Genomic DNA, 72,089 nt, shown 5'->3' with positions numbered 1-72,089 from the left:
TCCTTTTTCACTTGAAAACATTGTCGTGTAAACAGCGCTTCTGGATAGTTTTAGGAGAATTGAGACAGCCCTGGCAACGGAAGTCCTATTTTCTAAAGATTAAGTGTTTTGAGCACAAATGCACTCTGCTTGAGTTCCTGAGTACAATTTTTGGGAGGGAAAAAAAAACCTGCTTTTCTCTCTCAAGCTGGTTGTACTTAAACTGCTGCATCTTATGTGGGAGAGCAAATTTAAATCATCTTGTATTTTTTACAATCACAAATATATGTTAGAATGTTTGATAAGAAAACACTAGAAACCTAGAAGGGTAGGAATGTCTTCTTCAAGTGCTCGGCAACGCTAAAAGGTTTCCATCATTTACCATATTGTGACTAGATTCCCTTCAGCCCTCAGTTGTACAAAGTCATTTCAAAGGTTAATTATAGTTTGATGAGCTTCCACCCAAAAGTGCAGGACGGAATTTTGATATTTTAGTATCACCAGTGACATAATTCCTCTGTGGTGTGGGAGAAATTCCCTCCGCAGCACTATAAAACCTGCAGAGGAACTTGCCTCGCCCTGTTTTGCAATCATAACTTTCGGTCATTTTTGCCAGTATGACTTTCAGGGGAGTGTTTAAAGGTCCTTAATGGTCAAAGCCTTCTTCTGATAGCGTTTTGACCCAGACAAGAGAAGCCCACTCTTCCAGCCTTGTGTGTGTGTGTGTGTGTGTGTGTGTGTGTGTGCGTGTGTGTGTGTGTGTGTGTGTGTGTGTGTGTGTGTGTGTGTGTGTGTGTGTGTGTGTGTGTGTGTGTGTGTGTGTGTGTGTGTGTGTGTGTGTGTGTGTGTGTGTGTGTGTGTGGTCACTGTTGGCTTTTTTGCTGAAAGCCAAAGCTCTCCCAAAGCCACAGACAAAGCCACAGCAGGTGGATGGGTAGAAAGGAGGGGGCGGGAGCAAGGCGGGGGGGGGGGGGGGGGGGGGGGGGGGTGTTGCAGGGGGCTCAGTGCCTCTCCTCATCACGCTCCTCAATTCTGAAGAAAAGGCAGATTAATTAGAGGCTAATAGCATGGAGGGGGCCACACTTGCTCTTTAAGTGAGGCTGGAGGGCCTGCAGGACACCGACCGACTGACGGCACAGATGAGAAAGAAGCTCTGCGAGATGTGGGACAACGTTAAAGTCTTGACTGTAGTTTTCACCTTGTATGGGTGGATTATTGCAACAGAGTGGCAATTCTCCTCTTGTGGTCCTGACTCCGAACAAGGTTCAATTATATCCATGAGATGAGACAATTACAATAGGAGTATAGAAAGAGTATGGTAAACAAAAGGGGAAAAAAAAAATTCTCCATTACACCCGTACAAACCATGTATTTCCAGCATTTCAATTCCGTGGAACCTACCCAGTTTGTCGACGTCTGCGTGGCCACAGAAACTCCCAAATATTCCCGAGGCAAGATCCCGTTTGTACACTCAACTTCACAAGATCTCGATTCATGCTGGAAAAATGATTGAGGATCAATTTTGCAATGTTTAAGACTATTCTCGTGCCCTGAAGACTCTTTCTTTGAGAAAGTTTGGCTTTTTTTCTGGCTGAATCAGTCAAACGTTAATAACTTGGCTTTCGCTGCTGCAACGCCATCTTTAATCACCCAGAAACCCATACGGCAGGATTCTGAAGCAAAATGTAAACACACTTTGATGGCTGCAAATTCCGGTTTGTTTGTAAATCAATCAACTTTGATGTTATTGATTTAGGCAACTACAGGTTGGAAATTTGTGGGAATGAGTGGTAATGGTTTTGTTTTTGTGTATTGGTTTGTCCTATGAGCAGAAGTGACACCTTTTATGGAAATTGTATTTTAAGGATATTTTCTGGTAGAGTAACTTTAAAAAGCAGTGAGACTCGAGTTCCCAAAGAAACACAAAGTAAACTGATCACCCTGGGCTATAGAAGTTCCTCTTTTGCTTCCTTTTAAACAGAGGGCCAAAGCTCATAATATGTAGAGGTGACAGTCAAGATGTTTGCAATAATCCGCCTCATTAAAAGCCGATGTCTATTACTGCGTCTACAATATGCATTGGGAAGTGCACAGCGTCGACACGTCTGGAAGTTCTGCGTCGAGGTCACATGTGCCTCAAAGTAGTTCACCGCCATAACACAAAGGGGAACAGAAGGATTGGCCACGAAACCACGTGAAACTTGTTAGTTGTTATTTCTTTGCATCAAATGCAAAGATAGAAGCTGTTGGAGGACCACATAGTGTCAACCTAAGATCTCTGTGGAGGTGCTTTGCCACAACGCATAACCCTTATGTATTGTTTGCAAATGAAGCACAATACTACCTACCTACCTACCTACCTACCTACCTACCTACCAACTAACTTATTTATTGTACCAGAGTGTCATGACTCCAAGCCCATATTCTTCTGGGAGTTGGTAGTTTCATAGTTGACCATCACCGCATGACAATTCAGCTTGGTTGTGTGTCCATATGAATATCTGTGTACTCCCATTGTTAATGTCTATAGGGTATCCTTCTCTGAATATGTGTGTGTGGTTTCATTACAAAAGCAAACAGCACATACTAGTAGCCTGACATGATAACAACATTATTTCCAGAGTAAACCGACAGCGTTTGCAAAATATTGCATTGCAAATGTGAAACACACAATTGGTCAACAATTTGGGATGCAGGTCTTCTAGGGGCAGGGAATTGGCTGTCCTCCGACTGGACTCGGCCAGACCTTCCTGGTCAATTCAATTCAGTTTAGTATTTAACTGTCAAAATCACGTACTTCTGTATTTGTTGTTGCTACTTTGCTGATTTGTGTACCCGCTGGAAAATCATGTTAATATCTTGACAGTGCTGCTCAATTTTTTTTTTTTATCTAACAGCAGTTGGAAAGTGTTTGGATCAGTGTGTTAAAATAGTGTATATAGCATTAATAAGGGCATTGTCTGTTGTCCCCACCCACCTCCCAACCCCCCACCTCTTTCTCCTGAATCTTCTTTCCTCTCTCTCTCTTTGAGCGTTCCCACCCTGGTTGTGTACGGCAGCCATACCAGCGTCTAATAAAGGCAGGAGGAGACTCCAGGTCTCTTCCTGTTGCAAGAGCAAAAACTGTTCTGGAAGGCCCTCAATCACATCATATTGTTTGCCTAAGCTGCCGAACAGGACAAGGTGGAAGAACCCCCCCCCTCCCCCCCCAAAAAAAAAAACAGGCAATGGCCTGGTTGAGACATCTGCCATCATGTTATCCTTTGAACAATATTTCAGTTGTATTTGTCCATTTTGCATACATTCACAAATGTCGTGGTAGCGAATGTCTATGTGCTTTGTTCTTGCATGGTCAACAGCAGTCTTTGCTATCGCAATTGCTCCTTGATTATCCTCCAGTATCACTGTCGGTGTGGTCTCCATTCCAAGTCCAGTTAGTAGTCGTATCAGCCAAGCTCCTTCTTGTGCGGCCTGGCTCAAAGCGACATACAATACTCTGCGTCTGCAGTTGAAAGTGCAACTGTTGATTGTGTCTTGCTCGGCCAACTGATTGTCCCTCCAGCAAGAAGAAAGAAGTTTCCAGTAGTAGATTGTTGACCGCTCTGATCTCCTGCCCAATCAGCACCTGTGAATCCAACCAAAGTTCCAGTGTCTGACCTCTGGTATTTGAGTCCAAGGTTTAACGTGCCTTTGACGTAGCTTAGGATTCTTTTCACAGCTGTGAGATGTGCAGTGTTTGGGTTTACACATTGAACATTGAAACAATACTTGCTGCTTTTGCTATGTCTGGTCGTGTGGCCATGGCAGCATACTGTAAACCTTCTACCACTGACTGATAGGTACTTGAGTTTACAGGTTCACCTACATGATTATTCTTTCTCAAGTTCACATTTATCCTCGTGACTACCGGTAGTTCAAATTTATCCTCTGTGGTGGACATTTTTAAACCTGGCTATCTCTCACCCACTGCATCTTACTAAAATGACTCATATTGGTATCTACAGAGGACATTCAAGGCTTTTCAATGATACCAAAAATGTTTTCAGTATTCTAATTACCTTCGGGAATAAAAAAGAAATTGTGACTGGATAATTTCTTTCTCTCCTGGTAGTCAGGAGGCTATGTCAGCAGAGGCCTGTGCTACGAAGCTGGATTTTCCATTATCCAGATAACTTCAAGGTTCAACCCTGGGTTTTCCGTACTACGATGCTCACTTACTTCTCACCAGGATAAATCACCCCGGAAGCTTACCTTCTCCAGAGCAGGATATGTTCTGGATAAGCAGTCAGAGCTCCTTCTCCTGACCAATCAGATCTCTTGGAAAATGCCCCGCCCATTCTTAAATGATGTTGATTGATGTGTGGGTTCAGCACTGAGCTGCTGCTGAGCAGAGAGAAGAAATTAATTTAGAAGTGATCTTTTTGACATAATAAAATAAATCCTGGTCACTGAGGCTCTCAAGAATGTTTTTTTCTTACTTGTTCCAAGTTTTTTTTTTTATCTCCACGAGGTTTGATCTGTAGTAATGAGGTTAATGATCTCACCTGACAGAACTGCAGAAACATGAATTCATGGAACCAGAACTACTTGTCTCGTCGCGGTGATGAATTAATGTTCCAACACAAACAACTCACACAAGAGAAACTCAGCCTCAAAACAACTGTATGGAAAATGTAAACTAAAAGAAGAACAGTGAGGAAGTTCCTCCCGACACGTTACTGCTGTAATAAAGTGAAAGTGAGTGATCAGTGGGCCCTCAGTTTATATCCAGATTAATTAATATCATATAATCTGATAAGTTCAGCATTAACAAGTAGGAATGTTGTGGCTTTGGCTGCAGCAGCAGTGTTGCTTTTAGCTGCTGGACGTGTTTTAATTCTTCATTTTATCAGAGAATAATCACTTCTTCAGTCATCTGGAAGCTGCTCAGCAGGATTTCTCAGTGTGTGATTGGTCAGACGCTGCAAACTCCGCCCCTTTCATGTGAACGTACACGTTGGTCTGGGTTGAACTAGTGAGTTGAAAACCTGCTTCTTAGTCACGGTGATCAGGATCGTGTGTGTCTGGATAAGTTAACTCAGGAAACTCCTGGATATCTGGATATGTTGATCACGCTTCGTAGTTCAGGCCTATGGAGTTGCGACTGGATTAGTATTGTCCATGCTATGCTTTTGTAAAATGTTCTCAAGGTATTGTCTAATGATGTATAACATGGTTGCTTGTCTTGTCTTGGACCACTGAGATGCTCAGAATATAGGATAGCTCAGCTATGTCCTTATCTTATAGTGTTTCTTCAGAGTGTCTTTTAACTTGCTCATGCTCTCTGTCGACTCTGTAATTGAAATCAAATCATCAACATACACAGCCAATAATTCCAATTCCTGACTTGATCTAGCAAATACGCACTGGTCTGATGTACTCTGTGTTAAACCAATGTTTTTCATGAACTCTGTAAAGGCTTTGTTCCAGCAGCATGGAGACGATTTGAGTCCATATATTGACTTGTTTAGTTTGCACACCAGATGTTCTTGTCCTGGTTTGATGCAACTCTCTGGTTGCTCCGTGTAGATTTCCTCTTCCAATTGTTTGTTGAAGAATGCAGTTACAACGTCATTCTACGCATCGGTGGGTAACAGTTTACGAATTGAGCTGAATCGTACCACTGGTGAAAAAGTTTCATCATAGTCAGCACCGTGAATCTGTGAGTTGCCTTTAGCAGCAGGTCTGCACTTGTATCTTTCCACTCGTCCATCACTGTGCCACTTGACTTTGAACACCCAGTTTGATCCAATTGCTTTGCGATCCATCGGTTAATCTACCAAGTCCCATGTATCATTTTCCCGCAATGACTCATATTGAAGATCAGCTGCTTCCTGCCATTCATTTGCATTTTGCACTTGAAATGGCCTCTTTCAGCATATTTGGCTCTGTGACACAACACGTTAGCATGGTGCTCAACTGTTACTACATCAGAAAACTCGTCATATCCATACCTTTATGCAGTTTTTCTGATCCTGTGACTTTCTCTTGCAGCCTCGTTGACAGTAGAGTTCTCAGTAGTTGTTTGTCTTACATCTGTGTTTCGTGGCACCTCATTTTCTGAACAGGAGTTTTTTTCCTCATCTTTGTTGCATCCAAAGTCTATTTTATTGAATACAACATCTCTGTGAATGAGTACTTTCCTCTTTCCTTCAGCCCACAGACGGTAACCTTTGGAGTTGGTTGCATGTCCCATAAAGTGAAGCTTAACCGCCTTTTTGTCCAGCTTCTTTCCCTCAGTGTCTGGGATGTGAGCATAAGCAACACAACCAAACGTGAGAATGTTTTCCCAAACTCTTTCAATTGTTCAGAACCTTCATGAAATACACTTTACAGCACCTGGAGCACCTGGAGTAGTCATCAATGAAGGTTACAAAGTACTTCTTTCCAACAAGTGATTCAGTTTGCATAGGACCACAGACATCACTATGTACTCATTGTAACTTGCGGTCTGACTGGATTTCTCCCACTGGTTTGCAAGGCTCTCTTGACAGTTTGCCCTCAACTCAAGCTTCATAGAAGGTTTCCTCTTCTTCTGCAGCAAAGTTCACTCCTTTAACCAGGTTTTTCAGTCCTTTCAGCTTTGTAAAGCAGCTTCCTAAATGCTGATGCCACAGACTTACTGGAACCAATGCACTTGGTGCTCCATGAAAGGTTGTGCAGCTTCCCTCAGTGTCCAGCTGATACAACCCATCAGAGTTCTGTGTTCCCATTCCACGAAGAGTTCCATCCTTTCTTCGTATGTAGCAGCGAGACTTTTTAAACTGCACTGTATTTCCTTTCCTGGCAGCAGCTTCCACTGAGAAGGGATCCATAGAAACTTTGGGAACATACAGTACATCATACATCGTGGCATTTTTAACACCACTAACTCTGATTGACATTTGCAGCTTTATGTTGCCCAAGCCAAGAGTCTCAACCATTCTACCGTCACCAAGTTTCACAGATTGTGGTTCTGCCAGTGGCGGCTGTGCTGTTGACAGCATGCAATTGTTTTTGTTCCTCATTTATCAGTGCTTGTTGCACAAACTTTAGTGTCAAACTCTGCATCTTTGTCTCCGATGCAGTAACAACTGTTGCATAACTGGGAGGTAGACTTCAGAGAAGAGTCGCAATTTGGGCCTCCTCCTCAATAAAAGAAACTATTACACCTAGCTTATTAGTAAGCTCCTTCATTCTTTTCAAATGATCGTGGAGATTTTGTCCTTCCTTCATTTCACACCGGAAGTACTTTTTCTTTAGAAATAGCCTGTTAGCAACAGTGTGTCTTTCAAATTGTCCTTTTAACGTCCCCAATGCTCTTTGGGGGTTAGGGTTGTTGTAAGTGGGGTACTTACTTACAACACTGAAAAAGCCTTTTCGCTCTTTCTTTCAAACTCGGCTCGTATGTTAGCATTAGCACCTGTGACTAACTTCCCTCTCTTGTACCCTGCGCCATAGTCCCTTCTCTTTGAGAAGCGGCTTCAACTGAAATGTCCATGTTGCCCAGTTCTCAGGTCAGCTCAGCTTGTCAACAAACAGTTTATCTTCCACTGTGAATCCCACAACACTGTTTACGTTTAGCAGCCTTTTCCACCCACCTCTGGGCCCATAACCTGGAGATTGTTCACATGGTTTTATTGAGTGTAACACAGCCGTGCCACCAGAGGGCAGCAATACACCGACAACATACACTGCAAAATTACTATTACAACGTGTATTATGAGATCATTTAAGTGACCAGTTAACTACAATAAGCTCGATAAGTTTTGATCTGTATTCCAAATGTAACAATTTCCCTTTGAGCTCTTCCCATACTGTTGCTGTTTTATCACCTGACATTTATAACACATAGATAAATTGTTTCATGTGTCTCAACCTCTATTACTTTTTTTTTTTTTTTACCTTGATGACATTGTTTCACCTGCATCTGCAGTCTTATTCAGAGTATCACCTAAAGTAAGAAACAACAAAATAAACATAATTCATCTATTGACTGAATGGCCCCACATAGAACTCGTCTGTAAATTTCAGCTGACAGAAAGAACGTTTCCCCTTTTACAGTGTCTGTATGCTTGATTTTGGTTGGAGGTTACCACATCCGAAAGTCATTGGGAAATCTGTCTTAGAAATTGTAATACTTTTATTAAGACAAACTACTATTTAAATCAGATTTAAGGATATTAAAATGGCCCAACATGTTGCAGTGAAGATGTAAAGTAACGGTCCATGAACTCTCCCAACGCTAAAGGTTTTAGCTGGATTGTACTGCAGGTGAGACCCATGTTAAGCCTTTGGTAAATCCAGAAGAGCTGTGTTGACTCTGATGAACTCCATCCATCCATCCATCCATCCATCCATCCATCCATCCATCCATCCATCCATCCATCCATCCATCCATCCATCCATCTTCTATACCGCTTCATCGTGTTGAGGGTCAAGGGGCTCTAGAGCCATTCCCAGCTAACTATGGACAAGAGCAGGCCCCTGTCCATCTGGACAGGAGAGGTCAGGGTCCTCTTGGAAGACTCTTGCTGATAAAGCATCACCCTGAAGGCTGGATGAGGGTGCCAGTCACGGGGCGTGTGGGTGACCTGCTGACTGTTGGGGTCTCGTGACGCCTGCCAGGCTTTGTGCATGGACACCTATCAGGTCCTTTCAAAGCCGGCTCAGTCTGGCCAAACGCACCTCTGAGAGCCCGATGCTGACTGCTCATTGTCTGCAGTGTGTATGAGTGTGCGGTTGTACGTACTGGTGTGTGTGTGTGTGTGTGTGTGTGTCCAGAGGGGTCTTTGGAGGCCTCCTGGGGGCCGGTGACTCCTCTTTGTCTCTGCTTGGCCTGCTGTCAGAGAGTCTTTGTTATGACAGTTGGGCTGCTTTTATAGAGACTAAATCACCACTCTCAGCTGTTCATTTACCAGCCTAACCCCTGACAGCCCTCGTGACACACACACACACACACACACACACACACACACACACACACACACACACACACACACACACACACACACACACACACACACACACACCACACACCATCCTCCTCGACTTCATTGCACATCTTTTACTAGAAAAACTCATCAGCCCGTCGAATGAGCTAAGAGGATGAAGGGAAGAGGAGGATGAGGAGGATGGGTAACAAAGCCAGGGGAGGGAAAGGAAAAGGAGGCCAAAGGGCATCTGACCTCTGACCTCTGTGTTATGGCTGAGGCACCGGGGAGGGGTCAGAGGACACAGCAAGCTGGGCTAATCAGTAACTACTGGGCAGATACGACGCACGGACAGAAAGAGGAGCGCAAGAAAATCACCAGCCAGTGAATTGAAATTTGATTTATTTGCCGGACAGGAAATGAGCCAGTGTTTTTAAAGCACTAAAACAGCAATTATATATATCTAACAAAGCAATTAAACACAAACCTCACAGATCCACTGGAGGACCGTCCAATGACGACAGTGAGTGCGGGAATGTTGAGTTCATGAGGACACACTGTGACTTTTAATGTCAGTCTAACGCAATAAAATGTCATGGATATCTATTGGAACATGTAAACCTTTACAAAATAACATTGTATTTCAAAACGCATAGGTTTTTGAAAGACAAACAGGTGGGATAAAATGCACTAAGGCTCTAAGTCTGGTTCTGCAGGTCTGTTCCTGTTAATAAGGAGTTTTTTCTTTTCCACCATCTCCTCGACTTGCTCATGTGGATTGATGGGGTTTTCTCTATAAAAGTGTCCTGAAATGGCGGTGTTGTATTTGGTGTTATAAAAATAAAACTGAATTGATTGAACTGGAAATGTACTTTCCCCATGAAGGATCAAACAAATTGCAAACTATGTAATCATGCTTCCTTCCTGTTAGTTTTGAGGGAACCTCGATGAGTAGAGAGGAGCGTGATTGATTGCTTTTTGTCAACATTGAACTTTATTGATCTGATGTAACAGTGAAGACAGGAACTCTTTTTTTTTTGTGGGACTTTTTTTGCCAAGTTTCTATATATATATATATATATATATATAAGGTACATTTGACAATTTTTACAAATTACGATCATGTGAAATATATAATTAATTTGCATTTCTTTTAAATTATATTAATGATGAATGAAATAAAAGCTTTTTCAATTTATGTGTAATAAATGTAAGTAAAATATGTGTAAGCTTCAATGTTGAGGTGAATGATATGAACCTGTGTTGTTCGTTTGACTTGACCTCTGAAGATCTCTTACTTCAATGTAGAAGCTTCTTGAACTTGTCTGTTTCTGGTTTCTGACTCGTTTCTACTGTGGGGTGTTCAAGCTTTCAGTGTTCTCAATTCTTGTGAATTCTTGTGAATTCTTGTTCTCAATTATCTGCTGGAAGATCGAAAAGCATCCCGACTTATTTTTACACTAAACTAATCATGCTTTAATCCTCTTGGAGAAGTTTTTTTTCTGTCCACATTGACCCGTCCTGTTTCAGATGTGGAGTTTCGGCCACATTACGGCACTTCAGGGAGCTACTGGAGATCATGGGTCCTGCTCAGGGAGCCATGGTGGTGACCTTTCAGCTGTGGGATTCAAACATGAAAACTTCCAAACCCAAGTCTGCTTTTCTAACCTCTTCTCCACCACTGCCCCAAAACAATCTAATGCATGTGGCTGCCATAGAAGCCAATCAATGCAGGTGAGCGGTTTGGGGTTCGGAGTCTTGTTCAAGATGTGGAATACTATTGTCATCCTCCGAGTTCATTGTCTCTTTGATACTTTCCATGTATCTGGTACTGAAGGCAGCAAAGCAGCCTGTGGTGGTATTTCCATCTTCATATTTCACCAAAGTGATATTTTAATAATAACCTGTTCAAATGCTTCAATGTTTGGAGTGACAGTGAGTTCATTAAAGTTCTGAGTAAGAGACGATTACTGTGTCCATGAAATGATGTACATGGTCTGCAACAATGTCATTTTACATCTCAAGGTACCAAAGAACCATGGTTTCCAAGCAGAACATTGCCCAATGAGTTTAACTTCCTCTGAAAAATTGGTTCAGTAATAGTAATAGATCAGATCAGACCAAATTCTTCCATTACTGGTCAGATCGTGATCTAAATCACCACATTCTATTACTACCATTTCAGAATATTCACTTCCTGCTTCCTGTCTTAATAACACGATGTCACGATTACCAGTGTCATTCACTTCACTGTCAGTGGTCTTAATGTTATGGCCGGTCGGTGTCCCAGCAGTGGATGCAGGAATGCACCTCGACATCCTGAGCTTGTCTGTGCAAAGAGACAGAGAGGAGAGGAAGAGACTCGTCACGACTGTCATAACTCTTCCTGAGGACACTGCCAGTGTGTGTGTGTGTGTGTGTGTGTGTGTGTGTGTGTGTGTGTGTGTGTGTGTGTGTGTGTGTGTGTGTGTGTGTGTGTGTGTGTGTGTGTGTGTGTGTGTGTGTGTGTGTGTGTAGCCGCCCGAGAGTAAATGTTAGAGGATGGGACGGCATTAGTGTTACCAGGGTGATGATGCAGGGGTGCGAAGCCCCAGTGCAATATAAAACCTGTGCTTTCCCATAATGCCTTTGTGCCGGGCATGTGTGCCTGCTCCCGTTGCCATGGTGATAAGGGGGAAGGTCGCTCGGGCAACACGTCCTGACTCAGAGCTTTTTCTCCCATGACCTCCCGTTCACCAAGGTGTGTGTGTGTGTGTGTGTGTGTGTGTGTGTGTGTGTGTGTGTGTGTTAGATTGGTGGGAGATACAGTTGTGTCTTCCTTAGCAGTGGCACATGCCTGCAGTTATCTCACTTCCACAAACAAAGTTGTCTGCAGCACACACACACACACACACACACACACACACACACACACACACACACACACACACACACACACACACACACACACACACACACACACACACACACACACACACACACACACACACACACACACAGATTCAGACAGAAAGCGTCAGAGAGGAAGCGATATTGAAAACTTGCTGTGTATTGACGCGTGTGTATGTGTGCGCTTTGCTGAAATTAGATTTGGTGGCAATGGGGAGCGGCGGCAGATACTTCAGGGCTCAGCAGGAGTTCAGCTCCCAGCTGCAAACCGCTAAAGACTCAACAAGCTCCTCACGACCACCCATGGCAATGTAAAGCTCTGCATTGTAAAAGCAATGTAAAAATCCAAGAGCTGAGTCACAGCTTTTAAGCCTTCAGAGGCCCCCAGTCAAGTGTGAGTCCATTGAAAAGGTTGTTGAAGGATATTTTGATGCCTTCAGTTCCTTATAAATGCACCATTATGAAAAAAGGTAATACCAACTCTTTCATAATTCCCACTAAAATTGACCAAAATCACACATATCCTAGCATCTTTAGAAATCTAATTGTTGCTGACAAATGTGCGTCTCTTAATGACCACAGTGTGACATCCTCTACCAGGACTACACATCAACTCTCTGATATCATACCATCTCAAACTCTTTTGTTTCATTGACTCAGTGAGACCAAAGTCATAAGGCTGCTCTGTCATTTACACAACATTACTGTCAGGCATTAAAAAACAAAAAGAATTTTCTTGGTAGACCCTTTAAATTCAATGAAGCTGAGCAGAAGGTGCCAGGAAGTGAGTCTGTCATTCAGTCCATGTTGATAAAGTGAGGCACACTGTTTGTTACTCTTCTCCCTCACAAACAAGCATTTTTGAGCCCCTGCCAGATAAGATGAAGGCCTGATAATGATGAAGAGGGTGGTATTTCCTGCTCACTCTCCCCATCTGTTGGCCAGTCAGCATCACGGACACTGCGGGTGACATCAGGGAGGAACGATCCCGATGCCCTCGGTAGGTACCGTCCATCGCCCTGCCCCAACCACTTGTACTGTGTGTGGGTGGTGACGGGCGGAGTGGAGGTTAGCAGTGTGTGTGTGTGTGTGTGTGTGTGTGTGTGTGTGTGTGTGTGTGTGTGTGTGTGTGTGTGTGTGTGTGTGTGTGTGTGTGTGTGTGTGTGTGTGTGTATGTGTGTGTGTGTGTGTGTGTGTGTGTGTGTGTGTGTGTGTGTGTGTGTGTGTAGTTGCCAGGAGCCTCTTGATGCAACACAGTGTATTCTTAGCTCCCTAAAACCCAGTAAGTGAACTGAGATTTTACACACACACACACACACACACACACACACACACACACACACACACACACACACACACACACACACACACACACACACACACACACACACACACACACACACACACACACACACACACACACACACACACACACACACACAGCTCTAATGTTCCATGTTAAACTACAGTACATGTTCATTGTCCCTGTTATTTTTGATAGATTTTTTTTTAATTGTTTTTTTCTTCATAAATGGACACAAATTGAAAAAAATCCTCAGTTTATCAATTTATACCATTTTTAGAAGTGGCACATGTTCCTCTAATGGAAATATAATAGTTTCAAGCTAATTTCACTATTGAAATGTTCTGTATGAAAGGAGAAAGTTTTTCTATTATAGTTATTTCTGGTATTTCTGTTCATTTGTATTCATTTTATAGAAAATTATGATTTGTTTCACAATATTTTATACCTCAATTTCAGCTCTTTCAACCTTATTTTCTCACCAGTTGTATGTTTTCACAGTGACTCATATTGCATTATTATATTTATCAATATTAGTGAAGACAAGGTCACAGAGTATTTGTAATATTTATTAACTGTTGCCCCCCCACCACCCCCCCCCCCCACCCCCACAAGCTATCAGCTGCCATTATCAGTCAATAACACTGTTCTTATAGTTAATATGAGTTTTTGCATTTCACTTCAATTTTTTAAATTGAATGTAAGCAAACAGAAAGCACACACCTTGCTAATACAGTGGAATATATTTTACCTGAAAGACATCTGCGTATTGTGGGATATAAAGCAAGCCAACTAGCCTTGTAATACCACTTCTCACCACAAGTGGGTGTAGTGAGTCTCTGTCATGTTTTATTAGTCTTTAGGAAGGAATCGTATTTACCAACACTTGGGAATGTTACATAAATAATTATAAAATAAACTAATCTCACATACTCTAGCTTTAAGAATAATATTCTGGGTAACCTTCATGAATATACATTTTTGTGCTCCCTTTCTTTTTAAGTAATGGGGGAAATTGCTTGTAAACTAATGCCTGTTTTGTTCAAAGTTAATGACAATAGGCTGAAAACAAAATCATATAAAATTATGTAGTTGTTCCTCACTGTTCTCAACAGCTATTTCCAGGGTTCAGTTCGATTTTGTCTCGTCTGTTCTGTGCATTTCTATTTCAGCTGAATTATTTCATCCTCATGATGGAAACATCCACTTTAACATTCATGAAAAATGACTGTTTAACATGTGAATTGTAAGTTTCACCATTGATATGTGAACGTTTATTTGATGGGTTTGCACAGTGGTGGAGTTGTTCGTATTTCTGCCTCAAATGTGGGTTTGAATCCAAACCAGGTCCGTGTGGATATTTCATGTTGTCCCCGTGCATGCATCGGGTATTGGGTGAGTATTTCTCAAAATGATAGACGTGTTTGGATCCTCTATTGTCAACTGGAAATCAGCCCCAGCCCTCTTGTTGGACAAAGTGCTGCAGGATAAATGGACTTAGTGGGAATGTGTTTGTGCCCATAGAGGAGGAGCCGCACGGACACATGAGCAGTAGTGTCCGAGTGTGTTTGGAGTTTTGCTTAAGCTTTTCTTTAACAGAAGAATGTTCCGTGCCTCGTGAACCCGACGGTGGCGTGATTCACTGCAGCACAGTGTTTGATGCGGTGACGTTGCCATAGTAAACTTTGAATCCCCCCCCAGCAGGAAAAATTGATTTAGTAAAACAAAGACTACTAGAACAGAGTTTTATACCAGCAAATGGAACTCTTTACCGCTGGGAAATCAATTAGTTTAATTTAATTTAAACACTGTTCTCTCTGTGTAAAAAAAAATATTATTCATGTATTTCTTGTGTGTAATAAAAATCCCTGTTATTCAATCCAATCAACGTCATCGTAAAATGCTATGGTGGTTAGTATGTTCCGATCTCTCAAAATAACCACAAAGAACACATAAATTAACAAAAGCGGTTACTTTGAATGAATATTTGTCCTATTTTGAGGCTGACTGGACCTTCTGGATGTCTGGTCCCCAGTTGTTTGATAACTTTATTTTTTTTATCGGGATTATCATACAATTTGTTTCAAACATGACCACTGATCATTTCCTTCATTTTAGTTCTCTCCACACCAATTCCATAAAAAAAAATAAACATCTACATTCACTTCAATACTCACATTGAAGTGCAAAATATAGAAGTTTGTTTTAATCCTAAAAATGGTGAAAAGGTTGATCTACGTGCTAAAAGAAGTTCTGTTGGCCCTTCATAGCCTCAATCTCCTCTCTCTTTCATTTCATCTTTTCACTGCATGTGAATAAATATCCAAATATACCCCGATGTCATGTTGCAGGTATATATTGGACGTGTTTGTCCATCTTTTTTTATACACCTTCTCCTCATAATTCAGCTTGACATGTTGGGCACATACAGAGGACCTATGGGAAGCTCTGTGGCTTCGTGGAGGAAGGAAGAAAGATTTTGAACTTTTGATAAAACGACTGAGATGGATATTCATTATTCCACCAGTTGTGCGCTCGAGGCCAGGTGAGGAGTCCTGCGCGCCGCTGCGCGCGCTTCACCTTATTATCCCCAGACACCGCGCTCATCAATCAGCGGTGCGGAGCCGACATTTGTCATATTATTGGGATTTGCTGCTTTCAAACGCAGACATTTTGCAGCCAAGCTTTAAATAGACCGTTGACCGCAGAATATTTGGTTGAGTGTGTGACAGCAAGAGCAAGAGGCCCTGCCAAAAAGCGCGCGCGCGTGTGTGCGTGCGTGAGTGTGTGTGTGTGTGTGTGTGTGTGTGTGTGTGTGTGTGTGTGTGTGTGTGTGTGTGTGTGTGTGTGTGTGTGTGTGTGTGTGTGTGTGTGTGTGTGTGTGTGTGTGTGTGTGTTGGACGGGATTGCAGGGTGGCTGGGGAGGGCATTCGTGAATGGCTGTGCTATTGCATCCTCCCAGGAGACCTCTAAAGCGCACACACAGTCTCGTCTATATACACGCACACGGAGAGAGAGAGAGAGCGAGAGAGAGAGAGAGAGAGCGAGAGAGAGAGAGAGAGAGAGAGAGAGAGAGAGAGAGAGAGAGAGAGAGAGAGAGAGAGAGAGAGAGAGAGAGAGAGAGACTAATCCCGCCCTCCTTCAATCCCCCTAAAATACTCCCATTTCTGTGCCATACCTCTGTATCCTCGCGCCGCCCCTCAGTTAAAGCGGCGCACACGCGCCGCGCACCGTCAGACGCGCGGAGCCCCGGCGGTGCGGTGCGGTGCGGTGCGGACGGTACCTGCCTGCGCGTATTTACGCTCCAGAGTTCGGAGAGCCTGCGGAGCGCTGACAGAAGCGGAGGATCCCTCCCGCTCCCCCCGCGCGCGCGTCCCGGCACCCGGTGATAAACTTTCCTTTGAGAAGTCGAGGAGGAGGAAGAAAGGCCATCTGATTGCTGATTTATTTTTATTTATTTTTTGCATTTTTTTAAGGTCTCTTGCTTTTCCGTAAGAACATACAATAAAGTTGTTTGATCTCGAGAGACTCGAGGTCATCCTCGGAGACTTTCTCTCGCAGCATCCCTTCTCTCCCTTCTGAGCGCGCAGTGACAGCCGGGGGAGGGACGGGAGAAGCGCGTCTCCCCCTCCGCTGGATGAGCCGCTGGATGCTGGACGATGGATTAACATCCTCCACCCGGACCTGACCCTCAGCTTTCTCCGTGACCCACCCCCACCCTCCCGCACCTTCTCTGTCCACATCGGGATTATTTCACCTCTCGCCGACCCCCCCATCCCCACCCCACCCCACCCCCAACCCCCCGAGATGACCGAGGAATATGTCCTGCGGTGCGTCCTGATGCTCTGCTGCGCTCTCCTCTCCGCCAACGCGAGTAACTGGCTGTAAGTTCACTTTTTTTTTCTTCTCTCTTCTTGCAATTCACCTGCTGTCCTCATCATACCCCTCCACCCTCCCACCCCACCCCCACCGCACCCACCCACATCCAGATCTACATCCTCTGGCCTCTTTTCCTCCAGCTCAGGTTAATTGTTAATCCGACACACTATCCGGCTTTCTCTCAGACTTAATAACTCACCAGACACCCCTTTTCCAGCACTTTTAATCAAGAAAAAAAGGCAAGCCACAACTTTCACATGTACAATACAATTACCATTAAAAAAAAACATTTATTAAATAGGAAAAGTCTTTATTTCTTGTGAGAAAGTTTAAGTTTTAAGCTTGGAGGTTTCATCTAAAGATGCATCAAACCTGAAGGAAAATGTTGAAATTGGAAGCACATGTGCAAATCAAAGCACATTATCTTGAAGGATGTTGACAGGACAACTTTGCAGCTGCAAAACTGAAACCATTCCTCCTTTCATCCTCTGATTTCTGAGCTTCACAACCTGTTACTGTTGGTATAATTTGAGCATGATGAATATGTTGAATAATGGCGTCCAAGCCGGCGCAGGTGCGTGGACACCGAGGACCTCAGAGGATATCCGTAATACTTTTAAAAGGTTGTGGAGAGTCAAGTGAGGCTGCCATGTGTACATGATACAGGAGGCGTAAGCCCCCGCCGACCTGGCCGGAGCTGGTGCACGGTGCCACCTCTTTTGTGGGCCTGCTCTCTCCCAGCAGCTTGCGGACCAGTGGTCAGGTGGGTTTCTGCATTCCTCTGAGGGCTCCGCTCCATTTTCCGCCGCCAGTCACTCCCTTTCACCTTCTCCTTCGGCAGCTTTATGATCAGCGCTCATCATTTCCAGGGAACACGCTTTGTCCTCGGGTGAGTGTGACCTGTGCGGCCTGCACCTGACACTCAGAGGAAGCTTTATGAGGTAAAAAAACACAAAAAAAACCCCACCATGAACTTCATGAGCTGATCCTCCTAATCGGGCTCCCATGTTTGCTTAGGGGAGGAAACAGGGTGTAGACGAGCCAACTGACTGTGCTGACAGATTCATCAGAGTAAGTTGAATTTAAGCCCGGCCAAACAGCACTTGCCTACCGTGAACTCTGTCGCTGAGTGCAGGGTAATTGTGCTGTTTGGGTCTGAAGGCGTGGTGACAGCAGTGTGGGGCAGACATGTACAGGCAGGCTGCGGAGCTGCCACTCCGCTCAGCCAGATTTCACTGTCTGAGGCAAACTCCGGCTTCCCGCACCGTGTGGACTGTAACGCAGGTCGTCAGGTCAAAGGTTGGACTGCTTATCAGGACCACAGACTTGGATCTTTGTGTGAATCGGGTTTGAAATGAGCACCTGCTGGTCTCAGGCTCTCGTGTGTCTTGAACTTCAACTCCGTGACCAACATCGGCTTCTCACTGAGGATGAGCCATTCATCGTATATCATTTCAATTAGCCTGTGTTCTATTGCAACATCTGCTTTGGATATATTTAGATCAGCAGTATCTCGCACATTTTGAGTTCACAGCACAGTTTCACTATGAGTGGGCCGGATGGGTAAAAGTGTGCCATAATAACTTTTAAATACCTTACAGTATTATATTAGTATACACGATTAAAATGCTGCTGTTTTAACTAAACCAAACAATTACAATGGAAAATGACTCCAATCTGATGATAAAACCGATATTAGTGTAACCTTCCAGTGCAAAATACGATGAAATATCCTCCAAAAAACTGTTGCATTATACATGTTTTTACAATCACTGATATCTCAGCTCGGGACTGAGTATTGAGTTTCGTCCGTGATGCAAAATAATTTTTTCGGTTTTCTATGACATTTTTACCATTTCCTTGGTGGTTTGGCCGGATTGGAGCCTTTTGTGAAATGGTCACATTCTCACTATAGTATGGGAGTAAGGCCCCGAGATTTTCAAGTGAAAAAAAAAAACGCAAATCTTTCGTAGCATTTTGGGCGTCCGATGACACAACGTGCTCGGAGCAATTTTTGGGGCTCCCAAGTTGGAACTTTTTGAAAACTCACGGGCTGTGATCTGACTCTGTGTAGATGGCGGAATTACTGCGACTTCACATGCACACCACGGTGGTGAATGGTTTTGCCGCACAACAGCAAGTAGATGGACAATGACAACAATGGCGGCCTCCGGAGTGTCATGACTCCCTGGAGTCTCAGTATAGTATTAGTCAGTGGCATCTGGTCAATAGAATAGAGTATTTTTTTGAGGTGTCTTTCAAAGCATTCTAAAATGTGTGTGTGTGTGTGTGTGTGTGTATGTGGGGGCTGGGGGGGTTAATGAAGAGCCCCACCAAAGAAGTTCACCAGCCACCACTGGTATTATTAGTCAAACTCTTAAAATGTGTTTCAACCAATCAGATTCAAACTGTATCACAAGTTTTTCAATGTCCGTTGAAAAATAAATTCAAAAATGTCATCTCTCATGACAGCGATGAGCCAAAAATAGCGCACATAGTTTAAAATTGTACGACGTGTTATTTTTGTGTCAGGTAACCCTTGCATAAGCCCAGTCGGTGTCACTGTGAGTGTGTGTGGTAACGGCGTCACAGAGGGCAGGTAGGGACGCGTCCGCAGAGCCGTTGTGGTTTGGGAGAGCGTAGCGTGGTAGCAGACATAATTTCAGCTGTCAAACTCGTGGAAAAAGGCTGCTCGTCAAGTTCTGTAAATTCAGTGGTTTCAGTAGTCATTCAAGTCGTTGTTTTTCTCTCTCTCTTGCACAACAGCACTCACTTTGTTTATTGGCTGAAATCAAACATGAATTGAAAGGAACTGCTGCTATGACAGACGCCACTGTTTGGGATTAAATATATCACATGTAATACTGGGAGCATGATGGTTTAAAAAAAACAAAAAAACAATTTAAATCAGTTACCTTAAAATTGCCAGAAGCACCAGGTTTTCATAAACCATCTGACTTCGGCAAAGGAAATAATTCCCGTTTACCGGCGTTGTGGCAGTGTTCACTGTTTTCTTCAAGAAAAGTCAGCGGAGAGACAGGAAGTGAAGACAAGAGACGCTACCGACATTAGCTCATGCAGTGAACAGATAACATTAAACTATGGAGATCAAGCCATGTCTACTGATCCTTACCCTGAAAGCTAATGATGTATTAGATTATTCTCTTACTTCGCTTTTATTTTACCTGGTAAATAAGTTGAGAACTGCTTCTCATTTTCAATGGCAACCTGGTCAAGAAGCAGCATGGTGGGCAGCAGTAGAGGCTGGCCAAGAGAGGGGCCAGGGCAGCGCCCCCCGGTGGAAGCAAGAGGGAATTTCTTTTTATATATATATATATGAAAGAAATTAATAAACTGTAGTACTATAATACTCTAAATCTTTATGCCAACAAACCAACAACGGGCCCTGAACTGTATTCGCTTCAATTTCTACCGATAATCTTCAATAAAAGAGAGGATTTCTCTCTCGTAGCCTGTGTGTGTGTGTGTGTGTGTGTGTGTGTGTGTGTGTGTGTGTGTGTGTGTGTGTGTGTGTGTGTGTGTGTGTGTGTGTGTGTGTGTGTGTGTGTGTGTGTGTGTGTGTGTGTGTGTGTGTGTGTGTGTGTGTGTGTGTGTCAGCATCATTTGATGTCTGAGACTTGGGGCAACTTTTAAATCGCCCATCGCCAGACCTGCTCGGTGTTTGGCTTCAAGTCAGTCAACAAGCAGTGAGTCTCTGATTATTAACTGTGTCACATATCTTCTAATTTACTGGTTTGAAAGAAGAAATTTGGCTGAAAAGTAGCAGATCAGGTTCAACTTTCTCCATCATAGTTATTTTTAAATGCACACAAACAGAAATGTGTTCAGAATTTGACAAACATGTGCAGGTTTGTTAATGTTAATAAATGTTTAGATATGCTCATATTTATTAAAGACTGAAAATCTAAGAGCTCAAAAAACAGTTTATTTTGTACTTTTATTTACATTTCTTTCGAATCATTCTAAAATGCTTTGAAAGATGGATTAATGTGTCATTTGAAAATATACCTGTATACCTTTAGTTTTCTCTAAACTCAGACTCACTGTCATTTCCAGTAAACCAGCACCAAAACACATTCATCTTCTAAAAGGAACTTAATGAAGCTTCTGCTTGTATTTGTTTACAAGTATGTTAATAAAAGAGTCTCAATAAGTTGTTTAAAAGAACTATAATGTTTTCATCACTGGAGGTTCTCTCAATCAGTTGTAATGAGCTAAGAGTGTTGTAATGTGGTTATAAACACGCTGTATTTAAATCAAGTTAACATGGGGTGAAATCGAATAATAATGAAGAGCCCCAGCTAAGAAATGTATCACCAGCCGCCACTGGTGAGCAGTGAAAGTTAGTGTCACAATACGTCCTTTCTGAAGCTCACCTATAGTGCTGAAACTGAGAGAGCTGAACAGTTTCTCAGGTGTTGCACTGTAAAAAAGGTGGAGCACCGCGGGTGTGAAGGGTGAAGTTATCATTGTATGCCGTCCTATTGCTCTGAATATCCACTATGTGTGAGAGTAAACGGGTTGGACACGCCTCTGGGCTCTTCTTACGTCAGGTTCAACCGCAGCCTGAACCGAAGTGTTTATTTTCCTCAACCTGTCACCTTCGGCCCGTCAGCCAGGATGCGATCAGTTTGCCAAATCTCTGTGGCTGCTGACTCATGATTCATGTTATGCTGGCAAGTGGGAATTTGAATACTACTTTTCAGTAGTTGGTCTATCACCACCTTCCTCCTCCTCCTCCTCCTCCCCCTCTCACTCTGCACCGGCTGGTCCTACACCTGCACCCTGCTCTGGGTTTTTCAGTGTGTGCGCCTGTGTTGGTGGTTTTTTTTGTTTGTTTTTTATTACTTTAGCATTGGAGCGTTCACTCTCCCGCTACAGTGGCATGCTCAGTAATGACTCTAACAGCTGCTATACAAGTAGTAACTATTTACTCTCCAGCACACTGACACACGCACAGCAGAGCACAACTGCCCCATTTACACCTGAACAGCTTTACTTGAGGAGGTAAACTCATAAACGCACTGCGATCGGCTCAACCCCAACACATCTGGAGCGATCCACACCTCAACAGGTGTGAGTTCAATCCCAGTATCCAAAAATTTTAGTCTTCCTCAAACAAGTGCAACTAAATCTATTTACAGCAACTTTAGCCAGGTAATTAAACTAAAACGGAGCCCACACGGCAGCACTGCTTCCCTTGACCTCGAAGGTTCTTGTGGCGCCATCCTGACCAACATATTTGCATATAGACGTCTGATCGAAGAAGGGATGGACAGTTTGAACACACCTGGTGTGAATACATCCACACATTAAAGATTAGAGAGAGAGACAGAATCTTTGTTGAGGAATTATGACTTGTTATTTATCTCTCAGACATCACAGAGAACTGCTCTGCCATCCAAGTCGTCTTCATGGTGGCATGGCATACTTTTCAGTATTTAATTTTTTGCTTTGTGGCTGCTGGTCTGCGACATTTATTTGATGGTGTTTGATACCTTCCTCCATCAACTTCCACTTACTTTGTGTTTGCAGATGATTGTCCTCGTATAAACAGGGTCTAAATCATGCATTTTTATTTTTATTTTTATTTTTTTTTGGTTATTTTCAGTCAGTCACCCACAAACGGATGAAGCAGAGATACTTGGGGCATGTAGTTTAAGGAAGCAGCCTCAAAGTGAACCACAACTTGATAAGAGAATATATCTGGAATCCAGCATTTTCTTGTCCGGCTCTTAAAGCAACACATCGTATTATGAAAAGAGCAAATTCAAGGAACTATGTTTACAGAGGCTTGTTTGTTACTGTAACATGTGTTTGAGCTGAAAACACTGAAAATAAATCAATCATATTGATACAAATTTAGAGCACAACGCATCATTCATGAATCGAGATGTGGAATATAGATTATAATAATAATAATATAGAAAAAGTTCAGCATTAAACTTTTAAGAATACAACAAATGCAGCTGTGACCATCGGTCCAGTCACCTGACTGATGCATCCAGGATGAATTAAAACAACATGTTTGATCCCATTGTAAACACTATCCACTGCTTCCAGACCCGTACTTCCATATTAAAGCTTTTAACCAATCACATTTTAACCATCACCTGTTGCCGGGTAAAGAAATCTGCCTGAGGCCTTCAGATTCAGTTCTGCAGGCGTCTGCAGTGTCAAACTAGTGTTGGTCGCACTGCTGCTGGAACCAATCAGATTTTTGAGTTACGTGATTTTTTCAAGCCTTCTGATTGGATCGTCAGAGAGTTCACCCGCCAGCTCGCTAGCTGCATCCGTAGCGAGCTGCACGAACAAAAATATAGTTGTGTTTATTTGATAGCGGTTTTGTCAACCTACAATGACTAAAGGAGAGGATAAAGACATTTGGTTGCAGATTTATTGACAAAACAATTTCAAGAGCGATTTTTCCAAGAGGTCTGTGAACGCACCGCAGCATTCCGAGTACACAGAGGTCCGGTGAAATTTACTAGCGCTCACTACAACCTCCATGGCAGGATTCAGGATTATATCTTTGTCATGATATTATTTTCAAGACCACGAATAGCCGATGTTTGTTTCTCTCCTCAACCCCCAGAACCTTTGACTTAGACCTTAGACTTGTTATTTATCTATTTATTTTTATCAGTAAAGGTATTTATTCTGGCTACACGAGTATCTATCTGTGATGCAAAGGCTTTTTATAATGCATTTCTGCACTAACATGGTTTGTGTAGCCATAAAAAAAGTTATTGAGGAGTGGATTGACTCAGACCAGCAGTGAAGGCCTGGGTCTGAAATGCACGGCCCATTTGGGGGACTTTCTTCAGTAAGACCACATTGTGCTAAAAACAACATTAGATCTATGAATACAGCAACAAGAGTATACAAACTTTTCTGTCAAAATGAATCCTGTTTAAAGACATAAATAGTGAAATATCTGTGGTTATTATCAGTTTACCACATTTTTCAACCGATTTTTAACCTATTTGAGAAACTATAATTTTGTCATATTTCTGAAAATATTAAATTTAATGAATTATATGAGTATAATCCTTCATTTATGTATCTTCAGTTATCATTTCCTGTCAAAAATGAAAAGTCACCATGGGAAGTTACGAACTCATCCCCTTGATGGTCGACCCCCCCCCCACTGGTATTTTGGCGCCACTGTGCCCAATCATTTGGTCAGATCGCTCTCGAACAGCACTTTGGGTTGGAAGCAGAGTGTCTCCTCTGTGTGTGTGTGTGTGTGTGTGTGTGTGTGTGTGTGTGTGTGTGTGTGTGTGTGTGTGTGTGTGTGTGTGTGTGTGTGTGTGTGTGTGTGTGTGTGTGTGTGTGTGTGTGTGTGTGTGTGTGTCCAGGCCAGCCATGGTGAGGTGCTAAAGAGATGGCAGCTGATGGGTAATCAGAGAAAGCTGAGACCTTGGCGTTGTGGTACACGCTGGCGCCTCGCACTTCTTTTACACTCTGGCTTGCCTCACACACACACGCGCTCGCACACAAATGCGGTGAAGCCGCAGCGTGTTATTTCCAGCCCTCCTGTCACCACGCTGTGCACAATTATCGTGTGGTGGCGCTGGGAGCCACGGGGAAACCGCTCAGGGCAGCTCCTCGGGGGGGTAAGACAAGGAACCACCGGGGCTGGAAGATGACAGATGGACCTGGCAGAGTCTCGGGAGGGTTTTGGGAGACACAGCATTCTCCTGGAGGGCTTTTACACTGAAAAGCTGACTGGATTCTCCAACTCACACCTCTGCTCGGTGTCTTGGATAATTGCACAAATCCAGGAACAATGATTGGAATTAAGTAAAACACTAAAACAATAATATATCACATTCTGAAATATTATTAATTGCAAGGTTTGTTCAGCGTACAACTTTGTTGAACATGCCACTGTCCTCTATGTAGATAAAAAAAAACTCCCCAAGCTTCTCATGAGCTTCACTGTAAGCCCAAGATGAGCTTTTATCTTGAAAAGTATACAGTGCATCTCTACACTTTACCTCAAATCAGAGATTATGATTTTTGAATCTTTTAAGGAGCATTGATGCAATATTAATCTAATTTGCAATGGGGTTAATATTGTCAGGTACAGTGTAGAGATTTGGCCCCAGCAAGTGCAATTTTCAAGATAAAAGCTCATCTTGGGCTTAAACTGAAGCTCATGAACTTGGGAAGTTTTTTATATACATATAGTTCAGTGGCATGTTCAATAAAGTGCTTGAAAATAATTACTTTTGATGAGAACTTGTCAGGTGGAGAGACATTTTTGTGTATGTTCAGGGTGATATTTTAAAATAGAAAGGCAGGATGCCCCAAAATCTTATTTAGCTGGTTTTCCCTATGTGTCAGGATACTTCATTCAAGATTTCATTTATATATGACATAACATTTACACATTTACACACACTCATAAGAGTTCCCAGTATTTACCTGACGAGTATTACCTGACGTCATCTGAGCAACAGGAACACAAGAGAGCACAAGTGATGTCCGTCGTTTGGAGATTCTTCAATATTCATGAGAATGACAAAAGTAAGACAGACTGTTCATTATGTCCTGTCAAAAATATCAAGAGGATGTGAAGGGACACATTTACAAACATCTGACGAGCATCAAGATACCAAAGGCCTATCGTACAGGTGAGTACCGGCTGGGAAGTGAAGCCAAACACTGCTGGACCGACAGCATCCACTCCTTCCAACACAAAAGCCACTTTTCCAGGTAATTTAGCGTCTAGACGGTGTTTTATTGTAATTTGCAAATCCATTTTTGAGCGGGCCGAGAATCTTTGTTGCTGCTTCAAAGGTGAGCAAATCAAACACACCCTCGCCTGTGAGACGCTGCCATCACGGCGGGGTAAATGTACTCATTACCCGGGGCGGGGTCGTTTGTTCACTGAGGCGAACGAAGGCACTGAATAGCAATCTGTTGTTTTGTTTTGATCCAGCCAGTAAAACTCACTTTCATCTTTACTCGTCAGTTTCTCTTCGTTTCAATGCAGCTTATGACGCCAAACACAAACACACAATTAACCACATTATCACAGGCTGCCGGTCCGATACTTTGAGGAGTACTCGTACTCCGATACTGGTATCAGACATAACACACTATATCAACATTTATCTTCTTTTTTTTTTTCAATATGATTTCGATACAAACAAATGCATCATTTCATAATAAGCGATGACAAACGATGCACTTTTCTCCTAAACTTCCACGACCAATCAAGATTTCCAGGTTTATTTGGATATGAACCGAAGCAAATTCCCGTTCCTGCGTGAAAATATCATTATTATTGACAGAGCAAACTTGGAACCTCGTTATTTAACCATGAAACCTAATGATTACATTTAATACTGGCCTCTGACGCCGTCTTACTCAGAATTAATTATTTACAGTTAAAAGTGTGGTGATGACCTTGAGGCTGATAGCGGCGAGCCGCGGTTAAATTCATTTCCCCCTGGCTCACAGCGAGTTCTTTATATGTACGACACAGAGGTTTCACACACGTGTTAACTGTGTAAACAGTGAGGAGGAGCGGTAAATGGTGCGTGTCCGGACCTGCCTGCCAGCACATGAACGATGTCAATTTTACAAGCAGGCTTATCTGCTCGTCGAGTCCAAGCCAATGTGAAAATAAAAACATCTGTACGTACGTTTCAAACAAGTCATTACCAGCTCAGATCCCAGACAATGTTCTTTTCTTTTACGAGTGAACAAAGCGACAACGTGAAAGAGAAATGGCGTCAAACGTCTCTCTACTCCCTCGTTTCCATCCAGAGTTTGCTATGAGCTGGTTTCGAAATGAATTCACATGCAGTTGGACTGGAATAGGAAAGTCATTTCATGATAACCGATAAGACAACGCGGATTCAAAAAGTTCCGATACATCCTGAAAATTCTTCACATTCAACACGAATGGCAGCAGGTTGTTATTTCTCTTCGTGTTCTCATTGTCCTGAATGCAACCTGCAGTGGACAAATGATCAACTTTTATGTGGAAAAACACACCCATTGTTTCTAGCTTCAACGTCATAGCAGCCTCGTTTTGGCCCCTGATCCGTATGTGTGACACCTTTGATTCACAATAAAGATAATGTGCCGAGAAACTGTTTTCCCACAAATAAACTTGATCTTACACACAAGTTTCATTCGTCACAGAAACCAAATGACTTTCTTAAAAACTCATTGGGATTATTATTAATGGAGTCGTCTGCAAACCGAGCATTTTCATCAGAATTAGATTCTACAAAACTTTGTGTCATATCTTGAGCAGACTGTGGATATTCGTGTGGATATTATGATTTGGGGGTTTTGAAGTGGAGCCTGATATTCTGAAGTTGGAGAATGTCGTAGCCCACAGTCACAGCAGATCCTACTTCCTCTAGCGTGATGTGTATCCCGACATGTGGATACACATCTCTATTTGATGCTGCGGTGCAGCTCTACCTCTGAACCGGCACATTTCACCTCAGGTACACAACACTGGAATCAGCCGCAGCCAAGTCCTGCTTTTAGAAATAATCAGCTGTTCACAGCTATTGTTTCCCCAAGTGCTCGTGATCTGAACACACGTGTGTGTACGTGCAAGTGCACACACACACACACACACACACACACACACACACACACACACACACACACACACACACACACACACACACACACACACACATTAATTGGCTGCTAGCCTGATGGGCAGTAACGGCACTAACACAAGGTGTGTGTGTGTGTGTGTGTGTGTGTGTGTGTGTGTGTGTGTGTGTGTGTGTGTGTGTGTGTGTGTGTGTGTGTGTGTGGGTGGGACGGGAGGTGTTGCTCACAGCCTCCCTTCCCTTTTATCTTCCATTCTTTCCACTGAAGATATCGCCTCTATTCTGGATTTATTTTCAACATACAAGGCTGCTGTTATGACAAAATATTAGAGCATAATACAATAAGTCAGTCATTATTGCCTCCACTGGTCAGGGTCATAACACTGCCACTGCTCCTCAGAATGATTCCCCTCTCTACTGGCTATTTAGGATATTTTTGATGTATTTTCTGCCTTCCGTGGAACAGAATCTGATACATAATAGTCCAACAATGCATGCTGAACATTTGGAATTTACACATTTCTGGATAAAGTGCATTGTCACAGTTCTGGTTTATGGCTGTAATGCAACATGATGTCATTAGTATATAGTAACGTCTACCATTGCCAGTCAAGTGATGAGAACCAACAAGTCATTGGGTGAAATAGACCCATTTTCATAGTTTCAAGTGAAAACGCAACGTTTTGAAAACTATGTCCATTTGCACAGATAAAGTGGGGAAACGGTGTAGTTAGTATGCCAGGTCACGAGTTGGCGCTGTTGAGTCTTTCTGTAATGAAGCCACATACACATGCATACAGAGAACAAGATGCAAAACACATTAACAATGGGACGGACATTCGTATGGATGGACAATGAAGCTGGATTGTTATTGTGGCCAACAAGTCGTGGAGAAATTGGACTGGAAGTCATGACGCTGTGGAGGCAAACCTTGGGTACGTCCGAACTGTCCCTCCTTTCTCTTTATCTATGGACTTTACCTTAACTCCTTGGATGACATCACAGGGTTAAGGAAAGGTGTTAGGAGGCTTCCTAAAGGAGTTAGTGAAAGGCCATCAGGTTGGTGTGGCAGTCGGACCGCTCACTTTGTGATGTCATGATAGTCCGACAGAGGCGCAAGTTAGTGACGTCTGCTGTGGCGGGGGAAAGAACTACAAGTCTCACATAATGGACTATAAAAAGCACATTTGGGCTTTAGATGATTTAGAGTTGTTCAATGCAGATAATTTTTTTGGTAACTTACATGATATTCATCCTTTTTCAGACATCCTGAGTTTCCCTGAAGGCTCGGGTGAGCAGGTCCCTTTCAACATTGTGGAAAGAATTGTGGGGCAGCATGAGCTCACCTCCTTTGATAAAGGAAGCATCAGTGCTATCATAGGCTAAAGGAGGTTCTAAAGGAAGCAACGAGTCTCCTTTCCTTTGCTTATTGAGAATTCAGACAGTCCTTATCATGGCCGCTACACAAAACACTTCCGGGGTTCAGGAAAATTCGATAGATAAGGAGATACGAGGGACATTTTGGACGTCCCCATTGTTGTTACTGTCCATCTACTGAGCATGTGCAGAAGAACTATTTACTACGCCATGTGCAGAAGCATCGTTTCCAAGGTTTTGTGAAAAGTTTTGCTTTTCTCTGTTTCCACAGAGAGGGAATCGGAGCATTTTCAAAAGGTTCCACCTTCGGAGTTTCATTTTCCGTGGCTCTGAGCACCGTTAAAAATGTGTTAACAAACGTCTAAAAGGCAATCAAATCTTAGCATTTTCACTTGAAAACATTATCATGTAAATGGGACCAAAGAAACATGCGTTCTGTGATTGATCATAAAATGACGAAAGCCCGTCTGATAGTGTGCAGGAACCCCCCCTGGACTTGTTAGCTGACCTGTACATTGTCAAGTTGGGTCTTTATGAATTGGACTTTTCGATTTGGGGACTTTGCGGGCCAGTCAATAACATAATGTAGTTGCTGAGTCCTGCAAACCTTTCTTTTACCATTTTTAATTCATGGCTGCGTGCAAAGAAGCTACTAACAACAGAAAATACTCATTCCACGTCCTAGCGCACAGGATCTGATCATTCTTTGGGTAAGGGGTCTGTGCTAAAGCAACATCAACATAGATGGAATGGTCCAAGGTTTCCCAGCAGAACGTCACAAATATATCTGCTTCCTATTGGGTGGAGCTGATCCCAGCTTTGATTGGGCAAAAGATATTTTAAACCCTGGACAGGTTGGCAGGTCATCACAGAGCAAACACAGAGACACCAAACATCAATGCGAACAACAAATTCACTTCATGCTGTTGTATTGTGGGAGGAAACTGTTCCAACCAGAGAAAAATCCAATAATGAACAGGAAAAAAATGGCCAAATCAGGAGGTGGACTAGAGATGTGCTCACTGTGATACAAGAATTCTATCCTCTACAACCCTAAACACCCCAAAAAATCCTTCATTCATTCAGAAGTTGACCTTTACCATTTTATTTTATATCATTCAGAAATATCTTGTAGGTGAATTGTTGGTTTCCCTGAACCCTCATCAGACTCTCTTCTTCAATCAGTCCATGCTGTTGCAGTTAGATGGGGGGGGGGACCCAAAAATAAATTTAATCAAAATCCTCAGTAAACACCATAATCAGCAACGAATCCAATCCCAAACATCATGAGCATTTCTGGAAGTAATCTCCCCCATTGATTTGTGATGAAGGCAGATGTTCACGGCTAAAAATGGACACGAAATGTGTTCAGAGTACCTTGATCATGTATGCGCACCACATGTGCCACAATGAGGTCCAGAGGTTGAGGAAGAGGAGATCTGGGCTGTACTGTGGGAGGACTGGGAGAACAGTGCCCTCTACAGGTCAGGGACGAGGAGACACAGGGTGAGCTCAGGTCACTTCTCTCTTCTCGCTCCTGAAACCTGCACGTTTTCCACGAGCGGCAGTAAAAATGATGTGTTCACATCTTGATCCCGGGCCTCCGCCGTGTCTTCCCAGACATGAACACGCTCCCCTCAAGCAGCAAAAGACACTTTTCTTGCAGCTCGCCTCTTTGCATTTTCCCATCCGTTCTATATATACCTGTGGCTGTGTGCTCAGCGCTGGAAAGGCAAACACCGGGGTATTTTCATATAAATACACATTAGAGAGGATGGGGGGTGACGGTGTTTGTGTGAAGAGGTTTTCTGGGGCACGCCACTCTCACTTTCCCCCACACCTTCACTCCTTCCTGCTGTCAGTGCTCCTCCGCTCACTCGCACCATTTGGGTGAATTTATAGAAGCTGTCTTTGAGGCTGTGGAGTCAAGACTTGACACTCTGTGTGTGTGTGTGTGTGTGTGTGTGTGTGTGTGTGTGTGTGTGTGTGTGTGTGTGTGTGTGTGTGTGTGTGTGTGTGTGTGTGTGTGTGTGTGTGTGTGTGTGTGTGTGTGCGTGCGTGTGTGTGTGTGTGTACATTTGGTTCTTAATATGTATATGTACTTGTATTGTATTGTTATAAAATCATGTCAAGCATTGTATTACATTTAATGTATAAAAAGTGCTATAAAAATACCTTTGATTGATTGATTGATTAATCGATTGATTGATAGTTACTGAAAATAAAATGGCTTCTTCTTTATTTTTATTTTTCTATTGTTGAATCAGCACATCTATAATAATGTGTACATAGCTGTACTTTTGAAGTCAGCTGACCTGCACATTAAGTTCAGTTACTACAGATGCCTCGATTCTCGTTTTTAAAGGACGTTTGTATATCTACACACTGCACTGTACTCCCTGTAGACTGGAGGATCCAAGCTCACTGTTAATGAAGGTACTGGACCAAACTCAGCGCCTGCTCACACTCACCTCGACAGACAATCTTTACTTTGGCTGCTTGTATCTGTGATCACATTCTTTTGGTCATCACCCAGAACAGCTTAGCTCTTCTTCACCACGACCGTCTGTCTGTCCAAATTCTGATCTCACAGCTTCCTATCACCAGATTTCAAACCTTAATGAATTAATAAAAGTGTGATTTCAAGAATTACAAAGGAATAAAATCTAGAACCAAATTTGTTTTAAAGTCTTTTAAATTCTCTTCCATTTGATGTTGAGGGAACGTTGTTGTTATTGTGATCAAATAATCAGTTTCTCCTCAGAAATGATGAGCTACAGTAAATAAGGTCATAATTTCTTAGAATTGGTTGGGAAAAAGGGACGATGGGGTTAAATGTGGCCTGAAGCCATTCCTGTTTGAAGCAAACCACATGTTTATAGCATGTTTAAACCTCCTGCCAGTTGTATCACGCAAAGATTTACACTAATTATGAAGCTGCTGGAGTTTTCTCACAGGTCGATTAGTTTCTCTTTTAATATGTAGTTGTTGTTTTTTTTAATGCATAATGATAATGTGTAAAAGTGATCTAATAGTGAGTTTTTATCTTTTTTTTTAATGTGTCCACTTGGACCGTGGTGTGTTTGCAGACTGCAGTGTGTTTGTGTTGCATTACACATCCCAGTCTTCACAACACGGCTGGCTCCACCGGGCTTAGGACCCGGGCATTCAGACACGCTACCGCCAGAGACCTCAGAGACAGGGGGGGGGGGGGGGGGGTGTTTTGTTTCTTTTTGTGGTGTTGATAACCCTGGGAGCACACAACATTGGATCCCTCCCGTTAAGCACATTTTGTCATGCATAAGGGGAGAGAAGTGAAGGTTCTTCTCGGGTGTATCATGATTTTGGTTCAGACTTTAACTTGGCGTGAGGAAGGGAAAATAATGGAAGTCGGTGTCCTGACAAGTGATTCAATACCGACGTGACACCACCACCTTAGGATCGATCAACCTTTCAGAATTACAGATTTTTCTTCAAGTTGGGAGAGTTTGAGTCCATCAGCATGTATTTCAAGAGAATATGCAATGATTTTGTGTTTTACTGTAATTTCTGAAAAGTTTTGCTTTTGCACGGCAACATTTTGGAAAACGATGACCGTTGACACAGAAACAGCAGAAACATTGAAAACGATGTACAGCCACAGCCATGGTGCGCATGACCTGTAGCCGTAGATAATAACTTAGAGATATTTTCTGTTTTAAACCCCTTCTCAGGTCTTTGAGTCAGAATTTATATTGGTCTGCTGCTATGCTACAATATACTTGATAGTGCTTCAAACTCCATGATATTATTTCATTTTGTACCGTTATGATTTAACGTGCACAAAATCTAAATTTGAATAGTTGTACAGTGATCCAACTCAGGAAACAGTTAAAAAACATTGGAAAAGGTGTTAATCAGGTAGTGTTGCGTGTGTGTGTGTGTGTGTGTGTGTGTGTGTGTGTGTGTGTGTGTGTGTGTGTGTGTGTGTGTGTGTGTGTGTGTGTGTGTGTGTGTGTGTGTGTGTGTGTGTGTGTGTGTGTGTTTTGGTAACCTCATCTCTGGCAAGTGAAGGTAACACACAGCAGATAAAGTGAAGCAACACTCCCACACAGCCACTCAAGGCCTCCACACTAACTGTTCCCACGCGTGTACACACACTCAGACACAGCACACACACACACACACACCATTTCCAATGTTTATTAAATGTTTCCTGAGTGAATGGAAGGCATTCATGTTTTTGTATCTCAGTGTCTTTGAGTCTCTGTGTGTTTGAGTCCATTTATTTGTGTCTCTGTGTCTTTGTTTCTCTGAATATTTGTATCTTTGTGTCACTCTGTCTTTGTGTGTTTGTATCTTTGTGTCCTCCCTGGGTTGCTCCCTCGGCGATATCTCCGTGGTTAGTATTCTCCCAGCTGGACGCCACAGCCTGAACAACACCCGAGGCTCCGCTGGAGAACAAAGGGGGAGTCGGCAGTTTAAACGGAGCACATGGCTTTGATGAAAATGTCTCAAAGTGCAGTGCAGAGAACCAGAGCAGGACCTGGACCCGGTCCAAGCTGGACCTGCAGAATCAGAGGGGAGACATAAGCAGGTCCAGGCTTCCTCAATTGAATCAAGTTTCCCTCTTTGGAGCTTGTTGGTCCACATTCTCACACGAGCGCCCTTCATGGTGGGAGGACTCTGACAGATGTTGGTGACCAGTGTTTGTGTGTGAAAGCCGTAAAGCGAGCTTTACACTATGCTCCCGGCTGCCCCGATGGACCGAAGCATAGTGCGCCGTGGCCTTCATACCCCTTGATTTTTTTTTTCGGTGGCAGAGCTCGTAAAAGGTGTTCTGTTGTTGATTGCTCAGACTTGAGTGAAACTCCCCTAGCGGGCCATACACGCCGCGGCAGACCGTAGTAGAACGCTACGCGTCGGGTCCACAAACCATCACACGCCGGGACAAGCTGCGACTGAACGTGATGAAATGGCTACCGTACGCCGTAGCTTTGCCGTGAGAACCGTGACGAAGCGCGGAGAAAACACGGAGCAACCGTGAAACAACCGCGATAGAACGTGCACTAAACGTAACTTCCTGTTTAGCTTCCCGTCCCTCTACGGACCGCGTCCAAGTTCTATTACAGCCAACGAACAAACCTTTTTATCTGCTCTGCAGCTGGCGGACGTCACTGCCGAACTTTCGTCTTGTTCTTGCGACTTCCAAAAGACAGTGAGCCTTAACAGTATTGTCTTCTATCAAAGTTATGTCTGAGATACATCCTATCCTTTGTTGAACAGGCACCGTAAACGCAGCACTGCCAGTCAACGCCATGGTGAGAGTTAACCACTCTTAACTAGTTAACGGAGGTCCGTCAAGATAACGCCAGGTTAAAGTTAACTGATGTTTGAACAACAGGATATCAGTGTTGTTAAAGTTAATGATCAGTTAAATGTATTTAACAGCTGGTTGAACCATAACCCAGTTTTGAACAACCGGGCCCTGGTTCAGAGCAGCTGTGAGCATGACAAACCTGTAGGGGGCAGTGGAGCGAGAAGCATGAACTCATGATAGCCAATCAGATCTCTGGAACAAAAATACCATGTCGAGAATTGTGACGTAAATAATCTTTTAGATACAGATTTGTGAACAAATTTATTTGATGTGTTTTGGGTGGTGGTTTCATAGTTTTTTTGGGTTTTCTTTAAACCTCAGGATGAGGTTGACCTTTAATCTCTATAAAGCCATCAGCAAATCGCACTCTGGTTACATTTCCGGAAGAATCAGTGTAATATTTTGGTGTTTCGCAATGAAATGTCTTTGTGGAGAGCGAGTTTCAACTTCTACTGTTCAACATTTCCTGGTGTCTAAGGTCCCGTTTACAGACAACGTTTTCAATTAAAAATGGAAAAGCTTTGTTGCGTTTTGGGTGTGTTTACCTGACAACAGAGCTCAGTCACTGAAAATCATACTTTTTTAAAACGCTCCATAATAGAAATGGGTAAGTGCAGCTTTTCTGAAATGCTGCTATTGCGCACTGCAAATACTAGTAGTAGTAAATAGTTCTTTGCACATGCGTCAGTCGGTGGCCAAACATGACAAATACACCATTTTCAGCATTTCTATTGTTTCTGTGCAAATGCACATCGTTTTCAAAATGTTAATGCGTAAGATGACATTTTCTGAGATGAAAATGCAAAAAGAATTTCTTTTTTTTTTTTCCCCCATTTTGAACGTTGTCATGAAAATGGGTCCTCAGACAATTTAGTTCTTTGCGCAAAAAATCTTGAGAACAAACATGAAGACATTTCCTGTTTTGTGTGTTTTGTGTGTTGTTGCAGGAAAATGTTGTAGTTGTCTTACAATGTCATTAAATTTGTTTAGAGTAATCACAAGAGCAGAACTTTTCTGTAGGGACTGTCTGGTCCTTGCATGATCGAATCTGTGGTTTCCCAACCTGGCAACCAGAATCACAAGAACCACAGGGGGCAGTTTTTTTCTGCCTCGGTTTACCAAAATTTGATTTATACATGTCAAGGAAGGTCATAATCACACTGTTTAGGTGTATTCTCACAATGATGGCGGTGGTGGTCTTGATGTTGTGATCTGAGGATAGTTTCTGTGTCAAGGGACATCATTTCCAAAACATTACCATGTAAACACGACCTGTCTGCTTTAAATCCCACGTGAGACGTTAGACGTTGGCGAGCGTGGCTGAGATGTGCTGTGGTGGTGGAGAACCGCTTTATCGCAGCGATGAGTGTTTAATATTGACACCGTCTGGATGGGAAGCGGCAGGAAGGCTCATCAAAGAGGAAGAGCATGAGGAGGGGGAGAAGTTATCAGAGCTGTTGACAGGGTACGGTGAGAGGGCAAACCAGAGGAGGAGCCGTTTGACCTTTTTAAGAATGGCATCCACCACACATTTCACTGTACACACTCCAGCTCCGAGCTGGAAGGAGTCGGAGCCATTATTGAGACAAAATGAGATCAATAATCAGAGCTTCGTACAGGCTGGTGTCCAGCTGCTGTGAGACATGCGGTATTGTTGTTGGTCTGTGCCGTCTCAAACCTCAGCCAGCAGGCTGACAGCGGACTTTTCTACAGTCTGGTAGTGTGCCACGGCTTGATAGAGATGGGCAAACGGCTTTACAGAGGTATGTGTGGTCTTGGGAACTCATAACCCAAGACTCATAAAACAAGCTTGACAAACCTTAAGGAAATACACGTCTACTTGTCCAGAATAAAAATCTGAAAGTTAATTCTGTTGGAATTTTCCATTATTAAGGTTTCTTTCTTTCTTTTTTTGTTTAGTTTTTTTTTTTTTAAAGAAAATTCAGACTTTTTTCTTCTGCATCTAGACAGAATCAATCCCCACCTAGTAAAACAGAAGAAGTAGTTTTGGTTGATTTAAGTTAGGTGACTTAAAGATGTGTGTCACACCGCTGTGTGTCACACTACTGTAAAAGACAGTTAAGAAGGAGAAACAAGTATCCTGTCTCCACCTGTTTTACCAGTAATGGTTTTATGACTGCTGAATTGAATAGAGACCTCTATTGCCCTTCCTGAAGCAGGGTTTGAATCTCGATCCATAATCTGTCTGTCTGCCCTGTCCGTCTCTCTCCTTCTGTCCCTGAACCCCAACTGGAGAGCAGATAGTCAGACTTTGAACCAGACTCGGTTTTTCTAGATAGAAATAAATAAAACGTAGTGCTTAATGCATTGAAGAAGGTCTCCCAACAGTCCTTTGGCCCAACAGCCATTTACACGGCAAGATTTAGAAAACTGTGTAGTTTTCATGCAAGGCCACTAGTGGGTGCTGTTTGTTTTTGTAATGAACCCACACACACCCGCAGCAACAAACAATACACTATAAACATGAAGACATTCCAGTTCGTGGAAACCAGGTGATACATTTCAATATTAGTTACTAAAGTTACTCATGCTTTTGTCGGCTATATTTGTGTTATAATGTGTTCCTGCCCGGGGACTGTAGATGGAAACTAGTAAATGACTAAATCTGGTACAAAGCATCTTTATTAAGATTAATGTTTTTTTGCACATGGTGCCAAACAAATAAACTACCTGAACATCGTTTTTGGCTGATCATCAGCGTTTTAGGAGGCTGAAAACAGGAGTTGTTTTGAGAAAGTGTTCCAGAGTGGAGACGTTTTAAATTGATGAAAACGCTGATGTCATCGTCCCACATCTCGACCCGATGACCCGATGACCCTCTCCCAGGGACATCACTGAACAACAATGGTAGACTACATGTTCCAGATTGAGCTGCAGAAGCTACGGATGCTGGTCAGTTTAATGAGGCCAGATGCAGGATTTGCAGATTTCTCTTGTTTTCAGTAGTTTTCATGGTGTCGCATGGATACAGATGTTTCCCATGTGGATGGGAGACTTTGTAAGCACGTTGGGAAGAGAGATCTTTCGGCTCATGTGGATGGGGCTTGAGTCAAAGCAATTTAGAAAAGGCCCACCTTGGGAGCCGTTTTCAAAAAGTTTTCCATGGCTCCGAACGCCGTTGTTATGTAACGCGGGACGCAATGAAAGTTTTCACTTAAAAGTTGCCGTGTAAATGTGAGAAGAAATCTCAGCAGAGCCACTGATCAAGAGGGACAAAAAATGCGAGTGTTTTCAGAGCTTTTTGTTGAAAGAATGTTAATAATAAAATAAAAGGATGTGCCATCAGTAGGACCTCACTGCATGTTAGGAATGATCACATCTTTTGTTTTAGCAAAACTCAAATCTTTAGACTCAACGTCTGTGTGTGTGTGTGTGTGTGTGTGTGTGTGTGTGTGTGTGTGTGTGTGTGTGTGTGTGTGTGTGTGTGTGTGTGTGTGTGTGTGCGTGTGTGTGTGCGTGTGCGTGTGCGTGTGCGTGTGCGTGTGCGTGACGTCTGAAGACACTTGGAGTGGCGCAGACAATACTATTCCTGCAAGGTGCAGCTGGTGCTGGAGATATGACCATGAGGTGGAAGTGCTTTGGTCTGATGCCAGTTTCTCACACATCTTCGACTCGGAGTGTGTGTGTGTGTGTGTGCGTGTGTGTGTGTGTGTGTGTGTGTAGTGTAGTGTATCTCCCTGACCTGGAGGTGTTACCAGTGATAAGCCACTGTTCCTCCTCTCAACACCGTCATCAGCAGATGTTCACCAAGAACATTCCCACAACGTCAGAGGAGAGAAGAGAGCTTGTCCCAAATCCTGTCTGGAGCTTTATGAGATCAGAAAACTCACGAAAGCAACAAGACATGCCGTCGAGTCCCCAGACGCTTGAGATAAAGTGGACTACAGACTGCTTTGAGACACAATGTGGAATATTTCAGTTTGATCTGAATTAATATACCCAGTGGTGGAGGGGGTGCGGAAATATTCACCGCAAGTAAAAGTAAAAGTATCTCACCTAAAATGTACTCAGAGTAAAAGTTACTTACTTGACAACAAGGAGAAAGTTTTCTCCTGAGGAGCGCAAGAAAGACAGGAAAAATTGTAGTGGTTAAACTGCTGCGTTGAAGAAAGGATTAAAAGTGAGCTTAAGGGTAGAAAGCATTTTAGAGAATGTGGATGTGGAAAGCAGGTTTCACAAGGCGAGATGTTATTTTGTCAATTTCCCAGCACCACCTATAGGCCTGGTTCTTGTTCTACATCTTTTGGAGTCGTTTTCACACACAGATGTTTGCCATGTGGACGGGAAACTATTTAAGAGCGACAGAGAGGCTGGTGTGGACTGGGCCTCTACGTTTGAAAACTTCCATACATTTGTCACTGCTGTTTCAGAAATTGCACCACAAACTCCGTTGCCTCTCATAAAAGTTAGTGTTACAAGTGAGAGCATCATATACTACCACCATGAAGAAAACATTTCCCCCACTTTGCTGTCGCGTTACGAGGAAAGGTGACGTTGTGCTCTCTTCCTGCAGATACCTGGCCAAGCTGTCGTCAGTAGGGAGCATCCGGGATGAGGAGACGTGTGAGAGGTTACGAGGACTCATCCAGCGACAGGTACGCTCCAACTGCAGAGCTCTGATCATGCAACAGTAGAAAGTCTCTCACAAATTTCCTGTCGATCATCAAGTAGAGAAGAGAGAATCAGCTAAATGTTGACTAACAGTGAGGGAATAACACCTTTGAAAGGTGAAGCTTGATTGAGCTTGACGTGAAAACAGTTAAAGATCTGCAGTCACTGTCTCTCTCTACTTCACTCAGTCTTCATGATGGCAACATGTAAGTTACCTGACTGCAAGTAATGCCAACTCATGCTAAAGTAATGCTAACTCCAAACGTTTCCACTGGAAACTCACGTCACATTGACGGGGCCTAAGACAACGATGCTGGTGTGAAATTACAAACATTCCTGGCATGTCAGTGGGCTCGCCACTGCTGGAGGAGAGATTTCATAACCCTCACCTGTGACGATCCAGCGTAAAAGAGACGGGCTCTTTTTCTTTCAAAGCACCTTCAGTCTTACTGCAGTATTGTGTCTGTGCTCGTCTCTGTTCCTACATCGTCTAGGTTCAGATCTGTAAGCGCAGCGTGGAGGTGATGGATGCGGTGCGTCGCGGAGCTCAGCTGGCGATAGACGAGTGTCAGTTCCAGTTCCGCAACCGCCGATGGAATTGCTCCACTCTGGAGTCCATGCCGGTGTTCGGCAAAGTGGTCACGCAGGGTAAGGCTTCCAGAGAGACACTGACCTGACAAAGTGGGGGTTTTTTCAGCCTCTCTATCAAAGCTGGATGTCGCTTTCACTGTGGATTTGTCTCAGCTTGTTTCCATGTGTCCAGGCTTCCCACACAGACTCACTGTGGAGTGACAATTGCTTTTCATTTGCGCGGCGAAACAACATGACACGGTGTGCTTGTGACTGTGTGTGTTAGGCACTCGAGAGGCGGCCTTTGTGTACGCCATCTCGGCAGCCAGTGTGGCGTTTGCGGTGACGAGGGCCTGCAGCAGCGGAGAGCTGGAAAAATGTGGCTGTGACCACAATGTACATGGAGTCAGTCCAGAGGGTAGGTCTCTCTCTCTCACTCTCTCTCTCTCTCTCTCACACACACACACACACTAAAAGGAAGCAGAGGGACCTGCTGACCGAATACAGGCAAGAAATAGAATAATATTTCAAGTCATTATTTAATTGTAAAGATTATTAGATTCTCCAGTTTTATCTTCATGTGTTTTTCACAGCCTCCATTGTGGGTCAAACTTTCAAGGCTGCTTTTCTTTTGTTCATCAATTTTTTTTTTTGTCGAGAAACGACCAAGAGTTGTTGCAAAATTGGTCAATATTTCACTGATGATGAAAGTTTACATGAATAATTCTAAACATCTTGGTTCAGGGTTCCAGTGGTCCGGCTGCAGCGACAACATCGCCTACGGAGTGGCCTTCTCCCAGTCCTTTGTGGATGTGCGGGAGCGAAGTAAAGGCCAGTCTTCGAGCCGGGCTCTCATGAACCTGCACAACAACGAGGCTGGGAGAAAGGTAAGGCCCTGCTCGCAGTTGGTTCAAGATAATAGAGATAAAAATAGATTCAACCGTCTTGTAAAGTTCTGAATTATTTTAATGGTTATCTAAAGCCACGTTTACATAATGTTTTCAAGTGAAAATAAAAATCTAACATCGCGTTTTAGGTGTCTGTTCACACGATAAAGGTGCTCAGACAAACTGAAAAATGCAACTTTTTGGAAACGGCTCCCAAGGTGGAACTTTTTGAAAAGACTTCATTATGAATGTTGTTTATCACATGTGCTTCTCTACTGCATGTGTGTGAGGTTTCATTACAAAAACAAACCACCGTCTACTTGCCGTACATGCTAACTACATCATTTTCCGCATTTCTGCCATTTCTATTGAAACAGACATTGTTTCTAAATCATAAAAAATACGTGCAAATGTAAAAACGAAGCGTTTTCATTTTGAAAATGGGCTCTCGGAAGCTCTAGTCAGAAGTCATTTGAGATGCGTCTGAAAAAGGCTTGTCAACATTTCAAGGTCGGGTCCTCTCAATAACATTATAAAAAAGCAAATAACTCGATTCAAGTCAAGGTGGGACTGCATGTTGATGCTCTCCTTAACTATTGAACTTATAGGGATAGACTGCAGTTGGTTTTGTCAGAGAGATCAGAAACTCAATGATTATCACTGAACACTCAATAGTTGAGCTTCAAGGAACAAGGATAGGAAAGTGACTCCAAGTCTGGAGTGAGGGAATTCAAGTCCAGTTTAAAACCATTCACTGTCAGTCACTGTCGGGTTTTCAGCCAGATTATTGGTAATTAGTGTTACACCTTCAAAGAAGACTCAAACCTTTTATGCCAAAGAAGCTAAATTAAACAACAAAACAAGATCTCAGTCGAGAGTTAAGAGATGCAGGAACCATCCATCCATTATCTGACGCTTATCCAGGCCGGGTCACGGAGGCAGCAGTCTAAGCAGGGTTACCCAGACTTCCCTCACCCCAGACCCCTTCATCCAGCTATTCTGGTGGAACCCCAAGGCACCCAGGCTCCCATGCCGAGAGACACAGTCCCTCCAGTGTGTCCTAGGTCTGCCCTGAGGTCTCCTACTGGAGGGACATGCCCGGAACACCTCCCTGGGGAGGCGTCCATCTGAAACAGGTGCCCGAGCCACCTCACCTGGCTCCTCTAATCCGACTCCTCCCTGGTGACGGAGCTCCTCACCCTGTCTCTAAGGGTACGCCCAGCCACCCTACGGAGGAAGCTCATTTCAGCCGCTTGTATCCAAGATCTCATTCTTTCGGTCATGACCATAGGTGAGGGTAGGAACGAAGATCGACCGGTAAATCGAGAGCTTTGTCTTTTGGCTCAGCTCCTTCTTCACCTTCTTCACGGTGACGAAGGAGATGCAGGAACAATCAAAGTAATTTCTCATCTGTTCGGGGGGACGGAGGACCCAAGAGCTGACTTGAAGACAGAGGAAACAAGAGTTAAGGTCTTAATTTGGAAGTCGAAGCAACACTGGAGCACAGGGGGGGTGAGAAGGGGCAGCTGGAGCCAAGTGTAGCATGCATGATACCACAGAGGGTAAACGGACGATCTGCCGATGAGTGTAGAATAATCCTGAGACTATATTGATTGATTGATTGATAGATTGAAATTCTATATTTAACTTAAAAGTAAAAATAAGATAAAAAATAAACAGTCTTAGCTACAAAACCTCCAATTCAACACATTTTGAATGAAAAGGAGCAGAAGAGAAGATCAGTCTTATTATATCTGCCCCTCAGTTGCCTTTCAATACCTTTACACAATGTTCAACATTCTAGATATTTAGTTTTACAAATATTTTAAGCATTATAAGTGCAGTATTTACAATGTACTCCAAAAATAAATTTAAAAAAAGAAGAAAAAAGAAAGATAACCATCATTTTCATGTTTGCTCAAATCAAATATCTAACATCACATATTCCTTATATTCAAATCTAATTTATATACTTTAGACTTTTTTTAACATTGCAGATGTTATGTGTTTCTTGAATGCCAGGAGAGTTTCTGACTCTAACTTTTTTCTGAAGTGCGTTCCAAAGATCTATTCCTGTCACTGTGACAGTTCGTTCTATTGCTTTGGAGTTAAAGCTGGTTTTTTAAAGACGTCTATTCCTTTTAAATAATAGTGACTCTCTTTTTTCAAACCTTTCTTGGATGTTAATTGGCTATGTTTTTTATTAGCTTTAAACAAAACCTGAAGAATATTATAATCAACTATATCATTAAATTCTAGTGACTTACATTTGATAAATATTGTGTTTGATGGACATGGATATGGAGGAGGTGACGATGACAACTCTCAGTTGTGCAACTCAAAAAAAAACAAGAGTCCAGTTATACAAGTCAAATCAAAGTCAACAGATAGTTTTAAAGAAAATGAAGTTTTGTGGTATTCCAAACAAACTCATTGAAACGGTGATTGCTTGTGAATTCCTGTCTGCTAATCAGACTTCCTCCCCGCAGGCCATCCTGTCCCACATGCGTGTGGAGTGCAAGTGTCACGGTGTGTCGGGCTCCTGCGAGGTGAAGACCTGCTGGAAGGCCATGCCGCCCTTCCGCAAAGTGGGTAACGTCATCAAGGAGAAGTTTGACGGCGCCACCGAGGTGGAGCAGCGCAAGGTGGGCACCACGAAAATCCTGGTGCCCCGCAACTCCCAGTTTAAACCTCACACGGATGAAGACCTGGTCTACCTGGACCCCAGTCCGGACTTCTGCGACCACGACCCCCGCACGCCGGGCATGCTGGGCACAGTGGGCCGCCAGTGTAACAGGACCTCAAAGGCCATCGACGGCTGCGAGCTGATGTGCTGCGGCCGCGGCTTCCAGACGCAGGAGGTGGAGGTGGTGGACAGGTGCAGCTGCAAGTTCCACTGGTGCTGCTACGTCAAGTGCAAACAGTGCCGCAAAATGGTGGAAGTCCACACGTGCCGGTGATGGAGGCGGCGGCACAGAGGGCGCCACTGACGAACAGAACAAAGCGCCCCACAGTCCCACTTGATGCTAGTAGCTCCCGCTTCTCCTCCTCCACACCACCCCACCCTCCGACTGCTGGCTCACGGAAACAGGCGCAGCGGCTGAGACGTCAACGGTCATCCTGTCCGCATTATGTCAGCATATCCATAGATTAGGAACGGGATTATCTGCCAAGCTGCAGTTTGTTTCCTCTCCAGTAGAGAGTCTTTCCTGTCTCCCTCCCTAATGCTCATACTTGGTTTGTCATTGATGCTTCTTATTTTTATAATGTTTAACTTATTTGTTGAGACTGAGGGGTTGACACAGAAGGAGGGGACACTGGAGTAGAGATAATAAGGACAGACTGGGCGGTCAGAGGGTTTGGAGGCGGAGTCAGCTGGATGGTCATTTGCCCTCTCATTCGTGCTGCCGCCGCCGCCGCCGCCGCTGCCGTTGCTGCTGCTGCTTGGTGGACTCAAAGAGAGGTAGACAGCGAGTCCATCAGAATACAAATGATAGACTGCAATGCGTCACGGACAGACTTTTTTGCAATTTGATTGGACATGATGCATTAAGCTGAAGCTGCAGCTGGGTGACCCCCCCACACCACCCCCCCACCCACCCTCCCCGCCCCCCTGTGATGCCTTGACGCTGCTTCACTGACCCGCTCACCGTCTTTCAGTCACATGGAGGATGACGATGGCAAATGATGGACAAAGTTGAAAGCCACTGTCAGCTCCATCCTCTCTATTCCTCGGGCCCGTGGCACCAGGCAGGTGACGGGCACCACACAAACAAACAAACAAACAAACATCACACAAACACTGATCCACAGCTACTGCATGCACCAGGAAACAACAAAACCTGCGGTCAAAGCCAGTTGAGGGGGGGGGGGGGGGGGTTGTCACTGAGTGCCTCATAACGCCATGAAACACGCACAATATTGTGATGTATTGCAATATATAAGCTTTTTATGAAATTGTAAATTGTGCACCCTAAGATAAAGTTTCCCATGTATCATGTTTCCAGCAGATTGCTATATGGGTGCACGAGAAAGTAGACCAAACAGTATAGTCGCAGGTAATCTCCCAATTTTGTGCTGCGTTCAAAAAGAAGTCTTCAAAGTTCGGTCCCAATGTGACTTTGCTCCAGAATTCAGAACATGAAGAGTCCTTGCGAGTTGTACAGTATATGAAATATATCAACCAGCCATAACATTACTACCACTGTCAGATGAAGAGAATCACAGTGCTCTTAAGATGCATCAACATTGACACCAGAATCCCGAATCGGGTCCATTACAACACAGATCATAAACGATCACCCGATACCACCCAGTGAGTATTATCATCCATCAGCATGGGGTATCTGTGCATCACTACAGTTGTTATGGTATGGTTGGTTGATAGTTTTAAAAAAAATAGAACAAGCAGTGGTGCTGAAGATTGCGTTAACATTAGGCTTTGGCGTAGAGCTCATGTGAGGTGGGACCTTTAACAAAACATCAACAGGCTGACATTCATTTTCAAGGGTGTCTCAAAGTTTTTTCTCTTTAACTTTGTTCATTTTTTTTTCCTCACTTCCTCAGGTGAGTGTCCACAAAAGGATCTTAATCGAGTTCAATTAAGCTGATTATGCTTTCGTTTGTTCACAAGTGTTTTGCTTTCCTCTTTTCAGTCTTCTTCAGAAGTTTGTTATGAATACTGAAAAGACGAAAGACAAATACTTAGGATCTTCATCTGTGGAGAGGATTTATCTCTAAACTCGAGGTCACTGGCTAATGCAGTTAAAGTTTTTTTCATTTTCTCCCTTTCGTCCATCGTTTACGTGATGTGCAATAAAACTGATCTCTTTTAATCCACTGATCATATACTGTATCACCAATATTAAACTGAATTTGGCACAATATCAATACGATATTGGTACTTGGTACAAAAGCCTGATGTGTGAAGGTAATCATGGTTATTTGGTAAGAGAAATGGTATTTTCTTTCAAATCAGCCATTGAAAGTACAACAAACCAAACAATATTCTTTTTTAATTCTTCAGTAAATAAAAAGTTCAGCTCTAAGCACGACTGTGTTCAAGGTTATCTATGATCTGAACAAAGCTCAGCTTCTAATATGACCGTTTTGAGTGTTTTTGGTGCACTTTTGCACCGGTGTTAACGTCACTAATCACCTGTGGAAGAAGAGGTTGGTATGCAAACCAGCAGGAAATAAGACCTGAGTTTGAAGTATTGATCTTTATAATTCAGGTAAATGTCTAGAATTCATCTCAAATGTGCAAAATATAACAATATTGTGCTGTATTGATGACCCCCCCCCCCCCCCCCAATCCTGCAAAATGTTCCTAGTTCATGTGATCATTTCACCACGTTATGAACATTATTGGTGTCTGTCTGAGCAACTGCCTGTTGCCATCTGCCAAATGCTAGCTGGCTTAATGCAAACATGAGTGTACGCACGGCATGCACACACACACACACACACACACACACACACACACACACACAAAGGGGTCTGCCAGAGGGTTGCTGAGCATGTTCATCATGCATGAAGCACTTTCTCTCCAAGCGCACATACAACCCTCGCCCCACCGACCTCCACAGCTTCCCACCCTGCGCTTACTCCAACACACACACACACACACACACACACACACACACACACAAACACAAACAACCAAACACAGAGTTTCCCATGCCACTGTCTGGACTGTATCGTCATCTTGTACCACCACCCAGAAAGCCAAGCTTCCCTATAATAACGTGCTATCTTTATAGAGCCATACTGTAGATCTGTAAAGACTTATACACTGAAGAAGACTATACTGCCTATGAATGTATGTTAATACTGAATATATGCTCTGTAAAAAATGCCTGTTGTTGCTTCTTTCGTGTGTGTGTGTGTGTGTGTGTGTGTGTGTGTGTGTGTGTGTGTGTGTGTGTGTGTGTGTGTGTGTGTGTGTGTGTGCGTGCGCGTGCGCGTGCGTGTGCGTGTGTGTCAGAGAGAGATTGCCACAAATAAATACGCATAAACATGAACACAAGAATACAGTGAGATGGAAAGTGAAAGAGTGCAGATCTGATTCCACCACCAAATCCTGACACACACACACACACACACACACACACACACACACTCTGCTGACAGGCACACGCATATTTCAATTAAATCATCCAGTTCCCGTGTCTTCTTGCCACGGTATTATGTGGCCACGGTTTGCATCATGTCACTATTTCGTCCGTGTGTGTGTGTGTGTGTGTGTGTGTGTGTGTGTGTGTGTGTGTGTGTGTGTGTGTGTGTGTGTGTGTGTGTGTGTGTGTGTGTGTGTGTGCAGTACATAACACTGGAAAGAGGGGGCTCCCCCCTCCACCTTCGCCCTGACACCCATAAACACAGTTTATAGGCACATGCATGCAGTCCTTGGGCCAGAGGTAGATGGCGGTGTGTCCCGCGGTTCTGGCAGCCCGGTGGCGTTGGTCTGATTTGGGAAGAGCCCGAACGGTTGCTCGGGTTTCAGAGACTGCCTGATTGGACTTGAAGAAGGAGCGGAGGCAGGAACACCGGGCTCGAACAGGAGATTACAGCGAAATGCAGACCACATGGCACAACATTTTTCCCTCCTTCTGTCTCTATCAATATCATACTGCCCCCCTCTAACCCTCCTGGCTTTCCCCTGCAAAATCTTTGAATTACACTGGTTCCACTCAGCTCACACACACACACACACACACACACACACACACACGCACACGCGCGCGCGCGCGCGCACTCCACTCTCAGGCCAACCCGCTTTAATGGTGCATTTAGGTCACATAAAAGTATAGGAAGTGACAAATGTCATTACTAAACCTCAACATTGCAACAAGAACACCACTGCAGAGATGTTACACTCTTTTAGTAATTTTCCTCAGTTAAAAGATATATTGGCAGAAAGGCCACCCATTTATTTTAATCAATCAATCAATCAATCAATCAGTCAATCAAAGACTTTTTTTGTCCTGGGGGCTGGGTTTAAATGCCACATAGACCAGGCAGTGCAACTAACTAAAAAGTAATGCATCAACTGCCTACAACTACATCAGCCGGTAAATAAATACCAGTAATAATAAAATCAGAGCGATTACTTGTAATGTAACTTAATTAAATAAAACAAAATGTTTTAATTTTGGGAGGCCCAATGGCGTCAGGAGGCAGAACGGCGTCAGGAACTGGGAGAGCTGGAGCAGACTTGTAGCAATCAGCTGGACGAGGCCAAAGAGCAACTCGGCGACTGTGAGACTAATGCTGGCGGTCGTGATTCACCAGTGAAGAGCCTCACAGATGCTTTTAACCTGAAGGAGGCCGAGTGTGTCTATTTAGAGAAGGAACTGCAAGAAAAGACTAACATGGAGAGTTCCATGATCGACAGAGACAAGCCACAGATTGAGCGGAGATACCGGAAACATGGAGAAACACATGTTTCTCAGAGTGGATGGAGAAGCTGGAGAGTCACATGAAGCAACAACTCCAGAGACAAAAGAGGCTGGAGAGAGAGCGGAGTGAGGGAGAGAAGGAAGGAGAGGGAGTTTTGAGGCATGGCGCATCTGTACGGACTGATGTAAATAATTTGCTGTGTGTGATAGAGTTCATAAATTCTGTCTCTTTTTCCTTTTGTATTCATGGGTATATTACAATTTACTCCAGTGACACTCCTGCAGCTGACGTACCCAGACAGCACAACTTCTCCTGAAAACAAAATAAGTCTTATATATGGTTATGCATCACAGGGTTCAGGTTTTACATAATTCACGCTGTCAGTGGCATTTCTATATGTAAACACTTGGTGGGGCAAGATTTTAATCGGGTCTCGTGACACCACTGGATGACAAAGTAATGTGGGTTCACAACTCTTTAGCCACAACATTATGACGGCCATATAAGTGCTGATCCCGCAAAAAAAAGTATTGCACTGGAAATAGCCCATTAAAAATAAATAAATAAATAAATAAGTTCATTTGAACAAAAGGAGGGCAAATTAAGTTTTTTTTAACCAGGGTGCTCTCTTTCGAGGATTGACTCATGGTTGTATAATATATACTCATGGTTGATATAAACTCAAATATCACAAGGTTTGAATTTAAATTAAAGGAAAAGAAGCTGCCGGGCTACAAGGAAGTGAAACGGCTGCTGCGTGAATAAATAACCACTCAAACTGAGAACAGCAAGGGCCGACCAATAACCAGGAAGTAGAGTCCTCACACACTAATTATGTACCATTTAGAAGGAGGATTTATTCACAGACAAGAAAATATTGTTGATAATCTTAAAGAATTAACAACATCCTTTGCATGCAGGCGCTCATACATATGTAAATATAGTCTTTGTGTTGAGCCGACATTTTTTCCGTGGTTTACCCTGAATAAATATCCATTACAAGCTTCAGTCTTCAGTAGAAAAACAATTAAATTAATTGAAATTAATTACAGAAAATTGTGCAATTAATTTTTTGATTTTTTTAATGGAATGACACTAAACTTGATCTGCTGAAGGTTCCAGCTGCTCTGGAGCAGTTCCAGGGGTTTTGGTGACGTTGCTTACTCCTTGCAAAGTGAATAAATTAACTCTGTTATTCACACTTTTTTTTTTACATAGAGGACATTCTCTTCTTTTCCTATCAATTAAACTCACGTAAAGTGCATGTTTTATATCCTTTCCATCGCTTCCTTTTCAATAACCTATTTGCTGAGAATGCAGAGGATATAAATCCTGTAAAACTTCAGGGCAGCCATGTTCTTAGAGCCGTTCACTTTCAACACACAACGATCTTCACACTCCGATCCATTCAGACACAACCACTGTACTCGGGTGTTTTGAGTCGTTTATTTGCTTGTGTCACTCGGATGGGCCTCTCAGGTCACTGGGTTTAAACGATCGACATCCCATCAGTGTCGCCGAGCACCGTTGCAATGAAAGTTTTCCATTTTCATCTGAAAACGTATAAAGCAGAGGATTTCTATCTAATCTTAACATCTGGAGAAAAGCGCTTCAGCCAAAGCTGGAAAGTAAAGGTGAGTGTGCCATTGCTGCTGGAGGAGGTTCACGCCCCGTTACAGGCAGGTTAACGTCGCGCTGGATTTTACCTCCAGGTACATTTCTATGGAGCTTCAGTGTCTGAGACTGAGGGAAGCCCGATGCCACCGCCTCATCGTGTTCACCCACGAGGTGCAATGGAGGGATCATCTGTAACACGGTCCCTTTGTGTTTGCTTGTGGCCAGCGTGAGATACTGCTGCTTGTTTCATCATATTGCTTTGGAGTCTTCGCTGGAGGGGAACTCGGCCAATCACAGTTGCGGGGTCCCGACGTAGAATCACAACGAGCATCATGGCCGTCCCTAAAGTGGAGCTTCTGTCCTGCAGCAGAACCTGTGATGTCATCATATTCGACTTAACTGTAACCACAGTCAGAGTAATGTGATTACATTACACTACAGCTGGCAATGGCACATTGCTTTAGCAAAATCAGCTCGTGGTTATTTGTGTCTTAAATAACACAGATCTCTACAAACACAACTGCAATGTGACAATTTGAAGAATAAAAAAATTACCGACCTTTTAAATTATTCCTGTAGCACTTTGAGATTGTTTAAATGTAAAGTGAAATACAACATGTGAACATTTAGGACTTTTCGGTGATGAGAGAGTTCAAAAATAGTGGGTCGGCTGAAACGCAGATGAAAACCGCCTCGCAAAACTTTATGGTGACGGCGCAAAAACAAAAACATACACCCTTTAAAAAAAATTTTTTTTTTTTTTTATTGTACGCACGGTGCCTACAGAAACCCGGCTGTTGGCACCACTGCACCTGGACAGATCTCCAGTCCATCACAGGACACACACACACACACACACACACACACACACACACACACACACACACACACACTCGTCCCTTTGCTCAAAGTGTAACCCAAGCCACCCTGGCTCTGTAACGGCCTTCATTAAGCCACTGTGACGACCCAGATGAGGTGGATGGTGGCAGTCACACTGATTGTGTGTGTGTGTGTGTGTGTGTGTGCGTGTGTGTGTGTGTGTGTGTGTGTGTGTGTGTGTGTGTGTGTGTGTGTGTGTGTGTGTGTGTGTGTGTGTGTGTGTGTGTGTGTGTGTGTGTGTGTGTGTGTGTGTGTGTGTGTGTGTGTACTCCAGTCTGTCAGTCAGCCAGATGTACAGTCAGTCGGGGGAACTCTCATGCTTCTTGCGGTCGGCTGCAGTTGTGGCGGAGACAAGAGGCTGACAACATGGTTTCACCACTAAGTGTGTATGAGTGTGTGTGGGAGTGTGTCCGAATTACGAAGCAACAGCTCAGGCTTTACTGGGGCCGAGACAAATATGTGGGATCTGATCTGAGCGGAGCTGATAGTTTAGGCTAATACGTAGACGCAATACTGAAAGTTTAGCCAAGAAGGAATCTAAAATCTTCATTTATTTGGATGAATTAGCCCAAATGGATGGATGTACGGAAGGACAGACGGACAGATGAACCAATGGATGAAAAGTTCCACCTTGAGAGCAGTTTTCAAAAAGTTACACTTGCCAGATCCCCAAAATGCTGCAAAAGTTTGGCCTTTTTTCCAAACAATGTGGTGTGAATACTGCATACATGCTGTTGTTCTCCAAACAGACCTCCTCTGACTCACCTTGCAGTACCTTTTGTTGCCACGGTGATGCTCGCTTCAAACTTCAGCAGCTCATCTTCTCGTCTGCATGTCTAAGTGCATTTTATTTCTTCTATGTGATTGACTGATCCAATGTTCAACAGTTCACCAGCTGCAACCTGTGTTGTGGCCAGTGCATACTGAGTGTTCCCAGTCCACCTAATTAACTGTTTCCCTTCCAATTTAGTAGTGGTGTGAACAAACATTCCCCCACAGGAGGGAGCACAGAACAGATGCCAAAACAGCTGAGAGTGATGGAACAAAATATAGACACGGGCGAGTGTCTCAGACCAGAATTTACAGCTCGTTGGTGAGGAACCCATTATGTCGCTCTTGAGTAGTGAATTAGTGGACAGTGGGGTGACTTCATTCACACTTTAAGTGTGTTTGAGAGATTTATTGTCCACACTTGATCTACAGTTGATGATTCTAAAATAGCTGTGGCCAGAGGGTTTACTGGAAAAAGCAGTTTTTTTGATACACAGCAAAGTGGAACCCGCAACATGTCACTGAGTAACTGGCTGTTCCAGGACTGACTCTCGGTTGCAAATCAATGAGATCAAATCAATGGGATTTAGAACGAGGTTTTTCTTACTTCTGGATCCGAGCCTGGAACTTCTGGATTTGGAGCCACAGCATTAGCATGATTGTTACACAGCGTACCGAGGGTCTGGGGCCACTGCCAAACAATGCAGGCTTGCCTGTGCATAGACTTTTTGGACTCGTCTTATCTGGACATCCAATTTAGGGAAAATCTGTAGGTTACACTATTCAGGTCAAACCGTCATGTAAGCACTGATGAAGTGGGTGATTGCTGCATGAAACACGTGAACCTCATCAGGCTTGTCATGGGGACACAAGGCGAGGTGGTGAGTACAGTGTGTGATTTGTATCAAATGCTGTCTAAAGATTTGAGCAACAATGAGACAAAAATGCTGCTGCCCCCCCCCCTTATATAAATCTTCCAGACAATCCCTCTCCCAGACAGACTGCAAGTAGTTGAGGTACCTGTGCATACTTTTGCTTAAAGGTTTTGCGATGTTGCCTCTCCTTCTCCGTTGTGGGTGTGAAGGGTTAACGGTGCAGGTTGGCTGTATATTAATGCCACTTGCTCAGAGAACCCCAGAGAAGGCTGGCTTTAGCCCAGGGCCCGGCCCTCCCAGGCCTCTCTCAAACTCCCAGATCTCTTCAGCATACTTCTCATATTAAAAGAAAACAAGTTACACAAATGAGACAGATGGTTCTTGTTTGTGATGACAGTTGCAATTCTTTCTCCTCCATGCCCTCCTCCCCTTTCGTCTTGCCCCTCCACTTTCCTCCGCTGTCTCCACTGGTTCTCGCCCCCTGAAAAGGCCGAGTTGTGTAACATGAGCGGAGCGGGCGTTCGGTTCAGGCATCAAGACGCACAAACCAAGACTTCACACAACACGCTGAAGAAGATGTCCAACAGGAGGCGTCTTCGAGCAAATGAATCAGATGAACTGGACTTGATTACCTTGGAAGACGTTTCATCCCTTGTCACAGCCACTTCTGCTAACCACGTCACCACCGTGCCAGAAATGTCACATGACCCGCCAATCAAAACTAAGCAAAGAGTTTCCCAAGTGCTTTCCAAAGTACCAAGTGAAAATGCTAATTTTTATTTCCAAGAAGTAATAAAATAGTATTATGCCCCGAACAAGATATAAGCAGGATGGATGGACAGAACTTGTAATGAGTTAATATTTCCAGTCACATGTACAACACTGATTCGAGATCAGTGTCACCATCATTTGGAGGTTGTTACTTTGTGCTATGATTTGACTTAACAACTCTCAACCTGTGTGGATGCACTTTTCTTTAAATCTTATTTAATCATTATCTTGTATACATCTGATATCCATGTGTATACATGTATTTATGTTGTATACATCTTGTATTGATTCAGTTATGTACTTTTAAATAATCACAACATATTTGGTGTTTGGTTCCTTCAATATCAACTGGTCCTACAATTTGTCTTTATGACCCGTCCCTCAGAAGAGAGGACACCTGTCTTCAGGGGACACTTGCCCTTGGAGTTTAGGGCGTCCCTACATCAGAGGTTTTACTGTATATTCCACTTTGACGACAGATTGTGGATTTTGGAGATTGGTCCGAATATTGACACTTTAGCCGGTGGCTATGCTAACAGCTTAGAGTGCCTGACCTAGCGGAGGTATTCCTCCTCATGTCTTGGTGAACAGGATCAGTCATCCTCTCATCAGGAACTAACTGTGAATAAACAACAGTGCAGCTGTGTGTGTGCAAGGATGGGAACAAGTTCAAGAAAACAGGGTTGAGAGCGTCTTCTGGTGGCGACAGGGAATATGACAGGAACAGTAGTTAAAAGCAAAAATTAGGGGCCTGTTTGTTGGCATTTAGATAGAATAGAGGGAAGATTTTTATGGAGGAAATTGGGGTTTAAATCCAGGAGCACGGAGCAGCCTGTGTCCTCTTTTAAGACTTTAGCAAAGCAACTGTCAACAAAAAGGATGCCAAGGATTGTTTAGCTGTTTCTCGGTGCGAGGAGCGAGGACATGTTTGTGGCATGAGGAAGTACATATTCAAAGCTTCAGGACGCGACCAACTGGTGCTCAACCTTTTGACTGCTTTGAGCCATTCCACTGTCCCAAAGCCCAAATTCTTTTTCTAAGATGTGGTGGGCAACTACATTGCCCGAGGGTCTGAGGGGTCTGAGGGTCAGGAGTGTTGCTCTTGACTACCTGTGGGTCCACAGTGGGGATTTGTCCACTGTGGACCCACTTGTGAACTCCCAAGTCTGGTTTTCTTTTCTCTAAGTCAGTGATTCCCAACTTTCTTTCTTGTCACATTACGTCACATTTTTACCAATGTTTATTATGAGACGTCAGGTTAGCAGACTCTGGATCAGCAATCACTGGAGATCCCATGTTCCTCCGAAGTGTCTTCAGTTGATTGCCCTCAGATATCTGAGTTTGTATCTTTCTGTGGTGACCTGTCCCGAGTGTAGCCTGCCTCTCACCAACTTCTAATTTGGATGGACATCACCTTGGATGACGTGAAGGTGGAAGGTAGACGGATGGTTCACATCAGCATATGTTTCTTATCAAACCCTCAAGGTTTGAGTGCTTTTAACAGTTTAAATCGTAGATCCACACCTGGCTCCGATCTGTTCAGGTTTGTGAACTCCTCACTCCAGTCAGCTCTTTTAGGATCAGTGGACCAAAGGTACGTGTCCTGTTGCACTGGAATGTTTCCTGGATGAGTTTTATAAAGACTTAAAATATCATGTGTAATGTTCGCAACACAGGATTTTAATTAACAATCTAATAAGTGCTCAGCTCACTGTGTGATTGTGTGTGTGTGTGTGAGAGAGAGAGCGAGAGAGAGAGAGCGAGAGAGAGAGAGAGAGAGAGACCTACCCTCTGGACTGACTCCATGTACATTGTGGTCACAGCCACATTTTTCCAGCTCTCCGCTGCTGCAGGCCCTCGTCACCGCAAACGCCACACTGGCTGCCGAGATGGCGTACACAAAGGCCGCCTCTCGAGTGCCTAACACACACAGTCACAAGCACACCGTGTCATGTTGTTTCGCCGCGCAAATGAAAAGCAATTGTCACTCCACAGTGAGTCTGTGTGGGAAGCCTGGACACATGGAAACAAGCTGAGACAAATCCACAGTGAAAGCGACATCCAGCTTTGATAGAGAGGCTGAAAAAACCCCACTTTGTCAGGTCAGTGTCTCTCTGGAAGCCTTACCCTGCGTGACCACTTTGCCGAACACCGGCATGGACTCCAGAGTGGAGCAATTCCATCGGCGGTTGCGGAACTGGAACTGACACTCGTCTATCGCCAGCTGAGCTCCGCGACGCACCGCATCCATCACCTCCACGCTGCGCTTACAGATCTGAACCTAGACGATGTAGGAACAGACACGAGCACAGACACAATACTGCAGTAAGACTGAAGGTGCTCTGAAAGAAAAAGAGCCCGTCTCTTTTATGCTGGATCGTCACAGGTGAGGGTTATGAAATCTCTCCTCCAGCAGTGGCGAGCCCACTGACATGCCAGGAATGTTTGTAATTTCACACCAGCATCGTTGTCTTAGGCCCCGTCAATGTGACGTGAGTTTCCAGTGGAAACGTTTGGAATGTTTTGGCCGTCTGTTACACGACAACGGTGTTCGGAGCCACTGACAACTTTCTGAAAAGGGCTAACGAGGTGGAACTTTCTCTGTGTAAACGAGATCCAACAAAACTTTTTGAAAAAGGCTCTGACTGTGTGTCCTGATAAATGAGGGCTCATGCAACTTCCTAAAACTGCTACTGGCACCACGGCCATAGTAAATAGTCCTTCTGCACATCTTTCCTCAAGAGTGTAATGACTCCCACTCCTTATTCTGCTGGGAGCTTGTAGTTTAATACTTGACAGTCACTTTCAATCAAACTTGGTCGTCAATCCATATGAATGCTGGTGTGCTCCCATCGTTAATGTTTACAGTGTATTGTTGTCTTTATGTGGGCGTGTGTTGCTTCATTACAAAAACAAACAGCAGCACCCACTAGTGGCCCAACATGAAAACTACATTGTTGCCAGCATTTCTGCTATTGGTGCGTAAACAGATACTCTTTTCAAAATGTTGTTATGTAAACAAATAGCTTTCAAATGTTATTTTTGTAACGTTGTTGTGTAAAGACAAAACTTTTCTGAAACGAAAAAGCAAAAACGTGTTTTCACTTGTAAACAAGGTCAAACAGGCTGCAGCTCTTTCTGGAGAGGAAATCTGACATCAAGCCTTAATTACAACTGTAATATTCACAATGACCGTAATGTTTAGCTTTTTTATTGTGTTGTCAAAGTTTCTGTACTTTCTGTACTTGCAGTGGAGTTCCTCACTCGTTACTGAAAACAAATAAAAAGTCACTTGTGTTCTCTTAAATTGCATTAGCAATAGCAATAGCATTACTTGCAGTCAGGTAACTTACATGTTGCCATCATGAAGACTGAGTGAAGTAGTGAGAGACAGTGACTGTGCAGATCTTTAACTGTTTTCATATAAAGCTCAATCAAGCTTCACCTTTCAAAGGTGTTATTCCCTCACTGTTAGTCAACAGTTAGCTGATTCTCTCTTCTCTACTTGATGATTGACAGGACATTTGTGAGAGACTTTCTTCTGTTGCATGATCAGAGCTCTGCAGTTGGAGGCGTCGCGTCCCTGTCGCTGGATGAGGACCAAACCACAGACGGAGCCGCCCGTGAGCAGGCTGAACGTCTGACAGCCCGGTGGACATCAAGCGATGTTGCCGCTGGTCACGGTGAGGATTATTTTGACACGGCGTGCTGCTGTTAGCTAATAGATACATGTAACACACACACTGTCTCACCGCTTTCACCCGCATAGACAGTGTGTCCTCAGTGTCCAGGTGTGAAGGGAAAGTTCAGCTGATGACAGACACATGGCTGTAATCACATGGTGCGTGTGTGTGTGTGTGTGTGTGTGTGTGTGTGTGTGTGTGTGTGTGTGTGTGTGTGTGTGTGTGTGTGTGTGTGTGTGTGTGTGTGTGTGTGTGTGTGTGTGTGTGTGTGTGTGTGTGTGTGTGTGTGTGTGTGTGTGTGTGTGTGTGTGTGTGTGTGTGTGCGAGCTCGCCTTTCGTTCAGCCTGTGTGATAATTAATGGCTGTCTGCGTCTCTTTAGCAGAAGAAGGTGTTGACAGACGGCACTCCAGAAACACAGAGAATGCGTGAACGGCGCCTTACGGTAGTGGATAAGGGTGGAGCGGGGGATCTGAGGCCGTAGGGGCCGCGGTGCAATATCTCTCCCACCCATCTGGGGCAGATTATCCAGATCACCGAACCTGGGACATCACCCTCATGGTTTGAGGAATGCCTGGACATCTGTGGAGGCTGTGCGAAAGTGATACAGATCTCTCGAAAAAAAACCTACGTTACAGCAGGGTGTCCAGAGAGACAGAGACAGGTGCTACGACGGTGTGCACAGACCACATTTCATGAAAAACTAAACATGCAAGTTCAATTTCTGGTGGGTTGAGAATTATTTGTGCTCGAGGTACGTGTGAAACGGTGTTAACCTTCATCCCGTTGAGTTTGGTGACACAGTGTGGTGTAGCAGTATAAGTATGTAGCAGTGTAATTAGGGTCCAAGCGCTGACAATGCATAGGACCCTATTGAAACCATTGGGATTATTCATTATTATTATCAAAAAAATGTCCTCAGCCCGAACTGACGCATTTTTGAAGGTCTAAACATACTTAACTTTTTGTGAAACTTTACAAACTTGTCAGGCCCGGCCAAAACGCACCACCCGCAAAATTGGAAAAAGGTAGCCCCAGAATCTCGTTTCACTGAGAGCTATGAAAATCGGCACACATACGTAACAGGCCAAGACGAACAAAAAACTCTGCCTTGGCCATACTGAAAACTCAACAGGAAGTCGAACATTTCGAGGAAAATGGTGGATTTTGGTGGATTTTTCCTCAAATTTACAAATTTTCTAGAAGGAGATCATCCAAGGGGGAAACTCCAATCGACTTCAACTTGGGCTCTTTTGATAGAAAAAGGGGTTGAAGAGCAAAAGTTATCAAAATCTCTCGCAACGGTTTTAAGGTGTGGTCGTGACCACGCCACACGTTTTGAAGTTTCGCATTGAAACAGGAAGTGCAAAGTAAATACTTGATGACTCCAGCCCTCATCACAGCCAGTGATGATGTGTTGTAGATAATCTTAAAGAATTAATAACATACTTTGCATGCAGTCCTCTCTGATGACCCCAGGTGGTGCTCAGCCCCCCCTGCCCCTCATGACCAGTCGCCCCTGGATGATACACTTTGACCTCAACCAGTAAACTAAGTAGTTTTGTCCTGTTCAATACAGAACTCTGGCGTGCCTCCCTATCTTTTACAGCATCAGGCTTGTCCATCTGAGTTTCGAGCACGAATGTTTCGTGACTGCGTTCAATAAAGATGTGACATCGAATGTTTTGAGTTTACGTTGCTAGTAATTTTGATGCATTACACATTCAGGAACTGTTGGTCCTGAAATATTTTAAAGACGCAACATGATTCAGTAAAGTCTTACAACAAAAAAATTCAGATTTATTGAAAATATACTAAAAATGTAGCAGTTTGATTGGTCCGACTTTTTTTGGAATAGTAAAAAGCCGAACGTCTGGATAAACCATGATTTCTGTATTAGCGTGATAACGATCTGACCTCCAAGTAGTTTTTTTGTCCACACTGTCTGTGACCGTTCGTTCAAACTCATTTCAGATGCATCTCCTTTCAGTGTGTCTGCCGCAGTGAATCCAGAGCGCCTGCGATGTTTTGGCGGAGAGCGCCCCCTGCTGTTTGTGCAGCAGCAGAGCAGTTCACGTCGACGAGGCACTTGTTTGGAGCAGATATGAGTGAACTGTACCAATGCCTTCAACATTCAGTGATGTGTCTTAAGGAAGTAACAAGGTGATTGATATTTGAGGTCAGAACTCAGTTACAGCCATATTTGCCATTGTGCTGCTTGATGTTCCAACTTAAATCTGTTTTTCCCTTCAACACATTTCTTGATGCCAGTCAGAGTTCATCCTTTTTGTACGTTCAGCACATGCAATGCTTGAGGAGGTAAAGCAGGCCCACTGCATGATGTTACCTCCATCTTTTCTTTTTCCCCCTTTCACATCGAAAACAGATTTGCTATGACGTTTAAGCAAGTTCGGTGAATCGGGAATCATTTTGAAGTGCCAGTGTAATAACCTTAAGAAACAAATTGCTGACACAATTTGTTAGTCGTGCCAGATAAACATGCATCAAGATATTTAGAAATATTGTCAGTGTTTTGTTGTTTTGCAGTCGAAACAAGCTCTTGTTTCTTTATTAAGTGATATTCTCATGCTACACCTCCACAGGCAACCCGTGGATAAAATTAAAAAGTGCCAATGTTTCCACACTTGTGCGGTTGTAGATATGTAGGTTCCTGAATTTAAACAATGACATTCATATCAATATTGGGCTTTTTAAACTATATGAAACACCTGTGTGACCCTTTTAAAGAACGTGTTTCCCTTTTTTTTTAACCGATTTATATTTGTAGTACTACTGATTCACCACTAGATGGCAGCAAATATATCAAAATTAATCATGTGCCCTGTGAAAACACTGATTTTAGTTTTTCATCCCTCCATTCATCTTCTATCCCACTTTATCCTGTTGAGAGCACTAACTCAATTCAGTTTTTCAAACTTTAATTTAAGCATCTCTTTTCAGTCTTCCAAATGATATACTTCAAAGTTGTACACAAATATGTTTATTCCCAACTAGACAGCATTATGTTATTTGTATAGCAGAGGGGAGAAGATATGGAAGTGAATACGGATCAAAAATCAGTTTGAAATATTTTGAAAATAAATTCTAGAAGTCCCAGAATACGCAGTCTTGAAGAGGAAAATGAAAATGTAGTTTGGATGATCTATTATTAATTATATTTATTAGTCAAATTATGCAGCTATGATCTTGAAATGGAAAAGCATTTCTGCTAATGCGTTGTAATTTTCCAATTTGACATTTCAAATGGAATTTTGCTGGGTCATGTTTTGAAAATTAAATCTTTAAATGTCATAGATTTTTGATCTATATTGCTTTCCATAATAGATGGCCCCAAATATCTTCCTTTCACAACTCGACAACAGCTCTGCATATTGAATCTTATCCTGAAGCATGAATGTTCTCACTATACGACGGTGCTCTTTGTCAATAGTAAACTAAAAGTTAGCTTTCTAGATCAGTAATGATTTCGCATCACTATTTTACATTTCATCATTGCTACATCACTTCCTGTCAGTCCAGTTCAGACTGAACCAGCATAGGGGAAACATCAATGCGTTTGTGGGTGTGTGTGTGTGTGTGTGTGTATGTGTGTGTCAGTCACTTTCCTCACTCATTGTGTGTGAGAGGTTCTAGCCAGAGTGATGCCCACTGACTGCAGCTCTGCAGGAATGCAGGCACGCAGAGTGGGAACTCACGAGTTGTCTTTAAGAGGATTCAGACGCTAAGAGGATTTGATTGCAGATTCAGCACACATGAGGCACTTTTTCATTGACCTAGCGTGGGTCATACGTGGGTCATACGTGGGTCATACGTGGGTCATACGTTGAGGACTGAGCTCGTCTCTCAAGGAGGCCGTGGCCCGTGTTTATGTGATGATGTTTTAAAGCGAAAATGCAAAAGTTTCATTGCATTTTGGGGATTCCATTTACAACGGTGCTCGGAGACACTGAAAACACAACGTTAAAAAAAAACAAAAAAACTGCTCCCAAAGTGGAACTTTTGGAAAACCCTCTGATGTGGCCTGTGTAAATGAGGGAAAACACAACTTTCTCAAAACTTTCTCTCCATGTAGACAGGGTTTACATGACGTAGCCACTGAAAACAAACGTTTTTGAAAGTGGCTCCTAAAGTGGAACGTTCCGACTGAAACTTTTTTAAAACGCTGCTGCTGCTATTTTTTTTTTTTTTTGCAGGAGCTTATACAGCGACTCTGTAACCTTCAGCGTTCTTCAGAAAGACGACTGCAATGTCCATCTGCATTGGAACCATTTATTGCTGTATTTCTTGTTTAAAAGCAGAATTCTTTGCTGCACCAGCGACCAACTAAAGCTCTTGGACTGGGTTCCAACAGTCTGGTCTGGGCTCTTCGCTCCTCTTCCCGGCCATTTTTGCACCACAGTGGAGGTCGTTTCATGTGAACACCATGAGGCTCTTTTACCTGAGGAAATCTTGTGAAATTTCACTTTGCAATCTGACATTATCCAGAATATTTTTTTCCTGAATGTCTCATTTTTTCCAACTTGTTGCTTCAGCACTGGGCTGTACTATTATTTTGCCCAAGTTTCACATCGTCCGTTGTTTCACTGTGAGTTTCCAGTAGCTTCCATGATATCATGGAACTATGTTCTGTAGCGTTTGTCTGCAGACTTTTAAATTGAACAAGATTAATCCCCCTGTAAGGACACTCAATAAATCACAAGCACAACACATCAAATAATCAAGTAATACCAAATGTGTGTGTGTGTGGATTTGAAGTTATTGCCATTAAAAACACGGCTGCAGCTGATCTCACCTGGTTCAGGCTGTTTTCATTGGACGTGTTGAAGGAGTTGCAAAAGCAGTAGCAAATATTTTCTCAGCACATGGAACAGTTGATTTAGTTCTGACAAAACACACGGCGATCACTGAACTCACCTGCTTCAAGCTGTTTTCCACTGGTAAAGTAGCTTCAGGGGGTTTCGAACTTAAATATTTAGTAGATGCAGACAGGCCCGCCTTATCCAACGGGCTAGCAGGGGCTAGAGCCCAGGGGCCTACTATTGTCAAGGGCCTATCAGAATTAAGGAAAAAAGGAAAAAGAAAAGATGATTTGTCGATTTTCATGTCAATCACTTCACTTTGCTGCATGACGAACCGGATGATAGTGATGCGCTCCTACTTGTGTACCTGGAGTAGGCCCGCCCTACCTGGCCCAGAGGGCCAAATCAGATATAATCGAATTCCATACTATATTGTAATTTGTTTGTTTTACCTGTCAATCACATACTGCGGCGTCAACTGACCAATTCGCTAGAATTTGTCATAGCATCACATTGATGCTGTGACAAATTCTAACCAATCCAAGCGCATAGAAAGACGTAACTTATGTACGTAACGCATCTATTCACTTATAACACTTCTTGATGGCGACTCGTAGCGAGAGACAGAAATGTCGGGGAAGAAAAAGTTTGAGAGCGGTGCACAGAAAAGAAAGACGCAAAAGGAGAAGGAGCGTCGTGATAAAGAACTTATGAGCCATATGCCGAAGCTAACGGGCTTTTTAAAATCAAAAACCAGAGGTGGAACCAGCGCCGCGGACGCAGGCACCTCCACAAGCCTCGGCGAACTGGCACCCGCAGCCGCTGCAGGCTGCAGCGGCTGCGGGTGCCAGTTCGCCAGTTTGCCTGTGACCAATGCCGCTGGGGAGCGGTCCTTTTCCAAGCTTTCATTGGTAAAATCTCGCCTGAGGTCAGGGATGCACCAAGAGAGACTTAGCCATCTTTCACTGATGTAACTTGAAAATGACATACTTCGTGACTTGGACTTTACGGACATAATTAAAGACTTCTCAACCAGAAAGTCAAGAAAAAGACCCTTTTAAGATGTATAGCTTTGCTCATATTTATTATTTCTGCCATATTTTTGAAGCATGTTTTCTGTTGTTTGCCAGAGACAGTCTGTTTTAGTTGAGTTGTAGTTGTTGTTGTTTTTTTTTAATTAAAGATTGAGATTTTGATACACATTGCAAGATGTCATTTAACATTTATTTTTGACACATGTAGGAGTTGCAGGGTTGGGTTTTTTATGCGATTCAGGGTTAGGGTTTGTGCTGAGGGGGGGGGGGGGGGGGGGGGCTACAATTCTATTTAAGCCCCGGGGCCTATGGGTACATTAAGGCGGGCCTGGATGCAGAGTAAATGTGCTTGCTATCATTGAGCGTACACAAAACGTAATGTCAAGAACTGGACAGGGCTGAAGGTGTGAGCTTTATAGTGACAACATTGTCAGGCCTTTGTGTTTTTCCATTCATGGACTGGTGTCCTGTGAACCTTCCTTCATGGATCTGCTCCAGCTTCCTGAACTAAAGAAGACGTGGTGATGGTTGACAAGAACCAAAACCCAGTATGTGCTGGCGCGTAATGGTACGAGACAAGTTTTCATGTGTTTCCGCCCCAAAAGTACCGTCCCAAACAGTTACCATTTCACGTACCCCTCCACTGAGGTACAGTTCCATAAAGAGGAGCTACGACCCTGCCGTCTGCCGATTGGAGGTGATGATCGTCACTCTCGACAAGTGTATTTAAAACTCTCATCGGTTGTGTAAACCCTCCTGTTGTTTGCATACGGCGCTTTGCTCACGCTGTTTGTTTTATTAACTCAGTTTATTGAAATGTTGAAGTTCAAACACATCGCAGCAGATTCAAACCCCGTGAACATGTTTAAAATGGACTCAGTCATACAACACAAGACGGTTCGTTTTTTTTCTTCAGGTTTTTAAGTAAACCAGGCACAGCAACTTCCAAATTACAGGGTGTTTGGACGACAGTGTTTTCCGTCCCTGCTGACGTGCGTTCCTGTGAACCTCAGGCAGTTTAAGATTTCATACCCAACTTGTTGTTTTTTTACTTTCTGCCTTACTATGGACTAGAAATCTACAATTCAGTCTGCGTGAGGAAATAAAAAGCTCAGAGACAACTGAAACACTTAGAATTCCATACTTGCATTTCAGACCCAGAGTCAATCCACCCCTCAATAACTGCTTAATGGCTACAAAAACCATGTTACCATGCAGAAATGCAGCATAAAAAGCCTTTGCCTCACAGATAGATACTCGTGTAGCTAGGATAAATACTTTTACGAATAAAAAAATAAATCAGAGTTCACATCTCTTCTCCTTCTGCTGCAGTTTCATAAAAAAGCGGCTGCTTTTGCCAAAACTTCTTGGGGTCGAGGAGAGAGACAAACGTCAGCTTTTCATGGTATTGAAAATAATATAATGGCAAATAATATAATCCTGAATCCTGCCATGGAGTTTGTAGTGAGCGCAGGGAAATTGCACTGGACAGGTGCTCTTTGTGCTGCGGTGCGTTCAATGGAAAAGTCATTCTTGAAATTGTTTTGACAATATCTCTGAAGCCAAATATCTTTATGTTCTCCTTTAGTCTTTGGAGGTTGACAAAACAGCTACTAACCACCTGCAGAATTGAATCTGAAGGCCTCAGGCAGATTTCTTTACCCTAGCAACAGATGATAGCTAAAATGGGATTGGTTAAAAGCTTTAATGTGGAAGTATTAAAGCTTTGCAGCTGGAGAGAAGGCGTGAGAAGAAGTGAACAGACCATTTGGAATGATTTAAGAAGTCTTCATGGACAAAATATAGTCAACATCAGTCTGTGATTCAGTTCTTTTTCTCAGGCCTGCAGAGAAGCCTTGCAGGCCCCGACAGTCGGCCACTGGCGTTTCCACCATCTTTTCATTGAGGGTACCGTTAAATTGATTGTGCCGTGAGCTCTGAGGAAGAGTACCTCATTTATTTGGAACATTTTTGATTACAGAAGTTACACAGATATTTCCAGGGTCAAAGACCGGACAGAACAGTGCCTTACTCAACTGGCAAATACTTCCTCTATGAGTAATCTTTGCTCCAGGTTAAAGACAAGACAAGCCTTCGGCCAAGTTGCAGTGAAGACAGATGTAGGGTAACTAACTGCATGCTGAAAGCAGCTCTGTGGACACAGTGTAGTATGGAGGAGCCTCTAGCGGTTAATGATCCTCCGGCCTGCTTTTCTACACCAGGAAGTGAGGTGAGAACGGAAGACAAAGCAGCGCTCGGCCCCAGCAACGCCTCGCAGAGTGGCTGCCCGTGGCAACACTGAGGCGGTCTGTGCCAGTTTAGGGCCACTTCTGTCCCGGGGCTTCTTTGAGCCCAGAAGAATGTTTGGGGGGAGATTTGGAAGGGTTCCCTCAGCTCAGGATGAATGGCTGTCTCCCAGCACTCGCTCCCAGTTCCTGTAACCTTCCTCTGCTGCACAAACTCCGGCGCCATCACAAATAGCCACATCTCCTCCGTACAGCATCATCAGCAGCTTTCAGTCACATCATTCTGACAGGCCAATCAGGGTGTCGTACGATCTGGACTCCATGTAACCGTTGGTCATCAGCTGTTCCAGAAACCTTCAATAAATGTGTCCCTGAGCTTTCAGCCCACGATTCGCTGCATCTGTTATCATGTTTCTCTGCTATTCCTCCATTCCTGAAGTTTCTCACACACTCTCAACTCTTTCTGCTGCTCATTATTCTTACTATGTCAACCTAATAACCAGTAATAACCGGTAATGATGGTGTTTCTGTGCTACGGTAGCATCATTCTGTTGTCATACAGAGACATCTAGTGGTCAAAGATGACATGTGCTGGTATGTTGGGATATATGAGACACGTCTTGATATAATTCACCTGATCAACCAAACAACTAACATATTTGTGACTTGTATTCAAGACAATACGGTAACCCTTTAAAACTGAGTTTTAATCTCTTGTTCAAAACTAAAATATTAACTTAATATTAACTTCAACAGTTTTGGTGTGAAATTTAATGGCAGAAATGTGACCGGTTGGTCGAGTTTCAAGTGGAAAAATGTCTTCTATATTCTTGTAGCTGAGATTCTATTGGTTAAATTGATGTTTAAAATCACTATATTTTGTACATTGACATTTTTTGATGCATTGCCTTGTTGTGAAATAGCATTTGCGATATTAAGACATTAGAATTCCTTCCTCTCGACAGTGGCAAGGCCATTTGAAATTCATTCAATTTCAAGATGGCGATTGTGACATTTTAAGTTTTATTTCACTAAATAACAAAAATATAGGAGAAATAAATTTGTGTGTATGCTATTTATATTTGATTAGCAGCAAATCACCAAAATTACTCAGATTTGTTGTCTCCCTGAAGGGCTGTTAGAGATTATTGACCTGAATCCACTGCCTCCATTTTTAATTCTCTGCTACGTCCATATTTGGTCTTTCCACTTCCCCCGAAGCACTAAACAGCTTCAGGTAAAAATGTATGACATGTAATCATGATCGAAATGAATCCACAGCAAACCTGCGATTAATCAAATTTTAAAAAGTTTTAAACGTTCGACAACACCAATATTTAAACGGCGAAGAAAAGTGTGATTAATAGTGAATAATTCGCAAAAAATGTGCAAAAAATGTAAATCAACTGACAGCCGTACATTTTTTTAAATTATGTTTTTCATATTCTCCTGGAATTTGGTGGTTTTATTGTTGACGGTCACCGGAAAAACAATCCAACTTACGAATGTCCGCATACTCGTGTTGTTAATGTTTACTGTTCTCTGCTGCAAGTGCGTGTAGTTTCATTACAAAAACAAACAACACCTTCTAGTGGCCTGGTATATTAACTACATCACTTTCAGAGTTTCTTCCATTTCCATTCAAGCAGACATAATTTTTTTTTTTAAATGCAAAAACGATGTGTTTTCACTCAGAACGTTGTCACGTAAACGAGGCCTGAAACAGCAAAGAACCAACGACCGTAACTGAATGAATCCTAAATGTAAAAGATTCTTCACGTTGATATTCTGAAACGGTGAAATTTGAATGCGATTGAATCTTTTTACTGTCATTTTGTCAAAATAAAATGGAGACAAAAATGTTAATTTTGCTGTGGAGCAGAGGGGGGAAAAATGCAACTTTGACCCTTCAGTTTATGTAATGTGACTTTCCACTGCAGAGGACAAAATGTATGAAAACCTGTGAATGAGCACGTCTTACATCCCGACCTTTGACCTTTTGCCTCAGGTGAGATGTGGTCTGGGAGAAAAATGACAAAAACTAAGTCATTTATCACCTAAGTAAAGACGAGCAGACGAGCAGGACTGTGAGCTCAGTCCTGCTCTCACACCAACAGATTCCAAAACTTTTCCTCAACTTTCATGGATTTGACACATGAAGCTGAACTCTGTGGGGGGTCCGGGGGACGCCTTCTCCCTGCCTCACCACCCCGCTTTCAGTTGTGAGCAGAAATCATGAAAAGGGCCAATAGATAGAGCGTAAAGCTGTGAATGTCATAACAAGGGAAAGTTGCATCATGAGCATGGGATGTGTGTGTGGTGACCTTTGACCTTCTTGTAATGAATTCTAAAGTACAACACATTGCGTCTGAGCGGAAAATATTACTGTCAAACATATAGAGAGCAGCTCCAGGGAGTAACTGACAGCCCTACCCATTAACCCAGCTGTCCTCAGCGTGTGTGCGTGTGTGCGTGTGTGTGTGTGTGCGTGTGTGTGTGTGTGTGTGTGTGTGTGTGTGTGTGTGTGTGTGTGTGTGTGTGTGTGTGTGTGTGTGTTGAAGAGTAACTTCCCACATGTTCACACATTAAACAAAGACAGGTATCATCATCATCACCATCATCATTGGCAGCATTGTCACATCATCGAGAGAGAGAGAGAGAGAGAGAGAGAGAGAGAGAGAGAGAGAGAGAGAGAAAGAGAGAGAAAGAGAGAGAGAGAGAGAATAAATAATAAAGAGAATAATAAATCAGGCTCAAATGCCCAGTAAATCTTGATTTAAGCACTCAGCAAACATTAAGATGAACCAACAATGTGAACCTTGTTCTCTTATTTCTATTTGTGACGATCAAAGGCGACTCGTGGTAAATTTCTTAGCTGAGGCTTTTTATTGTTATTTGATTTCAGCCCATGTTAACTTGATTTAAATACAGCGTGTTTATAAACCACATGACAACACTCTTGGCTATTTTAGATTGAGAGAACCTCCAGTGATGAAACATTATAGTTCTTTGAAACAACTTAGTGAGACTCTTTTATTAACATACTTGTAAACAAATACAAGCAGAAGCTTCATTAAGTTCCTTTTAGAAGATGAATGTGTTTTGGTGCTGGTTTACTGGAAATGACAGTGAGTCTGAGTTTAGAGAAAACTAAAGGTATATCAGGTACATTTTCAAATGACACATTAATCCATCTTTCAAAGCATTTTAGAATGATTCGAAAGAAACGTCAATAAAAGTACAAAATAAACTGTTTTTTGAGCTCTTAGATTTTCTGTCATTAATAAATATGAGCTTATCTAAACATTTATTAAGAATAAAAAACCTGGACATGCATGTCGAATTCTGAACACATTTCTGTTTGTGTGCATTTAAAAATAACTATGATGGAGAAAGTTGAACCTGACCTGCAGCTTTTCAACTTTTCAGACGTGACAGATTTAATAATCACCGCTGGTTGTCTTCATCTCAACACCTTGTAGAAACACGCCAGAATAAATCAGAGTTGACTTTAAGCCAATCGCTGAGCAGGTCTGGTGATGGGAGATTTAAAGGGCGCCCCAAGTCTCAGATATGAAATAATGTTTGCGTTTGGTGGTATGGTTTTATGTATGATATGGTTTTTCCTCTATTGGCCAGCCGCCACTGGTGACGACTAATATGTCCTGAAACTCAACAGTAGAAAGAGAAGATAGTTGAAGTTCATTCCTTCATATGAATAATATGATAAATATGAATAATTCAAAGATTAATTATAAGTTCAATGTGCCCAGAAGAGAAGTAATAATTACAGTTCAAAGACCTATTTGCATTCAGCATGCACTTTGTTATACACACACACACACACACACACACACACACACACTGAACTGTGCAATTGCTCTTCTTCATGTGATGATGCATGTTGCATCATTTTCTTTCTGAAAATGATGCAACATGCCTGGAAACCTCGAGTGTAGATCAAATACAACCTTTGACAGACACATTTCACGTCGGTTACTGAATCTCCACGGCAGCTCAGCATGAACGTAAACTGAGACCAAAAGAACAAGCTTGGAATATTTCAGGGAAGTGTGGAGGAGCAGTCCTGTGTCCAGCAACACAGCCGTATCATCGCCGGACAAGACCAACACCATCACCGTGTTCAAGATGTAAAATCCTTTGTAATGTCTTCATACTAAATCCTTCACGTCCCTCCAAAAGCGGTATTTTTGGATATTTGATGTAGATATTGAGGGCTCTGCATCATGCAGCTGTGGAGGCTCATGAGGTTCCTCAGCCCCGTCTCCATGAAGATTCCGAAAGGTGCATGTGAATAAACATTTGTATACAGATACATTTTCAAAAGGACTCTTATTTCCAAGAATTAGGTAAAATAACTAAAAACTGCTTGCAAACATAAAACAGTTAAAATGGGTTAAACAGGTAAGAGCATAAATAAAAAACTATGAAAGGTCAACTCGCTTTAGAGAAGCCTTAAAAGGGTAAAGCTGATTTAAAAACAACTAAAATGGTTAAAGCAGCTCAAATAAGGGTAAGACAAAAAAATTAAAAGGGTAAAATGGTTAAAAAGTGCAAAACAAGTTTTAAAAAATAACTAAAAGGGTAAAATGGCAAATAAAGAAAATGCAAAAAAGGATCAAGTGCTAACAGAGCTCCGCCTCCTGACCAATCAGATCTCTTGGAAAATGCCCCGCCCATTCTTAAATGATGATGATTGGTGTGTGGGTTCAGCACTGAGCTGCTGCTGAGCAGAGAGGAGCAATTAATTTAGAAGTGATCTTTTTGACATAATAAAATAAATCCTGGTCACTGAGGCTCTCAAGAATGTTTCTGTTCTTGTTCTTGACTTGTTCCAAGTCTGTTTATCTCCACGAGGGTTGACCTGTAATAATGAGGTTAATGATCTGCACAAAGATGAATTCATGGAACCAGAACTACTCGTCCCGTCGTGGTGATGAATTAATGTTCCAACACAAACAACTCACACAAGAGAAAACAATCTCAAAACAACTGGATGGAAAATCTAAACCGTAAGAAGAACAGTGAGGAAGTTCCTCCTGACATGTTACTGCTGCAATAAAGTGAAAATGAGTGATCAGCGGGCCCTCAGTTTATATTGCAGATGAATTAATATCATATAATCTGATAAATCAGCATTAACAAGTAGGAATGTTGTGGCTTTGGCTGCAGCAGCAGTGTTGCTTTTAGCTGCTGGACGTGTTTTAATTCTTAGTTTTATCAGAGAATAATCACTTCTTCAGTCATCTGGAAGCTGCTCTGCAGGATTTCTCAGTGTGTGATTGGTCAGACGCTGCAAACTCCGCCCCTTTCCTGTGAACGTACACGTTGGTCTGGGTTGAACTAGTGAGTTGAAAACCTGCTTCTTAGTCACGGTGATCAGGATCGTGTGTGTCTGGATAAGTTAACCCAGGAAACTCCTGGATATCTGGATATGTTGATCACGCTTCGTAGTTCAGGCCTCAGGTTTGAAGCCACTCTGATGGCCTTCATGTCCAAACTGTTTCTGGCTGATAACACACCGTCTGTAGACAGCTGGGAAACATTAGATAAGCTCTGCGTACAAAGCTGCTTCAGATCATCCTGAACAAGAAGAATCAACAATTCACCAAACCCGGTTATTACCTTGAGAGTGACACTTCCCTTTAATGCTGTGTGTGTGTGTGTGTGTGTGTGTGTGTGTGTGTGTGTGTGTGTGTGTGTGTGTGTGTGTGTGTGTGTGTGTGTGCGCACAGACCAATTACATACAAGTGAAGCTGTCACATGAGATACCACCCTGCCAATCAAATCTGTGTATTTCATGGTTGATACTTGGAGTCAGTGAAACCACAGACATACTATCAGTCAAGGCCTATATAGCAAATACTCCTATTATCGGGCTGAGGTTGACTTTCAGAGAAATGTTGAGAAAGGTCAACTGGTTGGCTCTCTTCAGCTGTCCTTAAAGGTTTTGTATCCAAATCCGATTTCCTCCCACCTTCCCCAAAAACCTGCACTGGGGGTCCCTGAGCAATTGCCCCTCTCCCTCCCGGGATTAATACAATACTATAAATAAAACAAAATAGATAAAGAAATAAAGGGAGGAGACCCAACCAATATGGCGGCGACGTTGGTGTCTATGCATTTTATGTCTGTTGTCACGCAGTGTGCCTGTGACAGACAGAAACAGATCTGCTCAGTTGGTCTCCGTGTAAAATGACTTCATAAAAGATTAGGAGACGCTGAAGCCTCTCCCGCACTGCCGTCACTCTGTTACTATGGTTACCATGGTTATTAAGGTCACTGGAACTTCTCTGAAAGTTCTAGGTACGAGTGTAAATGAATGACTTTGATTGTACTGCAATGCCTAAATCTACTAAAATATTGTAACTGACAAGGGGAAATGACTGAGTACCACTGGTTTTAAAACATGGATGTATAATTACCACAAAAATAGGTGTGATAAATGTCACAAAATGTGCCTGGCCATTAAGCTAATGTACACTGCTGTGCTGCTGAATGTCTTGAAAATCGTCAGAACACAGAACCAGAGTCGTCAGAAATCACCATTTAACTGCAATAATACAATGTGGGTTGTTGTTTTTTTTGTTTTGTTTTTTCCACTGTCAAGCACCCGCACCATTAATTTTTGATCCCTCAATACCTCATCAAGTACAGGAGATTGACATTTCAGGGATGAAAGATCCAGTTGAGCTGTTAAAATCCAGTAATAATGCATCGGTCTTATATTGTACTGTTACAACCACAGAATCGCACACATAAAACACTAGATGCGTCACGGCGTGGCCTGGGATCTAAACATATAGATCCCGTGCTAGAAAATCCACAAAAACATTCGTAGCTCGCTTGCTAGTCCACGTAGCAATACGCAATCTATGTGTTCGGTACGCACGGCTGACCTCCCCAAGATGGCGGCGCTGTAGGCACGTCAGGTTAGCAGGCACTGATAGGCTGTGTGACATCGAGTGTTTATATCTATTGTCGCACCACCGCATGCGTCATCCAAATGCAGCACAAACAAATAGAAGACCGCAGCGCTGCCTCAGACCATTAATACTTCATCTTTGTATGATTACTTAAAATAGTTTTATAAAAAGGTTAGTCATGATCCAGGTGGAAAAAATCGTACCTTTTTGTGTAAACTTTGCCCGCCGGATTTCAAGAAGCAACATCATCAACGTTTTTTGTAACGAAACCACAAATGCATGTGTTCCGAGAACAATACACTATAAGCATGAGCAGAATCAAGAGTAACTGACATTTTATTTTATAAAAGAGGAGATAGTGCCGTATTGGAGGCTGCATTGTCGCTCCTCCTTATGAGACCTGTTCCGTAGTGCGAGGTACCTCAAAAAAATCCTAACCATTGGTGACGGTTGTTCCAGTACATCTTTTGTCAGTGGGGATGCATGAAAACCTGTCCCGCCTCATAAACAGTGCGGTGGGACTGGGGCTAAAAGATCCGGCTTGGGAGCCGGTATGAAATAGGTACGGTTGCAGTGGATGCAAGCACTGGTGTTGTTCAAGGTTC

General features: G+C 43.1%; 1 protein-coding gene across 1 annotated transcript; it reads left to right on the top strand.

Annotated features, from left to right (window-relative positions):
- The first annotated feature begins 16,408 nt into the window (after positions 1 to 16,408).
- On the top strand, positions 16,409 to 46,253 carry wnt4 (wingless-type MMTV integration site family, member 4). The gene is made up of 6 exons (XM_080494882.1): positions 16,409 to 17,006; positions 38,891 to 38,972; positions 39,483 to 39,636; positions 39,845 to 39,976; positions 40,303 to 40,445; positions 42,935 to 46,253. Exons 1-6 carry the CDS (start codon positions 16,930 to 16,932, stop codon positions 43,403 to 43,405), a joined length of 1,059 nt encoding a protein of 352 aa, XP_080351008.1. The 5' UTR covers positions 16,409 to 16,929; the 3' UTR covers positions 43,406 to 46,253.
- The last annotated feature ends 25,836 nt before the right edge of the window (positions 46,254 to 72,089 follow it).

Source organism: Blennius ocellaris (genome assembly GCF_963422515.1).
Source record: "Blennius ocellaris genome assembly, chromosome: 4".
In the NCBI taxonomy this organism is placed as follows: domain Eukaryota; kingdom Metazoa; phylum Chordata; class Actinopteri; order Blenniiformes; family Blenniidae; genus Blennius; species Blennius ocellaris.
The sequence above is the reverse complement of the archived record's forward strand: the minus strand, read 5'-3'. Positions and strand labels throughout refer to the sequence as shown.

What these genes read in the sequence shown, in the direction of transcription:
- wnt4 (XM_080494882.1), top strand. Translation starts at nt 16,930, where the DNA reads ATGACCGAGGAATATGTCCTGCGGTGCGTCCTGATGCTCTGCTGCGCT. An exon ending in GCCAACGCGAGTAACTGGCT is followed by an intron (nt 17,007 to 38,890) that starts GTAAGTTCACTT and finishes CTCTTCCTGCAG; the next exon opens with ATACCTGGCCAAGCTGTCGT. An exon ending in ACATGGAGTCAGTCCAGAGG is followed by an intron (nt 39,977 to 40,302) that starts GTAGGTCTCTCT and finishes ATCTTGGTTCAG; the next exon opens with GGTTCCAGTGGTCCGGCTGC.